We start from the raw sequence: 72,089 nt of genomic DNA on the forward strand, positions 1-72,089 counted from the left end.
AATTAGGGTCTGATTTATCTTGCATGAGTAATAGACAAATCGTGCAACAGAAGGTCCCCGGACTGGTGTATGATGACGACATTCTGCCACTAGCGTACAACGCATGAGATTTAGACAATTGCGAATGTTTGTGGCAAGGCAGCGACAAACCTAGACCTTAAGTTTAGCACAGAGAAATCTGGACTTAAGATCTTTAATGAAACGACGACTAATTACATGGAGTCAATTGAACAGCAAGTCATACGCATAGTGAAACAATGTATATATCTATGCGTATATACAGGGTGTCCCACGTAACTTGAGCCAAACATTAAAAATATGCAAATACAACGTAGCTGAACAGGCTCAAGGTAATGTTGTTTCCCATCGCTTGGAGATACTCATATTAACTTTTTATTCGGCATAATTAAATAACTAGACCTAATGAATTAATCAACTTCTCAAATATTATAATTCGGTGAAAAGTGTCAATGAGAAAATTGTACAGCAACACGAAAACTCCCAATCAAACAAAAAATGCAATGCCTCATAGCCCCGTAAGACAGAGGCTACAAGCCCTCAGCAAAGTCAAGCGAACAGTGCTTAAATTCTTTGTAATCGCGCACTCAACATACAAAACAGCATGTGGAAAAATGTCATCATCAATGGCTCATACCCAAGTAAGCAAGCAAAAAATGCAATGAGTCATAGTCCCGTCATTTTCATGGCTACTCACTTTGAGTGAATTAGCTGCGATGACACTACCTCTGTTGTCGTTGTCTGTGATTTCAATGTGTATGTGTGGGTATCGAAAACGGAACGGTTTACGTGTTCCGTGTTGCAGGCATATCCCTTGCGATGCCACACTGATCCGGCCCAACCGTCCATCCAGCGGCGTACGTGCGCCGATTTGACATTCTCAAAGAATGTGATTGCAGTTGCGAGTGAAATAATGACGACCCTCAAGACAATAAATGACTTTCTACCTTTTGTTCAAAATTAAGAGTCACCTCCGAGTCATGTGCTAAACAGCTTCACTGGTCAAACCTTCACGGAGTGGAAGGGCTCATGTTTTAGAGCGCAGCTCTTTGGCGTCCGTTCCTGGGTTTCGCGTCGTCGTCGGCGTCGTCGTCGTCGTCGGCGTCGTCGTCGGCGTCGTCGTCGGCCTCGTAACCAGCTCCGCCCCCCTTTCATCCCCCCAGCGCTAGCAGCGACCGACTGATACCGCTGGATGCCGCTGACGCCGCTAGAGAGTCAAGATAACGTGACTGCATAGAACACCGTCGCCGCCATGCAGAAAGAGGAGGAAAGGGTCCCCCCCCCCCTGTTCTTGTGTGGCGGATAGCTGGGGTTTACTCACTATCGCCGTCAGCGGCATCAGTCAGTCGCTGCTATCTCTTCCCTCCTCCCTTTATCGTGTTGTCCGCTTGCTGCGCGCGCTTCTGCCCCCATCGTTTGCTGCTGGGTGTACACGCCGCCCCCCTCCGCTTCCGCTTACTGCTGGTTGCTCTCGACGGCGGCGATGAGCCTCCGCTTCGGCGGCGCGAACTGCAGGGTCTTCTCGGCGGCGGCGATGAGCTTCTGCTTCAGCCTCGCTTACTGCTGGTTGCTCTCGATGGCGGCGATGAGCCTCCGCTTCGGCGGCGCGAACGGCAGGGTCTTCTCGGCGGCGGCGCTTAGCCTCTGCTTCCCCCACGGCTGTGACAACCTCGCGAGGCACTTGTATAGATCTCGCCTTTGAGAATCAAGCATTGGTGTACCAAGTCGAACATATATCAGTCTATTTCTCCGACCACAAAGCTTCCTTCATGACTGTCAAGAACTGTTAGTGGAGTCCTTGTTAAAGGAATACGTGTGAAAAATAAAAAAAAATTATGTGATAGCGCATACGTGTGTTGCTCGATTTCTTTGCCTCAATCTATCCGAAAGGTGAAACAGCTTATTTGCTGCGCTCAAATTTCGCATTAGGAAGTAACGTAATCGTCGGTAATTTTGTTTTTTACTTTAGCTCTGTCTTTCTTTCTTCGTTGCTTTCTTTCTTTCTTTCTTCTCCCTTTCATTCTATTGTTCCTTCTTTCTTTCCTTCGTTCTTGTCGCGGGATCGAATCCCGGCCACGGCGGCCGCATTTCGATGGGGGCGAAATGCGAAAACACCGGTGTACTTAGATTTAGGTGCACGTTAAAGACCCCATGGTGGTCTACATTTCCGGAGTCCCCTACTACGGCGTGCCTCATAATCAGAAAGTGGTTTTGGCACGTAAAACCCCATAATTCAATTCAATTTCCTTCGTTCTTTTTTTCCTTTGCTTTCTTCATTCATATTCAGCCATTGCATCTTTGCTTGCTTACGAGGGTATGAGCCATTCCTGATTATGTCGTTAGTTTATCGGGAAGGAACCATTGCTGCTGGTATTTTTTGTACCATTCCTCTACTTTCCTTGTATGACTCTTCTACTTTGTATCACTGGAATAGACACCGCTTATTGGGTGGAGGGGTGGTATGAGCCATTGCTGCCGGCCACTTGAGCCCTTCGCCTTAATAAACCGTGTGCCAATGTAGCCGTGCGGTTTGGGACTGCTTCCACCTAGAGCACTAGGTCAGAACTCATGTTTCTCTTGACTGCACACGTATATCAACATTAATTCTAAAAAAAAGATCCGGTATTTTTTTTCTTATGTGTTAACAATAGACAGTTAAAATATATTCCGCAAAGAACTCACATCATTACTTCAGTACTTCTTGTTCTAACACACACGTGCGCGCTACTCTATTTGATAAAATGTACTAAAAACATTATCCATTGCTTTCCGCCCGGCAGCTGTTTTTATTCTTAATTACGCCAGGAAACCGACCCTGATGCCACCAACGCTCATATTGTAATCGGGAGCGCGCACAATGTTCTCGCACACCTTGTGTGATATACCTTAGCGCTGAAGTGTTTCTTGTATAGCGTAGGAGAGTCCGTCGTAAAAGCAGAATTGCACTGTTGGGAACATGTGCTTAAGTTGATGAACTTGAATTTCGACAAGAAAACCCGTCGAAGCAATTGTACCTGCTTTTTGAGAAGCCTACTGAACCATTATTATCCAGCCGGTATTGTTAACGGCGCCAAATATTTATAGAGCAATATAAATCTTGCTCACATTATTGTTATCATTCGAGTGTTGAAATTGCTAGCCTCCAGATACGGAGTAAGTTGATTAGTTGTTTGCATAATAAACGAAGGTACGAAAATTAAATTGTCAATAATTGATCTTAGGCAGCTAACGGGCATGAGTAGCTTGGAGCCAGTCCTCGACATTATCTAGCTGAGCAAATAATTATTAAATATGCTTCTTTATTGCACAAATGTTTTTCAAGTAACCTCTTTGAAAGCATAACTGATGCTGAAAAAGAATGTTTATAAGGGCGACCTGACCGAGCCCAGTCTTTTGTGATAATATGTTCAATGGCATCGCTCCGTGAGTAATGTACATTCCTTGTGGCCAGTCCGCTTTCGATGTACACGGTCGTCCACTTCCAATTAGAACACGGCTCCGGGCGGCCGGGGAGGCCGGCGCTCCGCGGAGCGCCGCTCGTGGGCGCCGGGGTAACTAACGCGCCGGCGCACTGGCAGCCACAGGCGTGGCCTGAGCCGCGTCGTCTGCTACAGCGCGCCAGCACCAACTAGTGCTCTAGAACTCTATCCATGATAATATTAGAGGGTCAAGGTGAAGTCGAGAAAGTTTTGTCAATAAACGAATATGGGCTACGCGGGCGAAGGCTTTAGCGAAATCGAGATGATCGCGTCTGTCTAAAAAGAAGAATCTATGTTGAGGTGAAGATCAGTAGTAAATTCAAGCAGCTCTGTGTCACAAGACTGCCGCTTGCGGAAACCATGCTGTTTGGAAAAGAAAAATTAGTTTTTACGAAGGTGTGAAGCAACATTTGAATATATAATGTGCTTTAGAAGTTTGCAAGCGATGCAGGTGAGTGATATTGGGCGACAATCTTACGGGTCAGAACGATTACGCGATTTGAAAACAGGAACAACTTCACTGATTTTCCAGTCCTTAGGAAGAGAACTATCAGAAATTGATTGTGAAAAATGATTTGTAAGTTTTTTCTAGAAACCAGTTTAGTACTCTTTAGTACCTTTAATGGAATATTATCGGGATCCGGGGCGCTGGAAACCTTGTGCTCATCAATGGGTTTCATAATTCCTTCGGCGGTAATTATTACAAAATCTATTTGGACAAAGCTATATTCAAGTATGGAGTTTGGGGAAAGTGAGGTTTCCAGAGTAAAAACAGAATAAAGTATGAATTCATGAAAACAGATTGCAATTCAGGAGCAAAGGGTGATCCATCGGGATTAGTCAGGGGAAAGTTGGGTAGGGCATGGTTTTCCAGCGAAAGCAAGTTCCAGAATTTCTCAGAGTTATTGCGGAGTACGTTCAGCAGTTCCTGGTGATAGAATTTTCTTTTTGATGGCTTTAATGCAACCAAATACTGGGGTAAGGACTCAAAGTGTTTCTGCCATTTATCAGTAGAAGTTATTCCTTTAGCATCTCGGAATAGACACTTCTTTCTTTTCGATAATCTTCTAACGTCATTTGAGAACCAGGGACTGCTCACATCACCGTTTATGCGAACTATTGGTACATGAGCGTCTATAAAAGCAAGAATTTACTGCATGTATAGTGAGTAGTTTTGATCCACAGACCTAGAATGGGGCTGATCGGGAGAAGTGGCGAGAAAAGATATCATTCCACGTTGATTGCTGTAAAATTGGCTCTTTTGTATTCGCGTATGAACTTTGTCCGAACATGGCAGCTGGGAGTAGCGATAGAAGCGAAGAAACGAACCAGGTTGTGATCATTAAGCCCTTTTATGTACTGCGGTGATTGAATGGTATAAGGATTCGAAACTAAAACAAGATCCAGAGTGTTAGAGCCACACGTTGGAACTGCGATTTTTTGGTAGAGTTAATAGTGAAATATTTATCGCACAGAATCGACAAGGACACAGTGAAAGGGGGGGGGGGGGGGGGGGGACACGAGCGCTTACTCACAACTGTTCATTTTCAGAAAGATACAGAAACCCAGCTATCAGCGCTGAGCATGTGCAACAAGAGTAGTCAGTATAAACAAAAAGAGAATAAAAACCGATTAGAAAGGTTCAACCACTATTTAAAAAGGCAAATTCATTGTCAGTGATTGCAACTTATGGTTGGCCTATGCTTATTTCACCACACTTTTCGATATGAAACGCTTCTGTAATTGCACGTGTGTGTTTTTATCTGAAATCCAAATGTCAGTCTCAAAAAATACCGGATCAAAATGACATAGATTACAGTGGTTCGACAAGTGCGAATGGCTTTCCTTGCCGAAAGAACGTTCATGTTCTTTTAGACGGGTGTTTATGTACCGACCTGTCTGTCCTATGTACATGTTGCCACAGGTTAACGGAAGCTGGTACAGAACACCTGTTCTGCATTTTGTGAATTTTTGATCTTCTTTAAAGACCGCAGCTGCGTTTCTTTTACCCTCTTGTCAAATTTATTTGAAATAGCTTGGCACAGTTTTGCACTTTGCTAGGAGCGCTGAAAACCATTTCAACGCCATACCGGCTGGCAACATTCTTTAGCCTATGGGAAAGATAAGGGACGTAAGGTACAACCGCAAGGCGCTTTCTGTTAGCGCTTGGGCGGTTCTTTGAATCTGTGGGTTGTATATCCTTTACTACTTTTATTACCTTTTCGGCCGCTCTGACTATAATGCGTGCCGGAAATTCCATTGAATCTAGTCTGGTTACCTGATTGGCAAAGCTTTTTTTTTAATCGGTGGCAACAAAAATTTACTAAAGCAGCCCGAAGGTAAGACACCGCAATTGCGCTTTTCGCAATCTTCGAATGTCCTAGTTTGTACTGTAACATGGGATTTTTTGATCTACGGCTGTACATCCAGTATGTGTGGTCGGTTAGCAATCGTAGAGACAAATATAGAAACTGTAGTTTGCTTTCTTTGGCAATTTCATGCGCAAACTTAAGGCCTAGGCCACATTCACGAAACACTTTTAGTACATTAACCACACTCCAACCATGTTCATTCCCGTCAAAAATAACGAAAATGTCATAAACAAATCAAAAAATGTTTGCCAAGCTTCCTAAAGCATTGTGAATACTTTGGTCTATACGAGCTAGAAAAATGTCGCTTAGTATTTGGGCAACCTTGGAACTTATACATATACCTGATTTTTGCACATACATTGCTTCATTCCAAGCGACAAAAGTAGAGCTAATATAAAAGAATAGAACTTCGATAAAGCTTTCCACGAGTACTCCGCTGTCATTGCTAAATTCTTGTTCATCATTATTTTCGCAAATACACATTTTACCCTTTTTTCAGAGTTCTGTGTGGGGAATCGAGCAAAATAAATCTTTTACCTCAACGTTGAAGGCGCGGCATCCCTTAGTTTTCTCTCGCTTCAAATATTGTAAAACTGCCTCAGAATTGCAGATTGCTAACGGATCAAGGATTCTTAACGTGGAAAGCTGTTTCTGGATAAACGATGCTACCTGCTGCTGCCAAGTGCGTCTTTCAGTAACGATGCCTCTGAGTGGCTCTCCAGGTTTGTGCGTTATACACGAGAAAAATCTCTTCCTTCCATGTCTAGCGGCAAGCTGTTGTAGGTAGAGAAGAAAATCGCCGCATCGGGATCTTTTCGTTTTGTGCTTCGACGCCACCATACTCGCTGTGATTGTTTCCGGCATCTCTTCCTTCCATGCGTTGCAGTAGGTTATTGTAGGTAGAGAAGACAGTCGTCGCATCGGGCTCTTTTCGTTTACGCTTCGATGCCATCGTGCTCACTGTGATTGTTTCCGCCATCTCTTCCTTCCATGCGTAGCACTAAGCTATTCGATGTGGAGAAGAGAATTGCCGCTCCCGGCAGTTTTCGCGTGCGCTTCGACGCCGCCGAGCTCGCTTTGCATCTTTGCGGCATCTCTTCCTTCCATGTGCAGGATTAAGCAATTGTAGGCAGAGAAGATAATCGTCACGTACGGCTGTTCATGTTTGTGCTTCGACAACCCCGTACTGGCTGTGATTGTTCGCGGTATCTCTTCCTTCCATATCTAGAGGTAAGCTATTGTAGGCAGAGAAGATAATCGCCACGTACGGCTGTTCATGTTTGTGCTTCGACAACCCCGTACTGGCTGTGATTGTTCGCGGTATCTCTTCCTTCCATGTCTAGCGGTGAGCTATTGTCGGCAGAGAAGATAATCGCCACGTACAGCTGTTTATGTTTATGCTTCGACAACCCCGTACTGGCTGTCATTGTTCGCGGTATCTCTTCCTTCCATGTCTAGCGGTGAGCTATTGTAGGCAGAGAAGATAATCGCCACGTACGGCTGTTCATGTTTGTGCTTCGACAACCCCGTACTGGCTGTGATTGTTCGCGGTATCTCTTCCTTCCATATCTAGAGGTAAGCTATTGTAGGCAGAGAAGATAATCGCCACGTACGGCTGTTCATGTTTGTGCTTCGACAACCCCGTACTGGCTGTGATTGTTCGCGGTATCTCTTCCTTCCATGTCTAGCGGTGAGCTATTGTAGGCAGAGAAGATAATCGTCACGTACGGCTGTTCATGTTTGTGCTTCGACAACCCCGTACTGGCTGTGATTGTTCGCGGTATCTCTTCCTTCCATGTCTAGCGGTGAGCTATTGTAGGCAGAGAAGATAATCGCCACGTACAGCTGTTTATGTTTATGCTTCGACAACCCCGTACTGGCTGTCATTGTTCGCGGTATCTCTTCCTTCCATGTCTAGCGGTGAGCTATTGTAGGCAGAGAAGATAATCGCCACGTACGGCTGTTCATGTTTGTGCTTCGACAACCCCGTACTGGCTGTGATTGTTCGCGGTATCTCTTCCTTCCATGTCTAGCGGTGAGCTATTGTAGGCAGAGAAGATAATCGTCACGTACGGCTGTTCATGTTTGTGCTTCGACAACCCCGTACTGGCTGTGATTGTTCGCGGTATCTCTTCCTTCCATGTCTAGAGGTAAGCTATTGTAGGCAGAGAAGATAATCGCCACGTACGGCTGTTCATGTTTGTGCTTCGACAACCCCGTACTGGCTGTGATTGTTCGCGGTATCTCTTCCTTCCATGTCTAGCGGTGAGCTATCGTAGGCAGAGAAGATAATCGCCACGTACGGCTGTTCATGTTTGTGCTTCGACAACCCCGTACTGGCTGTGATTGTTCGCGGTATCTCTTCCTTCCATATCTAGAGGTAAGCTATTGTAGGCAGAGAAGATAATCGCCACGTACGGCTGTTCATGTTTGTGCTTCGACAACCCCGTACTGGCTGTGATTGTTCGCGGTATCTCTTCCTTCCATGTCTAGCGGTGAGCTATTGTAGGCAGAGAAGCTAATCGCCACGTACGGCTGTTTGTGCTTCGACAACCCCGTACTGGCTGTGATTGTTCGCGGTATCTCTTCCTTCCATGTCTAGCGGTGAGCTATTGTAGGCAGAGAAGATAATCGCCACGTACGGCTGTTCATGTTTGTGCTTCGACAACCCCGTACTGGCTGTGATTGTTCGCGGTATCTCTTCCTTCCATATCTAGAGGTAAGCTATTGTAGGCAGAGAAGATAATCGCCACGTACGGCTGTTCATGTTTGTGCTTCGACAACCCCGTACTGGCTGTGATTGTTCGCGGTATCTCTTCCTTCCATGTCTAGCGGTGAGCTATTGTAGGCAGAGAAGCTAATCGCCACGTACGGCTGTTTGTGCTTCGACAACCCCGTACTGGCTGTGATTGTTCGCGGTATCTCTTCCTTCCATGTCTAGCGGTGAGCTATTGTAGGCAGAGAAGATAATCGCCACGTACGGCTGTTCATGTTTGTGCTTCGACAACCCCGTACTGGCTGTGATTGTTCGCGGTATCTCTTCCTTCCATGTCTAGCGGTGAGCTATTGTAGGCAGAGAAGATAATCGCCACGTACGGCTGTTCATGTTTGTGCTTCGACAACCCCGTACTGGCTGTGATTGTTCGCGGTATCTCTTCCTTCCATGTCTAGCGGTGAGCTATTGTAGGCAGAGAAGATAATCGCCACGTACGGCTGTTCATGTTTGTGCTTCGACAACCCCGTACTGGCTGTGATTGTTCGCGGTATCTCTTCCTTCCATGTCTAGCGGTGAGCTATTGTAGGCAGAGAAGATAATCGCCACGTACGGCTGTTTATGTTTGTGCTTCGACAACCCCGTACTGGCTGTGATTGTTCGCGGTATCTCTTCCTTCCATGTCTAGCGGTGAGCTATTGTAGGCAGAGAAGATAATCGCCCCGTACGGCTGTTTATGTTTGTGCTTCGACAACCCCGTACTGGCTGTGATTGTTCGCGGCATCTCTTCCTTCCATATCTAGCGGTAAGCTATTGTAGGTAGAGGAGGGAGTCGCCGTATCGGGCTCTTTTCGTTTTGCGCTTCGACGCCACCGTACTCACTGTGATTGTTTCCGGTATCTCTTTCTTCCATGCATAGCAGTAAGCTATTCGATGTAGAGAAGAGAATCGCCGGTCCCGCGAGTTTTCGTCTATGCTGCGACACCACCATGCTCGTTGCGATGGTTCGCGGCATGTGTTCCTTTAATATGTAGCAGTAAGCTATTGGAGGTGGTGTAGAGGATCGCCGCGTCCGGCTCTGTTTGTTTGCGCTTCGACGCCACTGTGCTTGCTGTGAATGTTCGCGGCAGCTCTTTCTTCCGTATCTAGCACAGTGGTACGAATGATATAAACAAAGAGAAGGTGCCTCAGAAAAGCTGGCCAACATTTCGATAGGAGGAGGTGCTTCGTCAAAGGTGGCCTCGTCAAAATCGGCATGTTAGTTTAAGGGGCTAGTAGAGTGAGGTCACGTGCGGTTGTCGGCGGCGGCTTGTCGTAAAGAGAGAAACTTCAAAGAGAATGAGCGCTGTCTCCTCACGTCTGTGAGCGTGGTTCCTAGGACGACGGGACAAGAGCGGGAGAGTGGGAAGGCGTGGAGAAAATAAAGGAAACGAAAGGATGGGAAAGAACGAAGACACCAAGAGGGAAAAAATAGAGCATGAAAAGAAATAGAAGGGCACGAAAGGACATCGGGAAGTGAGAGGTTAGGGAGCATTAAGGGGTGTCATTGGCCGCATGTTTTTTGTGGATTTAGAAAAGCCGGTGAAAAGGTCACTGCGCGATTTATAAAAGAGACCCACAAAGGCATCATTTGAAAATATTACTTCATTAACGTAGGAGCAATGCCTCGAGTAATTTTGAAGAAGATGGTGACACGGAGTCAGGAGTGCAGTGCATGTGGTAACTGGAAGTCAGCGGTTCTTTCAGCGCTGAAGTGGCAGACATGCCTAGTATATGTCGACGATGTCATAGTTTTTCCGGAAACGTTCGAGGAACACCTGAGATGACTGCTGGCGGTTCTACAAACGATGCGGTCCGCCGCATCGGCCAGCGGCAGCTTAACGTAGGTGACGTTACGGCACTATACAGAAATGGCGATACCCTGTATGGCTGAGGCGCCCAAAAAGGTGTCCTGGCGTCTGGGACGTTAGAATGTGTTGGTGAGGGTGTTCAAATGTATACATAATAGAAAATCTACAAAAAAGGGGGCGGGGGGGCGACGGAAACCGTAATAACGAGTAGGAGGGTGACGTGAGCAGAATCGGGCGGGGGCAGGTGTACTTGGGATAAATGGGGCGTACAGTTGATATAAACGCAAAAACATCAGAGTATACTAAACTGTGCAGTAGAATAGAAAAAAATTTTCAAAATTGAGGAACAGGTGAGGTTAAGAATTAAGGTTAACTGGTGGCACACTACGTTTTGTGCTTTGGTTGGTGATATGATAATTTCAGATTTATGTTGCAGATTTTAAACATTCTAAGTTGCCACGTGCCTAATTAATTCCTGTCGGTTGTAGTCAATTAAACTTAGGTATTAGGTATGATTCGGCATATTTCCTTTGGCTAGGTGAGCGGAAATTTGTTTTTTTTTTTGCTTTGTCGAATAAATTGCCATGTTCGTTGAAGTGGCTACCTACTGCTTTAGGTAAATTGTGTTTTTTATCTGCGCGGTTAGCGTCGAGTATTCTATGAATTTGTGGTCCCGGCTCACCTCTTTATTGTTTCCTACAAGCGGCACGTTCTAGACGGCAGACTAGATTGCCTTATGTGCATGTGAAACTCGAAATTATCTTGTGTGAGTAATTCGAATCTGTATTTGTTATTTTAGTAGTAGATTGTATATGTTTGCATGCAGAGCACCTGGGGTGGCCGCAGGGACCGGTTCCCAGCTTCGTGTTTGTCCTTAGTTTGGCATTCACAAGAATATCGTTAAAATAAGTGTTGCATCTGTTAGCTACTCTGGCGGGGTCGGGAAAATTGCCAAGTTTTTGGTTCCTGGTGACAATTGGGTAGTATTTAGAGAGGATGTTCACGATTGAGAGAGCGTTTGAGAATTTAGTAGTAAGAAGAGGCGTTGTTTTCGCTGTGATCATCGGGCGGGGCTTGAGGACCTCGGTTCGATCAAGTTTGGTTGCAGTGGTATAAGCTTTTTGAAGGGCATTGTTTGGGTGGATCCCGTTTTATAGGGTTTCTTCAAGACGACGGACGCTATCTATCTAGTATTGGTTTTTCAACTCCAATCCTACGCAGTCCTGTGGCTTGGCTTTTAAAGATGCCGTGTTTGCAATATCTAGGATGGTGGCTCGCATAATCTAGATACTGTTGTTTGTCGAAAAGTTTCCTATACAGCGTTGTCTTTAGTGCCCAATTGTCAAGGTATATTGTCGTGTCAAGAATGTTTATGCGCTCAGTTGAATATTCTGATGTGAGTTGTATTGTTGGGTGAAAATAATTTAGAAATGCTACATATGTATCAACACTGCCTTGACCATGTGCCGATATTTTGGATATGTCGTCTATTTAACGTAGGTATGTGGGGGCTTGACAGTGCAATAGGAAATGTGTATCTAGAATCCCCATAGATATGTTCGCATAGGTTGGTGTAAAAGGCGTACCCATGCTTGTGCCATGTATTTCAAGGTAGTAACTCTCCCTAAATTCGAAGTAGTGATGTGTTTGAACTAATTCAAGCAGACACAAAAAGACTTAAAACATTGTTGTGCATTGTGTTTAGCCAGCGTTTGTTGTATCGAAGATAAATCTTCGGGTATTAGAATTTTGATGTACAGCGCCATGACATGCACTGTTGCGAGAGTTATGTTGTGCGGTAGTGTGCCTTAATATTGATGTCCTCTATAATACACAGCAGGTAGGGCGTATCTTGTTCAAATCACGTAAATGCTTTTTGCAAGTCACCGAGGAAGTGGTTAAGGAATATGGAGATGCTCGCTGACGGGGCGTGGTTGTTTGATACTATCGGGTGACCTGGGCTATTAGTGGTGTATTGTTCAATGGACGGAATTTTAGGAATCTTTGGTTGGAGGTATAAGCGCCCGGCACTTTTGTTGCTTCGTTTAGAAAAATTCTATTCTGATGGTGTTATCAATTCTTCATCGAAACGTGATTTAGCCTGTTGAAAATTGCCAGTGTGTAGGATTCTGTCGGATTGATATCTAGCTGAGGGTAATGTTCTGGTTTGTTTAGTTGTCTGTAAGCCTCGCGCTTGTATTCTTCTACTGGCGAAATAAGCATACTTCCACCCTTATATGCTGCCCGAATAACGATGTCATTCCGGCAACTAAGATTTGAAAGTGTACGAATCTCCGGCCGAGATATGTTTTTAGGTCGCTTAGATGTCTTGGATAACCTTATAATTTCTTTACTGACAGTTTTAAGGTATATGTCAAGTTCTATGGCTTGTTCTAGTTCAGGAGTCCAAGTAGATTTGGCTCTCAATGGTGTCGTCCCGGTGTCTTGTGTTTTCTTGTCTGTAAAAAAGTGCCTGATATGCATTGGGCCTGTCCAGTCTTCTTCCTTGTGATCGTCTACGTAGGGTATCCAATCTTTCCAAATGACATGCATTCGTCGGGAAAATTCTGAAAAGTACTTGAGAAGATCGAATTCATTTATTGTTTTAGGTTTTTAGCGCACAAAAAAGGACAGTATACAGAGGTACGACGCCGACACAACGCTGTGTCCGCGTCGTACCTCTGTATCTCGTCCCTTGTTGTGCGGTAAAGACCTAAAAATTCTGGAATATAAACTTGCCCAAATGTACGCTTTTTCAAGTTGCAATTATTGTGTTGAGCGGGGGACAAATGTTAAAGTCTCTGCTGAGCGCGCTTATTTTGTTTTTTACCTAATGTTTTGGAAAAGTCTGCAGCATTGGACTGGTTTAATTTTGTGGAAGTTTCCATAACGTCTGCTATTTCTAGACTATAGGTCCTTCTTGTTAGTTTGAGGTTGCTGTTCCCTTGGAAGTTTGTATTTTGATGAAAGTTTGATTTTTTTCTTTGTTTTTCAAAAAATTTCTAGATTTTTTGTCGTAATGCTCTAAATCTTTCTTCTTATCCGGTGTCAGAGCTATGTTCTGAAGTCTGTCACTAAAGCTTTCATTTTGTTCTGCGCAGTGTTCCTTGAGGAGATCCATAAGTGAAAGTGAGACATTTTCAATGTTGTTTGCCAGTTTGCACGAAGGTGTAGTGGGAGTGTTCCTAGAGCTGGTACAGCCTTCAGTGCTAGACCTTTAGGAATTATGTTGTTATCTGTGTAGGGTTTCAGGTAGAAGGTGTAGCTCGCATGTCTTTTTTTTAAGTTTTCTTGTCTGTATGAATTTGTTGCTTCGTGGCAGAGAAGAGCTAATGACTTGCGATGACTGGCATTTATTTGTCTTCTTGCGGGTTAATTTGCGTATGTTGCGTTTCTGTTTGGCATGTTTATTACCGCATGCTTGGCTTCTTTTCAGCTTCTTTTCTGTTTGACTTTGTGTGAGCGCAGGCGGGCGTGTGGGCGTTTGTGTGAACACTTCAGTGTTGGATTTTCTATGCCTTTTTTCAGTAATGCCTCTTCGCACTGTCGTTGATATCCTTTTTCGAGTAGTGTGCTTCTTGTGGCTCGTTTCACATTCCGCTGTCTGTGTTCCAAGTGTTATTGAGGTGAATGTTGCACATGTGCAGTGGCTTCTTTCACATTCCGCTGTCTGTGTTTAAACTGTCACATTATACTCGCCTCTGTCTTCTTCATCATTTCTACTATCACCCACGCACGAGACGCGAAAAGCTGCAACCCCCGCACAGGACGTCTAGCCGCCTAAGCCATGACCATAGCATCGCACGCATCAACTGTCGCACCTTAGCTCTAAAGTCATCATTTTTTTCCGGACGCGATAGCACTATGGAATGGCCTGCCAAATACCATCGCATCATGCACTAACCGCAAATCATTCCGGGATAAACTAAATGACCATTTTTCATGAGGGCAAAAGGTTCCTGTCATATTCAATTCGGCACTCTGAACTGCTGATTATTTCTTATTTTTACTTGTTGTCCGTGTGATACCTTTTTCACTGTATTTTTCTCGTGTAATAATTGAGTGTTTCATATATATATATATCTACATTTTTTTTTCTCTCGTGTTTCAATCCCGTGAATTTTACTTTGCATTGTATACGCGTGACAAGAACATTTAACTGTTACATACTCTTTTTTTGTTATTGTTCTCTTTTGTCAAGTTAGTCTTTCTCTTTGACCTTGATTTTGCTCCCCCCTTATGTAATGCCTTCGGGCCTTTAAGGGAAAAATTAATGAAATGAAATGAAAGGAGTTGTTCGCGGTGGCATGGTCGGCAGAGTCGGTGGGGATGGTATTTGAAGTAGATTTAGGAAGTGTTTTCTGTACTTGTCCTTAATAAAGTATTTCATGCATTGAGAAACTAGCGCCGTCCCAAGCAAGGCGTTCGTGCGGTGTATCCTGTATTTCTGCGTGGTGCATCGTGTCAACGTTCTTGTGGAAGTATTCTCGGTTCAAAATTAATGAGTTGATCTTATTAGTCTCCTCATTATGCTTCATGAGAGCGTGAAACGAGCTCATGTCAAACGGGCCACAAGTAGCGTACTACTCCAAAAACGACATCAACGACAGTGGAAACAGACACAATTGTAACAGGCAGTAGAAAATCCGCTACCGAAGTGTTCACACAGACACCTACACGCCCGCCTGCACAGGCACAAAGTAAACAGAAAGCGAGCTGGAATTAAGCCACGCATGCGGTGATAAGCCTGCCAAACACAAAAGCACCCCACGCAAGTCTACCCCCAATAGACAAATAAATGACAGCCATCGCAAATCAATATCTCGGCCACGAAGCACCGAATTCGTACGGGCTAGAAAACTTACCAAAAAACATGCGAGCTACACCTTCTGTCTGAAAAACTAGGCTGTTCCAGCTCTAGGAACACTCCCACCGCACCATCGTGCAAAGTGGCAAACATTGAACAATGCGTCCCTTTCCCTTTTGAATATCCTCAAGGAACACTGCGAATAACAAATCAAAGTTTTAGCTACTGACTTCTGAACGTAGCTCTGGCATCGGATTAAAAGAAAGATTTAGAGCATTACGACGAAAAACAGCCTAGAAAAATTCTTTCAATAACAAAGGGAAGAAATCAAACTTTCACCAAAAAGCAACCGCCCAGGCGAACAGCCACCTCACACGAACAAGAGAGACTTCGAGTCTAGAAATACCTGACGTGACAGAAACTTCCTCAAAATTAAACTAGTCCAACGTTGTAGACACTTCAAAAACATTAAAAAAGAAATAGGCGTGCTCAGCAAGGGCCTAAACATTTGTCCCACGAACAACACAATAATGAATTCGACCTTCACAAGGACCTTTCAGAATTGCCCCGACGAATGCGTATCAGACACTTTTCACAAGCAACACCGGGACAACACCACTAAGAGCCCAATCCACTTGGACTCCCGAAGCAGAAAAAGCCATAGAACTTGACATCTATCATATGACTGTCAGTAAAGAAATTATAAGCCAATCCAAGACATGTAATCGACCTAAAACATATCTCCGCCGGAGAGTCGTACACTTTCAAATCTTAGTTGCCAGAATGACATCGTTATTCAGGCAGCATATAAGGGTGCAAGTATACTTATTTGACCAGTAGAAAAATACAAGCGCGAGGCTACAGACAACTAAACAACCCAGAACATTACTCTAAGCTAGATATCAATCCAACAGTATCCTACACACTGGCAATTTCCAACAGGCCAAATCATGTTTGGCTGAAGAATTGATAACACCATCAGAATGGAATTTTTCTAAACGAAGCAACAAAAGTGCCGGGTGCTTATACCTCCATCCGAAGATTCATAAAATTCCATCCATTGAACAAGGCACCACTAATAGCCCAGGTCGCCCGATAGTATCAAAGAACAACGCCCCGTCAGCGAGCATCTCCATATTCCTTAACCACTTCATCGGTGACTTGCGAGAAGCCCTTACGTGATTTGAACAAGATACGGCCTACCTGCTGTGTATTATGGAGGACATCAATATTAAGGTACACTACCACACAACATAACTCTCGCCACAGTATATGTCATGGCCCTGGACACCAACATTCTCTTACCCATCAATATTAAGGCACACTACCACACAACATAACTCTCGCAATAGTGCATGTCATGGCCCTGTACACCAACATTCTAATACCCGAAGATTTATCTTCGATACAACAAACGCTGGCTAAACACAATGCACAACACTGTATTGAAGTATTTTTGTGTCTGCTTGAATTAGTTCAAACACATCACTACTTCGAATTTAGGGAGAGTTACTACCTTGAAATACATGGGACAAGCATGGGTACGCCTTTTACACCAACCTATGCGAACATATCTATGGGGATTCTAGATACACATTTCCTATTGCACTGTCAAGCCCCACACATACCTACGTTACATAGACGACATATGCATAATATCGGGACATGGTCAAGGCAGTGTTGATAAATATGTAGCATTTCTAAATTCTTTTCACCCAACAATAAAACTCACATCAGAATCTTTAACTGAGTGCATAAACATTGTGGACACGACAATATACCTTGACAATGGAGCACTAAAGACAACGCTGTATAGGAAACCTTTCGACAAAGAACAGTACCTAGAATATACGAGCCACCATCCTAGACATTGCAAACGAGGCATCTTCAAAGGCCGAGCTACACGACTGCGTCGCATTTCATTTGAAAACCAAGACTAGATAGATAGAGTCGGTCATCTTGAAGAAACCCTATCAAACGGGATCCACCAAAACAATGCCCTTCAAAAAGCTTATACCACTGCAACCAAACTTGATCGAACCGAGGTCCTCAAGCCCCGCCCGATGATCACAGCGAAAACAACGCCTCTTCTTACTACTAAATTCTCAAACGCTCTCTCAATCGTGAACATCCTCTCTAAATACTACCCAATTGTCACCAGGAACCAAAAACTTGGCAATTTTCCCGACCCCGCCAGAGTAGCTAACAGATGCAACACTTATTTTAACGATATTCTTGTGAATGCCAAACTAAGGACAAACACGAAGCTGGGAACCGGTCCCTGCGGCCACCCCAGGTGCTCTGCATGCAAACATATACAATCTACTACTAAAATAACAAATACAGATTCGAATTACTCACACAAGATAATTTCGAGTTTCACATGCACATAAGGCAATCTAGTCTGCCGTCTAGAACGTGCCGCTTGTAGGAAACAATAAAGAGGTGAGCCGGGACCACAAATTCATACAAGAGTCGACGTTAACCGCGCAGATAAAAACACAATTTACCTAAAGCAGTAGCCAGTGACATTACTGAACGTTGTCATGTATTCGACAAAGCAAGGCTCTATATAAAACAAACAAATTTACAATTCAGCTCTCGAAAGGAAATATACGGGATCACACCTCATACACAAGTTGAATTGCCTACACCTGACGGGAAATAATTTGGCACGCGGCTACATTGAATTTTTAAAGCAGTAACTTAAATCTGAAATTCTGATATCATCAACCAAGGCACAAATCTAATTATGCCACGAACTAACCTTCAGCATTACCATTTGACTTTAACTAAGCTTAATTTTTAACCGCACCTATGGCTCCATTTCGAAATTCTTTTTCCTGCCTACTACTCAATTTAATATACGCTTTCTTGTTTTTACGTTTATATCAACTGTACGCTCCTTTTCCCAACTACTCCTGCCCCCGCCTGCTTCAGCTCATGTTACCCTCCGTTTTGTTATGCCGGTTTTGGTTCCCCCTCTTTTGTCTGTCCTAATATATATATATATATATATATATATATATATATATATATATATATATATATATATATATATATATATATATAATTTTGAACCGCCAGCACCGACACATTCAAAAGTCCCAGACGCCAGGACACATCTTTTGTGGCTCTGCCACACAGGGTACCGCATTTCTGTATACCGCTGTAACGACAACTACGTTGAGCTACCGGGGCGCATCAAACTCCGTGTCGTCATCTTAACTCCTTCGAAATTACAGGACGCATTGCTGCTACGCTACTAAAGTCATCCATTCAATTGTTGTCTTTTTGTGTCTTTTTGTTACTCGCGCAGTGGCCACCTTATCGAACTTCTAAAGCCACAAAAACATGCGGCCAATGACACCACTGAATGCTTCCTAACCTCTCGCTTCCCCAACACCCTCCCACGCCCCTTTTTATTTTCATCTTCTTTCTTTCCCCTCTTGTTGTCCTTTTTCTCTTCTATTCTTTCTTTTCTTCTCTCCCAAACTTCCCACTCTCCTGCTCTTGTTCCCTCGTCTTAAGAACCACGCTCACAGCCGTCAGTTCACAGCGCTCATTCTCTTTGAAGTTTCTTGCTTTAAAACCAGCCGCCACCGACAACAAGCGCACGTGACTCACTGTACTCTCCCTTTAAAACTATCATGCCAAGGATGACGAGCCCGCCTTTGACGTATATAGGTCCTCCTATCGAAACGTGGGCCAGCCTTTTTGCGGCACCTCATCCCAGTTTATAACCTTTAAAATACAGTGTGCTATTCCATCTGCCAGCCCCTTTCGTGATTATGGATTTCTATGTGTAGCAGTGTCTTGATCCGCGCGGGTTCATGAACGAGGGAGGGTTCGAGGCACCCTCTGTTAGATAGACGCTCCGCAGCGTGCTGGTGACGAACGGTGACTGACCGCGAGCAGCTGTGCTCGTCGGTGATTATTGCGGTGCTGTGACCAATGTTGCCTACCGAGACTGGTAGGCCACCGAGTCTGGCAGGTTAACAAAGATTATGCGCGAGGGGGCGTCACATGCCTATTCCACCCCCTTACCCCAGTTTGTTTGTCCAGAACAAATGACCAAGTTCAAAGTGCGATGCTCTGCCTCAGCCTTGTTCGGGTCGACGGTGCCTCCTACACAGGCGAGTAACGGTCCGGTGGCCTCCACCGTCCGCCTGAGCACCCGTGTTGATGGGCCAGGTGTGGCAAGGCCAGGTGCTGCCTCAGATAGCCTCGCTCCATCCGGAGGGTCTGCGGTGGTCGGCCTTGTGAGTGGTGCCGGACTTGACACCGGCCCAAAGGACGCCGCGCCACTGGCAATGCTTTTCGCCTCCGAGCTGGGCGGTGCTCCGCTGGAAGCGACTGGTGCTGCCGCTAGTCCTCCGGTGGGCTGGAACTCGGGGTTGGCAGCCGAGGGTGCTGGCCAGATCCCGAGGCGAGGCCTAAGATGGTCGGCGTGTCTATGCCACGTGGCCCCGTCTGGCATGCGGACGGGCAGCGATGAGGCGCTGGCAGGGGCCACCACTTCTCCGGTGGACCAGGGTAGGCCAGGACGGAAGTTCCTGGCGAAAACTGGAGCTCCCTACTCCGGCATAGGGCCGGGACAGCACCCTTAGTCAGCCGCCACCTTCTGCTTCAGCTGCTTCAGGAGCACTGTGCATCGGAGGTCTGGATGCAAGACGTCCAAGGGTGTCTTGACCATCCGACCCAGCAGGAACTCACAGGAGGCACGGCTAGTGATATCGTGGGGCGTGGTCCGGTATTGGAACAATATCCGGGTAATCTGCGTCCGGAAATCCTCAGTCTGGCTCTTCTTGAGCTTGTCCTTGATGATTTGCATCACCCGCTCGGCTGCACCGTTTGAAGCAGGGTGGTACGGCGGAACCATCATCCGGCGGATTCCGTTCTTCGTCAGCCAGTCCAAGTACTCTGCGCTCGCGAAAGCAGGACCATTGTAGGACACGATGACATCCGGCAACCCCTGAGCGTCGAAGATCTGTTGTAGCGCGCCAATGGTCGTGCCTGTTGATGGAGTAATGACAGGTAGAGCCTCCACTCTCTTCAAAAAAGCGTCCACCACCACCCGGAAGTAATGGCCCTTGAAAGGTCCCCAAAAATCCATATGTAGGTTGGAGCAGGGTCTCTGTGGGAAAGGCCAGGGCGTGATTTCCGCACGACGCGAGGCCCGCTTATGCTCTTTGGGAATTTGGCAGCTGTGCACCCTGTGAGCGATACTCTGGTACAGGCCAGGCCACCAAACATGGGACCGCGCCACCATCTTGGTCTTTCCACGCCAGGATGACCCGCGTGTAGCAACTGCGGGACCTGAAGCGGAGACTTTGTGGAATCACCTCCCCAGAGCCCCACAGCAGGCAGCCCTGCTGCAAGCTCAGCTCAGCGGCTTTGTGGCTATAGGCCTCCTAGACCAATACCTCCCTACGGGACACCGCCTTGACCACCTCAGACATCACTGGATCCCGGCTGGTCGCTTGAGATACCGCAGATCTGGAGAGCACTTCCGGGTACACGTCCTCCGGCATAAACACTTCAGCAATTACCGGAACAGCATCAGGCACCTCTAGCAGGGGCAAGTGGCTCAGGGCATCAGCGGGTCCCAGGTCTTTTCCCGGGCTGTAAACCAGCTGGTAACTACAAGTTGCCAGCGTCAAGGCCCAGCGTACCACTCGAGGAAATGCCTGCACAGGAACTGCCTGGTCAGGCCCGAGCAGCCCCATCAGCGGCTAGTGGTCCGTAACCGTCTCGATACTGGCGGAAGCGTCCGACACAGAACATGAGGGCCAGGCATTCCTTGTCCAGCTGGCTGTAGCGTTGCTCTGCAGCATGAAGCCGACGAGAAGCAAATGACATAGGGAGTTCCTCGCCGTCCTTGTCCGGGTGCGCTTGGACGGCTCCGACAACGTACGGCGACGCATCTGCGGTCAGAACGATGGGCTTGGCAGCATCGAAGTGTACCAGAACTGGAGCCTTGGTGATTAGCTTCTTGCTGCGCTGGAACGCCCGGTCCTGTGGTCCTGTTCCTTCTTCCAGACCTATTGCTGACCATCTCGAAGCAGGAAATGGAGCTGCTGTAGATGCTCAACAGGTTTCGCAGGAAATTCCCGTAGAAGTTGATGAGGCCGAGGTAGCTCTGAAGCTCCTTCTTGTTGTCGTGCTTAGGCGCCTTGAGCATAGCATCAACTTTGCGGGGAGCCGGGGCTAGGCCAGCCTAGGAAATGACATGTCCCAAGTACTCAACGTGGAAGGCCAGGAAAATGCACTTTTCCAGCTTGAGCTAAGACTGGCATCCTGCATCCGTGCCAGGCTACTCAACAATAGATCATATTCACACTATCAATCAGGTGATAGAGAAATGTGCGGAATATTACCAACCCTTATATAAAGCTTTCATTGATTACGAGAAAGCGTTTGATTCTGTCGAAACCACAGCAGTCATAGAGGCATTATGGAATCAGGGTGTAGACGAGCCGTATGTAAAAATACTGAAAGATATCTATAGCGGCTCCACAGCCACCGTAGTCCTCCATTAAGGAAGCAACAAAATCCCAATAAAGAAAGGCGTCAGGCAGGGAGATACGATATCTCCAATGCTACTCACAGCGTGTTTACAGGAGGTATTCAGAGACCTGGATTGGGAAGAATTGGGGTTAAAGGTAATGGAAAATACCTTAGTAACTTGCGATTCGCTGATGATTTTGCCTTACTTAGTAACTCAGGGGACCAATTGCAATGCATGCTCACTGACCTGGAGAGGCAAAGTAGAAGAGTGGGCCTAAAAATTAATCTGCAGAAAACTACAGTAATGCTTAACAGTCTCGGAAGAGAACAGCAATTTACAATAGGCAGCGAGGCACTGGAAGTCGTAAGGGAATAAGTGACGGCGGATCCGGATCATGAGACAGAAATAATCAGAAGAATAAGAATGGGCTGGGGTGCGTTTGGCAGGCATTCTCAGATCATGAACAGCAGGTTGCCATTATCCCTCAAGAGAAAAGTATATAATAGCTGTGTCTTACCAGTACTCACCTACGGGGCAGAAACCTGGAGGCTTACGAAAAGGGTTCTGCTCAAATTGAGGACGACGCCACGAGCTATGGAAAGAAGAATGATAGGTGTAACGTTAAGGGATAAGAAAAGAGCAGATTGGGTGAGGGAACAAACGCGAGTTAATGACATCTTAGTTGAAATCAAGAAAAATAAATGGGCATGGGCAGGACACGTAATGAGGAGGGAAGGTAACCGATGGTCATTAAAGGTTACGGACCGGATCCCAAGGGAAGGGAAGCGTAGCAGGGGGTGGCAGAAAGTTAGGTGGGCGGATGAGATTAAGAAGTTTGCAGGCATGGCATGGCCACAATTAGTACATGACTGGGGTTGTTGGAGAAGTATGGGAGAGGCCTTTGCCCTGCAGTGGGCGTAACCAGGCTGATGATGATGATGATGATCCGTGCCAGGATGTTGTGCAGGTGAGGCAGGTAGTCGCTCTCGTTGCTGCCAGTAACCAGGATGTCATCAAAGTACACCGCCACGTGCCTCATGCCCCTGAAGAGGTTATCTATCTCCCTCTGAAATATGGCTGGAGCCGAGGCCACGCCAAAGGGTAAGCGCGTGTACTGGAAGAGCCCGAAAGTTGTCAATATTGCGACAAACTTCCGGGAGGCATCTTGGAGCACCAGCTGCTGGTAAGCATCTCTGAGCTTGAGCTTGCTGAACTTCGTTTCCACCAGACAATGCTGACTAGAGATCTTCATTCCTTGGCGATTCACTTCACTTCTCGACGGTAGCGGCGGGGTTGATGGTAACCTTGAAATCCCTGCAGATCTTGACACTGCCGTGTCGCTTGAGGACTGGTACGATGGGAGCGGCCCATTCAGATGTCTTGGCGTGCACCAGGATGCGCTCTCGCTATAACCGTTGCATCTCCTGTGTGACCCCGTACTTTAGGGCTAACGGCAGTGAGCGAGGCTTGAAAAACCGTAACCGGGCTCCCTCAGGTACATTGATGCCAGTCGCCGTGCCGGCGAATGTGCCCACCCCTGGCAGGAACAGAGACTTGAAATCGGTTAGGAGGCTGGGGACGTCTTTCACCGCATGGAGGCTGGCTTCTTGGTACTCTGGCAGACAAACACCCAGTGCAGGAATCCAGTTTTGGCCCAGCACCATCGGCGACGACCCCTTGGTTAAGTAGAGGAAGGCTGACCTGTGCCTCACCCTGGAGCTGGGAGAGCTGCTCGGAGTAGCTGCGCAGCATCACGCCCCAAGCCTCGACAAACACGCCGGGGAATGTACGCTTGAACCGTTTCCCGGCCATGACAGACAGGCTGGTCCCTGTGTCCAGCTCCATGGCAATGGGGTGCCCACAGATTTCGGCGGCCCAGACGATGGTACAAGGCCTGTGTGCCACATGTCGAAAATTGGAAGGTCCTCGGCCACGACGTAGAGCCTGACCGCGGAAGAACTCGAGCCTGCATCGTGCAGACAGCACACAAGAAAAGAGGAGTGGACAACAAGAACGGTTTCCTTCTCTTGTGTCCTGTCTACACGCCCCACATTATTTTTGCATTATGAATCCTTACCAACTAGCTCAGCTTTATGTCCTTCTAAGCAGTAAGTTATTGCAGGTGGAGAAGAGAATCGCCGTGTCCGGCTGTTTTCGCTTGCGGTTTGTTGCCACCGTGCTCGCTGTGATTGTTCGCAGCATCTCTTCAACCCATGTGTAGCAGTAAGCTTTTGAATGGGGAGAAAGGAATTGCTGCGTTGGCACCCTTTTCCTTTGCACTTCGACGCGGCCGTTTTTGGTGTGCATATTGCGGTGTCTATGTTTTCCTGTGTAGGAATGCGTGCTTTTCCTATGGCAGAGTAGGCATTGCACCGTTGAGATCAATGTAGTGTCGGCTACCACATTAGCTTCCTTGCTGTTTGTGCGTCGACGCCACGGTGCTCACTGCGCGTGATCACGGCGTCATTTCCCTTGGACGTAACCCACCTTCACAAAATGAAACTTCCCAATAACTATTTGCACTAAATCTTTCTCTGATGAAGACGCAGTTTCCTGCTTGTAAGTGCAAACTGGTGTTGTGCGCGCATGTGGACCAACATAAAAAAGGAGCTCGAAACAAGGGGCCCTATAACGTAAAACTATTCCAATATGTGTCTATTCCAATCTCCTGACGTCAAATTTGCGTAACCACCAACGCAAGCACCGGACGGTCACCCGCAGGATTGTCTGAACAGACCAATTAAACGCTCTCCTCGTTCATAGGAGGTCACTTTTGTTTGCTTGAAAAACTAATAACATTGGCTACACTGAGCCGATTGTCGTATCTAATTGGCTGACAAGAGGCGAGGAGAACGCTCAAGTGGAAAGGGATTCGATGGGGCCGAGCCACTGCACTGAAAGTCGATAACCGGATGAAGAGGGTGGTGGTGGCGTCTACGATTGGTCGGCGTTCCCTTACTTAGTTCGCGGAGACTGGTCGAAAATCGCGGCGGCATGCAACGGAACCTCAAGAATGACGCTAAAACGGATGCCCAGCAAAGAAGAGTTGGCGGAATGAAGGGGGTAAACGTGCCGAAAGTGCTCGAGAACATTACACGGCCATGCAAGAAGTTTTATTATACGCAAATACACCCATTCTCTCCGGCAGGTGCAGTAGCCAGCGTCTGAGCGATCGGCGACAGCCATCTTTTATTACTTTCGGAACGGGGCAGCGTGCGGCTACTCCGAAGAAAATTTAGTTTTCTTCGGCATATTACTGCATCTTTATCGCGTACACGTCACTTCGACGCGGTGAGGTCTTGCGGTTTTGTGACGTCGCGTGACAGGCAGGTGAAGTGGGTGCAGCCCGAAAACTTTTTCCAATAGCCGAGAGCTAATGGCGAAAAGAGGTCGAATCAGAAATAACTGTTTTTCTTTTTTCTGTCAAATAATGAATAATCAGTGTGTACACATCATATCAGATGGGCAGGTATCGCGGTTTTCGTGACGTCGCGTGACAGAGAAGTGAAGTGGGGGTGGTCGAAAAAAGTTTTTGACCAATCGTGGAGTGCTGATACCAGAATTGGAATAGAAAAGTTTGGAATAGTTTTACGTTATAGCGCCCAAGATGAGTGCTTCGAGATGCTATTCAGGCAGCTTACCCGCCTGGTTGCCTTGAGGCGAGGATGCCTGCATTATTTATCTGATTGATTACGGCATTTTTTAAGGAACCCCAGACGTGGTCTCTACAATATTACAAGAAAGCGAAAGTAACTACCACATCTAACCTTACACCAGGCCCTCCGGAGACAAATTTTAAGCCCTTTTTAGTCGGAGAGAAGAGTGCGGAAAAAATGCACTTGAATGTGGATGTAATCTGTGCTAATGAGCACATGTGCTGACAGACAAACTTTTAAAAAAAATCAATGACAGAAGATACTATCCTGGTTTCCTCTGCTCAGGAAACATGAGATTACAACTAATTTGGATTACAACCCTGGCCGCGTTCCTTCTTGCCCGTGGCAGTGCTTTACTGCGTTCTTTGAGAAACGAAGTTGAACTTATTGTGTTGTTTTATGCAATTCTACACGTCACTGATCATTAGGCGAGAACTCGCAGCTCAATCTGGTCGACCGCTTGCGCGCTATTTACTATGCGAAAATGGCACACCTCCGGATGCTGGCATCCGGGTTCTCGAAGCGCGAGCTTTCAGTCGTGTGCTCCCTGTACTGGCCTGCCGCAAGTGCCCCGTCTCCCTGGCCAGAAGGCGATACATCCTCCGACGCAGCTGTGGGGCCGCCGGAGTCCGCTGCATTCGAGCTCTGGTTCGGTTTGTCTACAAGCTGCTGCTCTTCTTCCGGCATGTCCTATGAGGGAGGGGCGATAACTGTCAATACAACAATCTCAAAAAGGCAGCTTATAGTACTCGCTTTAACCGCGGAAACTTCATGTTAAGCTCCACAGAACGTAAAAATGTGAAAATATGGCAAATAAAAGGCGGCACAAGTACAGACTTCTATGTGAAATATATGACACCCATGAACGGAAATGAGAATGAAAGAGCAAGAAAACGCACGCAAACGAATGTGCACAAAGAAAACTTTCAGAGGGGTAACACAACCGTGTTTTTCCAGTGAATTTGCTTTACTTTGGAAGAGGGTTAGCGACGGTTGAATAATTCAAATGCATCTATGGATTTGAAGATTCCCACTGTCTCTCATGTTGGTCGATCAGTTTGCTTAAATATAACCGAGACGTCTCGTACCATGGGTTTACACACGCATTCATCGCAGTCTAAAATCAGGTGTGAACAGTTGGTCCACATGTTTTCGCAATGTGCTACAAGGTTCCCAAGCTGCAGCGCTTCTAAGTGACACACTGTTAACAAAGGTATTCAACAGAAAGTTACGATACCATTTTCGATACCACGACACCACGATTTTCGCACTTTCTGTATCGTCTGTCACAAAAGTGGCCGCTGAAGCAGGTAACAAGCGACGCGTAAAAAATGGAACCTCCATGTCGTTTCAAGAGATGGCTGGACGCTCTGGCACCGTAATCTCGGTTCATTACTTATAGGGAGTTTTGCTGGTCGCCTTACCGCAACGTCCTGCACGGATACTCGCTGGGCCCTCAGGACATCCTGTTCACTGGTTTAGCCAATACGTGTGCGATAACCATTAAATTATGCATGATTAAGTTTGTTTCAGTTTATTAATGTTTAAATAGAATGAATTGGCGAGAGAAAATATACAGACGAGGGTCTCAAAATCAGACTGCAACGGGACCTTCGGTTAATAATAAAAATGGAGGGATCTATTAAAGAAGAGCAAGCTAACTACGAGAAAGAAGATAATCGTGAAAATACAACATAGAAAAATAAAATTAACGAAAATATATTGGCTACATACAAGCATATGTTGCATAAATAAACGGTCAATACATGCAAATGGCAAAAGTAGTGTAATCAATGACGTAAACTTACTTATAAATATAAAACAAGTTAAGGGCATGACTAAATGTATCAAAGGATGAAGATTTAATGCTCATGGGTGAAGGATTCGACATTTTTGTACCAGCCAATGATGTCATTTTTCCGTAGCTATACGATATAAAATGAACCATAGGTAGTACAAGATTGGAGTTACGTGCAAATGAGGTGTTATTGTTATTGATGAGATGCCTGGAATCAATGAACTGGTATGCGACCTGTTTAGTACGTTATTAAGAAAACATAATTATTAGATGATAGTTGTACAACTTAGTAACAACGAGGATGTTATTTTCACGATGTAATAGAGTAGCACTCCTGAAAAACTCACTGTTATTGATAATGCGCATTGCTTGGTTTTGTAAGTGCTGAATAGACGAGATGTGATAGTTAGTGTGTTTCCCCAGGAAACAATATCATGATTAATGTGACTGTGATTGAAGGCAAAGTATATTACTAATAATGCATCTTTGGAGAACTACGCTCGTGATTTGAGTAATGCTCTAATACCGAAGGTACACTTTTGCTTAATGTACCAATGTGTTGAGGGAACTTTAGGTTAGAATCTAATTTGATGCCCAAAATTGATACACAGTCGGAGACGGGAATGTGATGACCGTCTAGAGTTATCTCAGGCAAACTAGGTACTATTGTTTGGCTGGAACGGAATATCATGAATTGAGTTTTTCAAGGATTGGTAATTGAATGATTGAAAAAACACCATGCAACAATGTAGTCAAGCTCATTGTTTAGTTTAGGAATTAGGGTGATGAAGAATTGTCACGCAACGAGATGGTAGTATCCTCTGCGTAAATACACAAGGGGCCGATTTAAGACATGTGCGTAAATCATTAATACAAATAGAAAATGATAAGGGACCTATTACGGAGCCTTGTGGTAGACCATGGCTAATAACTTTAGCATCAGAATAAGCACCTCCATAAATAACTGTTTCTTCTCTATCATGCAGGCAACTTTTAGGAGTTTTAGTACTTGAGCAATAATTCCCAGGGCTTCTAGCTTAGTAAAACTATGTTATGATTAGTTATACCAAAAGCTTTAGCGAAGCCCGAGAATACCAAACCAACGAAGTTGCCCATATGAATCGAGTGACGAATGTAGGCGGTTAGGGATAATTAAGCTATGTTAGTTGAACTGCTAGCGCGAAAACCAAATTGAGAAGATTGCAACAAATTATTTTTAACTTAATATTTAGGCGCTTACAAAATAACTTCTAAACAACTTTACTAATTGAGGACTGAATAGAAATAGGACGATAGTTAACACCTCCTTTTTACCACCTTTCTTGTATACAGAAATAATCTTAGCTCTTTTAAGCGAAGCGGGAAAAATACCACATTTGAAAATATTAATAATTATAATGCAAAGTGTATCACAAATAAGCGGTGCAACAATTTTTAGATGGAATACAGAAATACTGTCTAAGCCAGGGCTAGAATTCCTTAGAGCTAATACCACGGAACATACGTAATCTACAGTTACGGGAAAGTAAAAAAAACAATGATTGCAGCGATAAATGGGATACATAGTAGTAATATCATGCCTGCTGCATATGTTACAGAAGCAGTCACCGAAACTATTTGCTATGTTGCAATATTCAGTACGCGTTTTATTGTTGTAATTTATTTTATCAGCCGTATTACGGGACATAGGTCAGTTCATGAACGCATTAAGAAGTTGCCATTGTTTTTTGGCATTCTTATTGTGTTTTGCAAATTCATTTCCGTAATACTGCCATTTAGACTTATTTAGCATGCTATTCAGAATGTTACTATAATTTTTACAGCGTGCTGCTAAGCGTACATTGAAAAATTTCTTTTTAGTCTCTTTGCATGTGTTTTCTTTTTTCTCATAATATTCAGTATATCATTCCTTACCCAAGAGTTACCGGGAACCTAAAATATTTGCTGCACCTCACGGTAGTTGTGTCAGTGCGAACGGCTTCCAGATAGATGGAACAAAAATTTTCAAGAGCTCGATCGAGATCATGGAGGGATCATAATTGCAGACCAATCAGTATTTCTTATAGTGCTGACAAAACTATAGCAGACCAAATTGGAGAAAAAGTCGCAAGGCTCGGACTCAGGTATTTCTGCCAGAAAAGAGACGAATATTGGCAAATGGTCGGTAATCTCAGTATCTATGACACCAGTGTTTGGAGTTGGCGCGATGTTAGTTAGAGCATGGTCAATAAACGTGTTGGTACCATGAGTAAAACACCGAGTAGTAGAGATCTATTTTATTTTTATTTTTTATTTATTTACATTACCCCTAAGGGCCCTCACGCGAGGGTATTACATAGAACGGGGGGGGACAATCATGAAATATGCACAAGAAATAAAACTACATCAAATAAAAATACACACAAGGAGCATAAAATAAATAGATATGAACAAGGGGTATATGCCCTTAGTCATGAAAACACAAGAACATTTTACATAATATGTTAATAAGTGCGTATAACAATAAGTAATATCTAATCTGCTACCACTAACCGTTTTCTTGCAACAAAATTTGAAAAGATGGTAAGTTAACTTCAGTAGCTATGCGTGATGGTAGGCTATTCCATTCTATTATTGTGCGAGGAATAAATGATTTTGCGTAGAGCGATACGCGGCACATTATGCGTTTTACTTTGTTAGCGTGGTCACGGCGCGAAAAAACTGCAGGGGGTGGTGAAAAGAAGTCATCGTGAAGCGTGGAATGGTGATAAACTTTATGAAGTAAGGTTAGGCGAGCAAAGAGGCGTCGACGCGATAGTGATTCCAACTCGGCACGTTGTTTTAACGATGTGACGCTGGTGAAGCGGGAATAATCGGAAAAGATGAAGCGAACAGCACGGTTTTGCAGAGACTCAATGTTGTTGATTATGTATGCTTGATCGGGATCCCATATGACATTCCATATCATTAATAATTCCAGTCCGAAACCAGCAGAACAGTCTGTACATCTGTTACACTTCCTTTGTCGACGTCAAGTAAGTTGATGTTAATATCACCGACAATTATGACTTGCTTATTTTCAAGAAAGTTTTTTTCACCATCTTGGAGAGTTCCCCCATAAAATCAGGGATATATGAAGGGGAGCGATATACACAACGAAGAATAAAACTGTTACGATTATGAGAATTCAGCTGTGAGTCAGTCTCATTCTGTGCTGATTCACAGTGATTTAGATTAGGAAAAAGATCAAGCCTACGCTTATATTTATTATGGGGTGAAACAAATACAGTAGAACCACCGTATCGATCCTAAATACGATGGCAGTATTCTGCGTGGTATGGACAAAAACCGTATAAATTGCTATCCGCAAGATCAAGCCATGTTTCCGAAAAAGAAATATATGAAAACAAATGATTAGGTTAGGAAATAAAGAAATAGTACCTTGGTCCTTGCGCAAACTTTGCGCATTGATGTGAAGTACAGAGATATTAGAAGATGAAAGCAATGGTTTTACTTCAGCTGGTGATAGCAAAGACCTCACGAAAAGTATTTGACGACGACTGTGTAATCAGTCCGCAGGACAGGAAATGTAGCAATAAACAGCGCCTGAGCAAAGATGCGAACCTCAGCCTCAGAGTTTATTCGGAAGACCCTGCTATCGGTTCATTTACGGGCTTTTCTCGCACTTTGCAGTCCATAAAAACGGCCAACTGTTCTCTTTTTTCAGTGCAAGGGCCTTGCTGGGAAGAAACATTTGTTGTCGACTATGAAGTGTTCGTTAATGTAAATGGGACTATCTGTACTACCAGAAACGCCAATCTGGGAGCATCGCAGATGGCCTTTGCGATCCTTGCGAAGAAATTCATTTTTTGATACGTGAACAAAAACGAAAAACGATGTTCCTGCCCAACATCTTGCTGGCGACACGATGAACTAGGTGAATGTCTCCAGAAAAAAATCGGGCACTCAGTTGCATCAGCAACCTTCTCCAAGATCGCAGGACATTCCTCTCCTTGTGATGACGGCATGCCTGCGCCACCTTTCGACAGAGCTTTCGTTTCAGCGAACCGGGTGAAGTAATCCATCACCCCGATTATCCGCTTATTTCCTGATGTTGTGATGGGAAAGGTTGCCAACAAATCCATCCCGATCACCTGAAATGGTCGCAAAGGAGGCCATCTCGGCTGCAGTAATCCTGCTGACTTTGTCGGTGGCGTCTTGCGTCGCTGGCACTCTCAGCATGTGTTGACGTAACGGGCGACGTCGCCAGTCAGGCGCTGCCAGTAACCTTTCCTACAACCTTGATAGCGTCTGGGAGAATCCGATATGGCCAGCGGTCACATCGTCATGTATGGCATGCGGTACTTCTGAATGCAGCGCTGAGGGAACAACAAGAAGGTGGTTGGTGAGGACTGATGAGAACTTCTTTACGAGTAGGTTGTTTTGAACCCAGAACTAAGAAATCTTCGCTTTAATGCCCTAGCGACAAAGTTCGTGCTCCCTTCCAAATACTCGACGAGGAATTTTAGCTCCGGGTCTACTCTCTCGTGTTCAGCGACGTGCTCCGCGCTTATTATTCCGAGTGTAGTGAAGAGGAGAACGAAGAAGGCGCGCTTGTGTCGGCTGTGCGCGCGATCAGCGTTTGTGGACGGCCAGTGCAACTAGACTGTGCCTAGTGCCTTATAATAAATCATATTACATTTGGTGGAAGGTGCTGCACTCCCTGACCTCACCCTGGAACTTCGCAGCCAAACTTTGACATCTGCTCCAGCCGCTACCATGAACGAGGCTTCCAACAATCCCCTTCGAGCATCTGCCGCTCCTATCATGTGCGGCGCCCTGCAGCGGCAGCGAGGCCCTCCTGTTTTTAGCGGATCCGGTGAGACTGACGTAGAAGATTGGCTCTCTACCTACGAGCGCGTCAGTGATCACAACAAGTGGGATGACCCGACGAAGCTACGTAGCGTCATCTTCTATCTTGCTGACGTTGCGAACCTCTTGTTCCACAATCATGAACGGGAACTGCAAACCTGGTCTGCTTTCAAAACAGCATTCGCGGAAGTCTTCGGTCACCCAGCCTTGCGAAAACTCCATGCTGAACAGCGCCTACGCCAGCGCGCTCAACAGTCCGGCGAGACTTACAGCAGTTACATAGACGATGACGTGGACGCGTCGATTCCACCATGACTGAAGAAGACAAGGTGAAGCACATCCTCAAGGGCGTCGAGGACGACGCATTTCAACTGCTCCTAGCGTGAAACCCTACTTGTGTCGCAGCTGTCGTCACTCTTTGCCAGAGCTTCGATGAGCTGCGTCGACAAAGGGTCCTTGCGCGCAGCGCTGTCGCACCTGACGACTCTCTCTCGAGCCTCACGCTTCGCTCCAACTCCACGCCAGCAGCATCGCTCTCTATTGAGAAGAAAGGTTTCATTCGTTAGGAGGTGGCGCGCCAAGTGTCTATGCTGCCTCTCAGCGATGGACCTCCCCAGCCTGACACATCTCTGGCTGCTCCCATCAAGCGGACCATTCGCGAGGAACTTGCTGGGTTTTTACCTTTAGTTCAACCCTGTCCTCCCATGGCTGCGCCTCTGACCTATGCCGAAGTCGCCCCGCGACCTGCGCCACCGACGTTCGCGTTTCCGGTGCCAATGCGACTTCAAGCTACACCTCCTCTCGCGTTGCCTACCATTCCGTCTCGACGCCCAATTCAGACCCCTTGGCGCACACGCGACAACCGACCCATATGCTTCGCTTGCGGTGTCACCGGCCACCTTGCGTGCTTCTGCCATCGTCGCGTGCCACCGGCTAAAGCTGCTGTCGCAACACCATGATATGCCTATCCTCACGATACTACCGGGCATGCGATGCTTCAGACCCAGAGTTCTCGCCGCCTTCTCGACGCTCTGTCGGCACCCATTGTTCGCCATCACCACATCGTCGCTCACTTTCCTCCTTACGGCGCCATCAGTCACCAAGTGACGGAAACTAGCTGCTGCAGTTCCGCATGCACGAACTGCAAGCTTCGCGACTTGTACAAGGCCTGCACAGTAGCCACGCAATTTATTGAACGTTTTGGTCGAAGGAACCGCCGCAATTGCGCTTATTGATACTGGAGCCGCCGTTTCTGTTATCACCGAAAAGTTTTGTCGTAACCTCCACAAGGTCACAGCGCCGTTGTCTGGTATGCTTCTAGGCACCGCGACTGCACAGCATATAGCCCCGCTTGCTCAATGTACTGCAAGGGTGGTCATCGACGGCATTGTCTATGTTGTTGAATTTCTCGTGTTGTCTTCATGTTCAGATGTCATCATTCTCGGCTCGGACTTCTTGTCTCACCATCGTGCCACCATCGACTGTGCCCATGCCGAAGAGGCCCTTTTCCCGCTTGCCGATGCCCCACTGCGCCTCCAAGCTCACTATTGTGTCCGATACGGACATACCACCCGAAATGTGTGTGCTTGAGCCCGTCTCTTCCTCTACCGCGCCAAACGCTGCAGTAATTTTTGCACCGTCACCTATTTTTCTAGGTCGCAAGGCCCTACCTCTCCCGTTTGCCGTCCTCACCACTGTATCTGGATTATCCTCAATGCTTGTGTGTAACCCGTCTCACTACCCCACGACGTTACTGCGCGGCGAATCACTAGGTCGTGTTCAGCCGCTTGACACGCTTCACATTCTCGATGCTACCGATGACACGGCCTGCTATGAACTCGACGCCTTCACTTCTTCCGTGCTGTGCACGTCATCAGCATCATCATTGTCGTCGTCGTTGTCAGACGTTCTTGAATCTGTCGTAGACGCCGATCTGCCGCCTCCGTATCGCCAGCAAATCCTCGTACTTCTTCAGAATTTTCGCTCGTCGTTTGGTTGTCAACAACCACCTCTGGGGCGCACGGCAACCGTCACTCACAGCGTCCACACTGGTTGCCATCCTCCTTTACGCCAGCGACCATACTGCGTGTCGGCAGCCGAACGCTGGGTCATTAACGAGCATGTGGACAACATGCTGCACCGTGGCGTCATTCGCCCCTCCCATAGTCCTTGGGCGTCTCCTGTAGTATTAGTACGCAAGAAGGACGGGTCAATACGCTTCTGTGTGGATTACCGTCGACTCAATAAGAACCCTCGTAAAGATGTCTATCCGCTGCCTCGGATAGATGACCCCCTCGACTCCTTACAAGGCGCGGAGTGCTTCTCATCTTTGGATCTTCCCTCTGGCTATTGGCAAGTGCCGATGGCAGAAGATGACTGTGAGAAAACAGCTTTCATCCCGCCCGATGGCTTGTACGAATTTACCATAATGCCATTCGCGCTCTGCAACACGCCCGCTACCTTCGAGCGTATGATGGACACCATCCTTCGCAACTGCGAGTGGAAAACATGTCTGTGCTACCTTGACGATATCGTGGTGTTTTCGCCAGATTTCCCGACGCACCTCGTTCGCTTGCGTGAGATACTGACCTGCCTCACCTCTTCTGGCCTCCAACTTATCATCAAAAAGTGCCGTTTTGCAGCTGGCAAGTTAACAATATTGGGTCATGTTGTATCGAAGGACGGTGTGCTTCCTGACCCAGCCAAGCTTCGCGCGGTCGCAGAGTTTCCGATGCCCACTACTCTTAAGGCGTTCCGCAGCTTTATAGGGATCTGCTCTTACTTTCGGCGTTTTGTGCGCAGTTTTGCGACTATCATCACACCACTGACCAATTTGCTTATCGCTACCAACGGCATCTCCGCGTGGTCAAATTCCTGTGACGAAGCCTTCAAGCAACTACGTCGCCTACTTACTTCGCCACCGATTCTTCGACACTACGATCCCACAGCGCGTACAGAGGTACATACGGACGCCAGCGGCATCGGACTTGGTGCAGTCCTCGCACAACGGAAAGACGGCTATGACGAGTACATTGTCGCCTATGCGAGCCGCACTTTAAAGAAGGCAGAAGCCAACTACTCAGTAACAGAAAAGGAGTGCTTGGCCATTATTTGGGCTCTCGTCAAATTTCGTCCATACCTATATGGTCGCCCTTTTGACATTGTCACCGACCGCCATTCTCTTTGCTGGCTGTCCTCGTTGAAGGATCCGACAGGTCGTCTAGGCCGATGGGCACTTCGCTTACAACAATATGATATCCGCGTTGTTTACCGATCGGGCACAAAGTACTCTGACGCCGATGCGCTTTCCCGATCAGCGCTAACTTCTGATGTGGCTTCAATGTCTCCGCTCTTCGCATCCATGTCAGCCTTCAACGTCGCTGATATGCCGGACGAGCAGCGTAAGGATCCCCTGCTTTATACTATGCTGAATTTCCTCCACGACCCATCCGCCACACCCTCTTCTCGAACACTTCGTCGCCAAGCCGCTCACTTTACTGCACGCGACAACGTCCTTTACCGCAGAAATTATTTGCCTGATGGTCACAAATGGCTGCTGGTGATACCACGAGACATGCGTTCTGACATATGCGCTTATTTTCATGCTGCTCCTCATAATAGTCACGCCGGTGTTCTGAAAACGTATACTCGGCTGAAAGGACCACAACAACCAACGTCGTCCATGTCGTCTTCAACCCACAAGCAGTTCAAATTTGGGCACCTGGTCTTATCATGATAATTATGGAATGAACATGTAAAAAACGGGTAGCAATATTCCCTCCCTTGAAATTGCCCCATCCCGTTTCGGAAACACGATTGAGTGAGTTCCCAAAAAAGACAAGTGGAGAAGAAAACCAAAACAAGAAACCATGCAAAGAAGCACATAAGTAGCGCCAACATGAGAGCACAGAACAGGTAAGTCATCACAACTAATAGGGCTTCATTCGAACTACGTGCACGATTTCAGGCACAGGCGTATAGCGCCGTGAAGAATCTGCTCGGATCACTCTGCAGTTGTCATCGTTGAGGTGTTGTAAGACAATGTATGGGCCAAAGTAACGGCGTAGCAGTTTTTCGGAGTGGCCACTTTGACCTAGAGGGCTCCACGCCCAGAGGTGATCTCCAGGACTTCCCTGTGGGGAAGGTTGTAAAAGTAGGCATCATAACTGTTCTTGCATTAATTACGCAGTCACACAAGCTGACGAGCTTCTTCTGCCCGTTTGGCGAAGGAGTCCGCATGCGGGAGAGCAGTTGTGCACGTGTCAGGCCATTTCGTTGCGCCCAAAGTAGTGGCAACTTCGCGCCCGTACAGTGGGTGAGAAAGCTAAATCCTTTGGTTTCTCTCAGCGCCGTATTCTAAGTGAATGTGATGAATGGAAGCACATTTCCCCTGTTTTGCGGTCAGTGGTGACGTGCATGGACAGCATGTCAGCGATTGTCCCATTTGAGCGATCGGTTAGGCCCTTGGGTTGAGTATGGTGCGCAAAGGCGTTTCGGAGCGCACTGCCACTTCTTTGCATGACTTTGTGCACAGGCCGTGCCACGATCTGTGATGACTACTAGTGGCGCGCCGTGACGAAGTACGATGTTATGGACGAAGAATAACTCAATGTCAGAGGCGATGGCACGCTGAACAGCCATGGTTTCGCAGTACCGAGTAAGATAGTCGATGGCAAGTACAGTCCATCAGTTGGCAGCATAATGCGTCGGAAATCTACCCAGTGTGTTGAATTGATTTCCATATTGAATGGGGGAAAGTTCGAACTAAAAAGTGAAAGTGAATTCACTCGACAGAAGATCGGACCCCCTTTACAAGGTATACAGTAGGATAAACCAGTGAGACTAACATTTCAAACATAATATGAGCACAAGCACAAAAACAGCATACATTTCAATATCTGAATTTCAGGCATGGACTACTATTTCACATATTATCTGTAGGAAAAAATAAGAAAAATATATAGAGAATTGCAGGGTGGTATGCATGAAATGAAATGTCCATAATGAAATGCATATTAGTTTTAAGACAAGCAATTCCACGTAGAACAGATTATGTTGCTACGGAACAGTATTTACTGTGAGAAGACGACGACGACGATTGGAGGCTAGTGCGCGCGGCTGCCTCTTGCCCAAGTGCGGCGTATTGGTTTGTTACACATAACTGGTGGACTTGGACGTAACATATCTGGGGGAGGTGGACATTTCCTGTGCCTCGTCACGGAGCTTCGCAGTGGATGGTACGTCGAGCCTTCCATCATGGCTCCCGGCGACGACAACTCGACCCCGCCGGCTCCAACATATGCTGCCACTTCGACGACCTACATCACTCTGACCGCTCCCCGTGATCCTGGCGTATTCTCGGGCAAAGATGGGGAAGACGTCGACTACTGGATCACCCTGTACCAACACGTCAGCCGTAATAACCGGTGGGGCCCTATCATCGTGCTCGCCAGCGTAGTCTTTTACCTTGGTGGCACACCTCGAGTTTGGTTTCGGACGCACGAAGATGAGCTCACCAGTTGCGATTCGCTCAAGCAAAAGCTCCGAGACTTGTTCGGACAGCCATACGGTCACCAACTTGCCGCGCAGAAGGCGTTATCCGGCCGCGTGCGGACTTCAATGCAGCCCTACGTCACGTACATTCAGGACGTCTTGGCTCGGTGCCGCAAAGTTGACGCACATATGACTGAGTTCGACAAGGTCTCCCACATCCTCAAAGGCATTGCCAATGACGCATTCAATTTGCTCGTTTTCAACAACATGGCGACGGTGGATGCAGTTATAAAAGAGTGCCGCCGCCTGGAACTCGCTAAAGGCCGACGTATCGACCAACAGTTTGCCAGTCTGCCCAACACCCCAGCGACACCTTCCTGTGCCGAGGCTCCTCGTTCCACCAACACTAGCGATGTTACCAGGATCGTCCGGCGTGAGATCGAGGCTGCTTATCCGGCTACCTTCGACTCCAGCCCCTCCAACGCACCGGCAGTCACGGTTTCCCTGATCTAGGCAGTTGTTCGCCAGGAATTCGCAAACATGGGTCTTGACGCCATATGTTCGACCCATCGCCCTGATAACCACCCGACTTCTTTGATTCCGCCCCGTCCCGCATCTTCTTAGCCACCACGTTCCCCCAACCCATCTGAATGGCGCACTGCTGACGACAAGCCCATTTGTTTTCACTGCCGTCGAATCGGGCACATTTCTCGGCACTGTCGCAGTTGCTGGAGTTCCCCGACCCGGTCAACTTATACTGACTATTCACGCCCCTCAGGTGGCCCTTCTCGTCCCTATGTTGCACGCTCCGATAATGCCGCCACTGATTATCCTGCGCCGAACCGCCTTTATTCTCGTTCGCCTTCGCCCGAACGACGACAATCTCGCTCTCCCCAGCCCCGTCGCTCCTTTTCGACGACTCCCTTCGGACGCCGCTCCCAGCCGGAAAACTACACGATGCAGCGCCTCGAGGTGACGCTGCATTGCTCCATACGCCGCCAAATCCTCTACTGATATCGCCCAATCATCTGTACCTTCTTGGCCTGCAAGTCGACGGTGGTTCTGTATCTGCTCTTGTAGACACTCGGGCACATTTGTCGGTAATGAGCGCTGACCTTCGCAACCACCTGAAGAAAATAATCACGCCCGCCACGACAACTGTTGTCCGTGTCGCCAATGGTGGAACAGCCCCCGTAACTGGTATGTGTGCCACCCGCGTCTCCTTCGCCGATCGCTCTACTATCGCGCTATTTACAGGCATCGCACACTGTCCGCACATCATCCTCGGCTTAGACGTCCTCTCCGCACATTCCGCTCTCATAGATTGTTCCGCCAGTACTCTCCGCCTTGACCTGCCCGTTCTGGATCCCGCTGAACCACACCCCAGTCGACTCAGTTCTGTCGACTTCGTTTGCTTGCCACCTTTGGCACAGACTTACGTTGACTTAGTGTCATCCCCACCAGTGCTCGACGGTCACTATATCGCGGCTCCTATGCAAGACGTCCTACTTACACACGGGATCACAGTACCTCATACAGTTTTAACTATTACGGAGAATTGCGTCTCCCTGCCAGTGGTCAATTTCGGCTTGATGACACAAGTGCTGCCACGCGGGATGTCTCTGGCCCAGCTTTGCTCATTCTAGGATAACTCAGTAGCATCTATTGCAGAAGGCAATTCAGCTGATCCTCCTCTACAATCGAAGTCGGCAACTTGTACTATCGCCAACTTGCAGAAAATGACTGCGCCCGACATGCTGTCCGAACACGCTCGTGAGCTCTACCGCGTTCGGTTTTCCTACCACGAAACTTTTTTACTTTAACGATCGTCCTTTGGCCCAAACTACAGCTGTTAAAGATCACATTATTACCGACGATGCACCTCCTATTCATCGCCGCCCGCACAAGTGTCACTGGCTGAGCATCAAGTTATTCGCGCAGAAGTTCGCAAAATGCTTGCCAAGAACATTATTGAACCGTCATGTAGTCCATGGGCGTCACCTGTAGTAATGGCAAAAAAGAAGGGTGGCTCACGGCGCTTTTGCGTGGATTATCGGCACCTTAACAGGGTTACCAAAAAGTACGTGTATCCCCTGCCTAGGATTGATGACGCCCTTGACTGCTTCCACGGTGCTCGCTACTTCTCCTCTATTGACCTTCGCTCCGCCTACTGGCAGATTGCCGTGGACGATCTCGACCGCGAGAGGGCTGCTTTTGTGACACCAGACGGTCTTTATCAATTTAAAGTGATGCCGTTCGGTGTATGTAATGCTCCTGTCAATTTTGAACGCATGATGGACTCCCTTCTTCACGGTTTCAAATGGTCCACGTGCCTGTGCTACATGGGCGAGGTTATAGTATTCTCCCCAACGTTCGCTACGCACCTCGAGCACCTCTCAGCAGTCCTGGACCTTTTTCGTCGAGCCGGTCTGCAACTCAACGCATCGAAGTGCCAATTCGGCCGTCGCCAGATTACCACCCTTGCGCGTGTCGTTGACGCGAACGGAGTGCAACCGGACCCAGGCAACATCCATGCTGTTACGCACTTCCCTGTTCCGAAGTGTGTCAAGGATGTGCGCAGCTTCATCGGCCTTTCTTCCTACTTCCGCCGTTTCGTGAAAAATTTTGCGACCATAGGACGACCACTAACCAAGCTTTTGAAAAAAGGCGCCCCTTTCCAGTGGGGCGATAACCAGGCCTCTGCATTCTCGCATCTAATCGGCCTTCTCACAAAGCCTCCCGTTCTGGCCCATTTCGATCCTTCTGCGCCTACCGAAGTCCGTACAGATGCCAGCGGTCACGGAATTGGCGCAGTACTGGCCCAACGCCAGCGTGGCAATGACCGTGTTATTCCTTACGCCAGCAGGCTCCTCTCACCCTCTGAGCTCTACTATTCCATCACTGAGCGTTAGTGTCTAGCCCTAGTTTGGGCGGTTGCAAAGTTTCGCCCGTACCTATGTGGCCGACCCTTTTCCGTTGTCACAGACCATCACGCGCTTTGCTGGTTATACTCACTGAAAGATCCTGCAGGAAGACTTTGTCGCTGGGCCTTACGCCTCAAATATTATTCGTACTCTGTCACCTACAAATCGGGCTGACTACAGAAGGACGCTGACTGCCCGTCTCTCTACCTGGTAGACGAGCCTGACGACGCCGATAGTAGTACCTCCAACGGCATTTTCTCTGTGTCTGCCTTTGCTTACATCGCCGATGAACAGTACCGAGACCTATCGCTGCGAGCACTCATCGAACGTGTGCGTTCTACACCTACTGACGCATCCGTTCGCCGATATGTCCTTCAGGGCGGCATTCTGTGCAGAAGGAACTTCCTCCCTGACGCATCCGATCTTCTTCTTGTGGCGCCAAAGCACCTACGGCAGACTGTGCTCTTTGAGATGCATGACGCACCCACTGCCGGACATCTTGGCGTAACCCGCACGTGCGAACGCGTCCGCCGCCGCTTCTGTTGGCCTGGTCTCGCCCGCTCCATCCGACGCTATGTTGGTGCCTGTGATCCCTGCAAGCATCGGAAAACATCTCAGGTGCTACCTGCCGGTCATCTCCCGCCAATTACCATCCCTGTGGAACCGTTCTCCAGTGTTCGATTAGACCTGCTCGGTCCCTTTTCAATATCATGAATGCGTCATAAAAATTCAGCGCGGTGTGTTTTTGCTGAGAGTTGTGACATCAATCTCTCGTTCATGAAGAAAATATAGAAGTACAGGTATGCCGTGTTGAAGCATTCGTTCTCAATATTTAGTTCGACCCAGATCGGGACTTTCCAATACTCTTTAGTGCGTATGTTGTATGTCGGTGTCCTAGTTTGAAGTGCGATAACAACGTTATGATGTCTTCCCTAGTATTCATGCTATGTTTACATAGTATGGCCATATTATTTGAATATAAATTACGAACAGGTACTACATTAAACCATTTGAAAGGTTGTTGTGTATGTGCATTGATGGGCACTCCAGCTATGAAGTCTAAGGGCTTTTTTTCTGAAGTACACACAATTGTAGTAAATTGGATTACGTATCTTTGCCCTGTACAAGAAAGCAGTAGTACAAGCTGGGCAAGAATAACACGTTGTAAATCAATAATTTATATTGGGTGGTAGAAAAAACATAATCTAGGCAAAATGCCGACTGTCCTCGAAAGTTTGATAATAATCTGTTTAATATGCGTGTCGTAGAACGTATGCTTGTGGAAGTGTACACCGAGTGCTTTGAAAGAGTCAACAACTTCTCAAGGTGTTTTGTCAAACATAAGATTTTCTGTGAGAACTGCTCGCGACTGTTTAGCAGTAAAAAGGATTGCTTTAGTTTTGCGTGTATTGATTTTTGATGAGTTTATGTTACTCCATGTTAGCATGCCTTGGAGAAAATCACTGACGTTTAACTAAAGTTTTTTAATGTTGGACCCGCGAAATAGAAGAGTCACGTCATCCGCGTAGATTATATAAGATTGTGTTTTGCTAATGTTAGTGACATCATTAACATATAAATTAAATAAGAGCGGTCCAATGATGCTTCCTTGCGGAACACCAGCGTTTATTGATTTCGGAAGGGACAGGCTGCCATTAATAGAAACGCACTCTTTCGGGTATTTAGAATTTGATGTTAAAAGTTTTAAAAGTATTCTCCTTATCCCACAAAGTTCAAGTTTTACTAATAATTTGTCATGGTTCAAACTGTCGAAGACTTTCGAAAGATCTACGCATATTCCAATAGCAAACTGCTTTCCTCACATGCTTTTAGAATAATTTCTTTTTGTGCTAAAAGAGCATGCTCCGTCGATCGACCCTTGCGATAACCAAATTGACATTCAGCCATCAAATTGAATTTATCCACGAAAGAATAAATCACAGAATGTGACAGTTTCTCCACACCTTTAGAGAACAGCGGTAGAAGAGAAATTGGTCGGTAATTGGCGAGGTTGTTTTTATCTCCGCTTTTAAAGATTACATTTACTTTTGATATTTGCATTTTTGTCGAAAAGTTCCGGTTGAAAGTGCTAGATTGTAGATATGAATGAGTACCGGTGCAATTAAATCGGCTACGTATTTTACAGGTTTCATTTGCAAATTATCTATATGCAGAGCTGCGCTGTTTCGAAGTGAACGAAGGGTTGCGAAAGTTTCAGATTCGCTCGTCGGGTTTAGTAAAAGGCTCTTGGGCTTTTTTCAACCATATAGGTTGCATCAAAATTTTGGGAGCTTTTCTTTAGGTTCAGGAAAAAGTCATTAAAAGCTTGTGCCAGTTTAGTACCCTGTATTGATAGATCGTTTAATTTTATTTCAGTGATATTTTGATTTGCGTTGGAACGATTAATAAGATATTGACTGATCAGGTATGGGCATGTTTTAAGGTTAATGTCAGGCATTGCATTAACAATTTAATTCCCACTGTAACAAAATACGCAAAGAAAAAGAATCCATGGATAACGCGCAATGTTATTCACCTCAAGCGTAAAATCAGAAGGCTTAGAGAATCAAACAAAATACGCCCAGTTCCAAACTACCTTACTCGCCTTCACTCTCTAACTAGCTTATTAAAATGTAAGATAAGGACTAATAAACTGACTTATCGTAATAGTACGCTTAATGGTTTCCTTAAATAAGCACCCAGCAAATTCTGGAGATACCTAAGTTCCCAATGCACAAACAGCAAGACAAAATCCACCGAAGGAATTGACGCTCACACCTTTAACACTCACTTTAAGTCAGTGTTCACGCATGACAACGACTGCCCTGACCTTGCCCTCGAATTCGAATGTAAGACCACGCTGACAGGTACTCAACTAATATTCGAGGCGGGAGTACTTATGATGTTGTTAAACATGGAGGATAAGAAATGAGATGCACCAGATAGAATCCCGAAGAAATTTCTCAAGCGGTATGCCGAGCCTATAAGTAAGTACCTCTGCATGATATATCGAAAATCAATCGATGAGTGTAGCCTTCCTGTTGAGTGGAAACTAGCGAAAATAATTCCGGTGCATAAATCTGGCAACGTTTTATCGGCAGCTCACTGACCAATATCACTGGCATGTACATGCTGCAATTACTGGAGCACATCATTTTTACATTTCTCACAAATTTTGTCGAAGTGAATAACATGCTCCACAGAAGCCAACATGAATTTCATAGTGGCTTGTGAACCGTTACGCCACTATAGAAATTATGCATGATTTCGCACAAAGACTCGACAATCAGTCTCAAATCAATGCCCATTTCCTGGATCTATCGAAGGCTTTTGACCGAGTCTCTCATACTAAACTCCACTTCAAATTTAAAACGATAGTTCGCGATGGACCACTGGTACGATCGATTTATAATTACTTCTCTGATCGTTACCAATTTGTGCAATGCGACCATCATGCCTTCAAGTTACTGCCTGTTCTTGTAAAAGGCTACTATACGCGGATGACTGCGTGCCATACCAAGAAAGAAAAGACTCTAATGACCACGAAAAACATAACAACGCTCTAGGAAAAACTGCAGAGTGGTGTAATAAATGGCAGTTGGTATTGAATTTCGAAAAAAACGGTCTCTATGTCAATTACAAGGAAAAAGTGTAAATCAGATTACGTATACTCTTGCAATAACATGAATATCAGCAGTGTGACGTGACATAAAAATTCTTACAGCGCAAACCCATGCAACCACAAGTATCAAAGACGGGACAAACAGCGCTTGTGTCCCGTCCTTGATACTTGTGGTTGCATGTGTTTGCGCTGTAACAATATTTATGTCAAGTATGCACCAACTCACCGAGAAAGAAGTTTTAATAAAGTAGTGTGACGGAATATGGATACTTGGGTGTAGTGATCACTTCTGATTTAAACTGGACTACGCATGTGCAAAGCATAGCTAGCAAAGCAATGAACAAGTAATTTTTTTCTTAAAAGGGCGCTGCGTCATTCTACATCTGATACAAAACTTCTAGCTTACGTCACCTTTATCCGTCCGGTCTTAGAATACGCTAACAGAGCTTGGTTCCCTCACACTAAAAACAACGTTAAAACACTCGAAATGGTTCAAAGGAAAGTCGCGCGCTTTATCTTCAACTGCTATGGACGCATGCATTCACCCACAGATCTTCTACGCACGGCTGGGCTTCACACGTTCTCCAGCCGTGCTAAATTGCAACGTCTAAAGTTTTTGTTTTTACTGCTTAATAATGCATTAAAGATGTCTCCCACAGATTTTGTTCGTATAAACACTACAAGACTAACACGTCACAAGCATGCACTCACCCTTAAGGAATATTTCTGTCGCAGTAATATTTTCCGATATTCTTTTTTTTTTCCACAAGTTGTCCGAGATTGGAATCGCTTGCATCCATCAGTAACGGCCCAGCGCACCATAGACAAATTTATTATCCTCGCTGAGAGCTCTGTGGTTACATTCCTCTCAGCATAACCTTGTTCATAATCTTATGTGACAGTGTTACTCTCAGTGTAATTATTGTATTCAAGTGCCATCATAAGTTTTATTTATTATTGTCATGTGCATTGCATGTTTTGCCTCTATTTTTTACTCTTAAAATATATATGTATATATATTAGCAACGCACCTGTATATTTTGCCCTCTCCTGTAAAAATCCCCAGAAGGGATTGACAGTATTGCGAAATAAATAAATAAATAAATAAATAAATAAATAAACAAATAAAATAGTTCGTCTGCCTTATTACGTGCTGACTGCACGTTAAGATGGAAGCAGTTTATTCCTTTTATAGGCTGAGCACAGTATACCTTATTTACATCATCTTTCTGTAGTGCCATTTTTCAATTTGTCTTGTATTTCAATTATCCTACGTGTTTTAGCCCTACACAATTTTGTCAAGGTCACGGCGGCTGTGAACATGAATTACTCGGGAGCTTTCGTCTTCCCGTGCCAAAATCTTTCCATCTTTCGTCCAGAAGAGCTTCCAACTACAGACCCGCTTCTTCTCTATTGTCTTTCCCAGGAGCCGTTTTATAGGAGGACAAAGATGTTCATTTGTAAACACAGGGAAGCCCGATGAACGGCCGAGGTTAGACGTTGACACGTGTTGTTTCTTAGACTTCTGAAGAAGAGAGTCACGTTTTGCAGGGCTCCTAAACTTAGCTATTATACTAGGGCAGGCTTGGTCGTTTCGGGGTTCGGCTCTATGCACAACTTCAATGTCATCCGGGATCACAGGCTCATTAACAAGTGCTCCCATCTGGCATAGAACTTTCTTGAGGTCCTCATTTTCCTCTTCGTTTACTCCCTTAATCTCGATGTTGCACCTCCGTGAATACTGCTCACTAGCAGTCATTCTTAGATCGTGTTCCTCAAGCTCCTGTTTCACTGGTTTCCCGTTTCAACAATTCATTGGCCTTCCCTAACATTTCGTTTTCCTTTTCAAGGACAGTATTTTTTTTATCTGTTAACACGTCGCATTGAGGTGCTCGAGACTTTTTTCAAAGTCTCTTAATTCCTTTCTGACATCTCATTCGAGTTTAGATTTGAATTATTTAAGTTCCTTCTTGAGCTCTTCCCTGAGCTCATCAATGCGAGGTGACATTATGCAACTTCACAAAAAAGCAAAAGAACTGATCACACTTGTTGCCAGCAGCGAGGCAAGAAACAAACATAAGTGAGAAAAATACACGGTTGAAGAACAACAAAACCTGCGTGCAATTGAAAATAGGTGCTATTTGAAGATGTGTCCTTCCTGGTTGCCTCGCCGCTGCCAGGAGGTCAATCCGGGCGAAATTACTCAAGTTTCATAGCACGCAGGTAATTCCAGCACCTGCACAGCAGAGGTATGTCAGGACACACCACTTTCCAGCGATGCCGACGTTGAGAGCACGAGGCTTTATTCACGCGCTTGCCGAATTTGCGCGATGCGGTATCGGGCAGTGTTGATCCAGCAGCCGGCGCTGACACCAGGCTATCTGCGTGGAAATGAAAGTAGATGCTATCTGAAGATGTGTCATTCCTGGTTGCCTCGCTGCTGCCATGTTCATGCGAACTAGCTGAAAAGGTACCTTTGAAGGATTAAGAGGCTGGAGAAACCGGCTGGTCGAATAGGCGGAATCTTGCGGCGTTGACAATCATGGCACGTCTGCACACAGTGCTTCGCAGACTTTGGTAATTTAGCCCACTAGTATTTCTAGTCAATTCTGGTCAACCTGCGTGTAAAGCCCATGTGGCCAGAAGAAGCTTCGTCGTGACAGGCGCGGAGAATCTCATCGCGGGACCCTGAGGGGACAACTAGGTGCTGTCACTTGACTGAAAATTGTACTTGTAAAGTACGTCGTTGCGGAGGCAGAACGATGACAAGTGACGTACAAATTGTCGAGGAGGTTGCGAGGTCCATAGAGTGCTCACAGCTATGTCTTCTCGCTACTGCTGAGCTAGGTCAGAGACTGCCATGTTTCCGCGCCAACTTATGCACAATTGTTATATCAAACTCTTGCAATTGAAGACTCCATCTAGCTAAGCATACAGAGGGGTCTTTTATATTCGCTAGCCAACAAAGAGAATAGAGTACGCTTAACAAACGGGAAACGTCTGCCGTACAGGTAAGGTCGAAACTTCGTGATGGCCCGCACGGTGGCCAATACCCGTTTCGGTAGCAGAGTATTTCTCTCCGCAAATGATAAAGTGCGGCTGGCGTACGCGATAACTCGTTCGACACCTTGTTGTAGCTGCACAACAACAGCGTCGATACCAACGTTGCTTGCATGTGTGCGTAGTTCTGTATCGGCATCCGCATCAAAGTGGCCCAGAATCGGAGGACACTGGAGGCGGTTCGGGAGCTCGCGAAAGGCATCTTGCTGTTCTTGCGCTCAAACAAAAAAAGGGCGTCGTCCTTCGTAAACCCATTTACCAGTTCAGCGAGGCCTGAAAAATTATCAATGAAGCGTGGGCTGTAGCCGCAAAGCCCAGAAAGCCTGTCGGGAAATAGGCAACAGCTGTAGTTTTCTATGCATCGGGCCGAATTCCAGTGTTACTGATTATCTGGCCGAGGAATTTGAGCTTGTAGGCAAAGCGGCAGTACGGTTTTAGTTCGGTGGATGTATTCAAACGCCGTAGGGAACATTACGACGTCATCTTAATACGGGAAAAGGTTGCGAACACAGTGCCTATCATTCGTTGAAAAGTTGCGGGCGCAGAACAAAAGCCCAGTGATAGAACCTTAAACTCATAGAGGCCGTCCGGTGTAATAAAGGCAGCCGTTTCGCAGTTGCACTCCTCCGCTTCCATCTGCCAGTGGCCACAGTGGAAATCCGCGTACAAAAATAACAGGCATGACGGAGGTGATCTAAGTAGAGATCAGTGCGGGGCAATGGATACAGGTCTATTTTGTGATGTGGTTGAGCTTGTGGTAATCCAGGCAGAACCGTAGGCTGTCGTCTTTCTGTTTAACGAACACAACCGGTGATGCCTGTGGGCTAGGGGAAGGTTGTATAATGTTGTATTCGAGCATCTGCTTGACTTGGCTACGAATGGCATTACGCACCTTTTGGAAAATCCGGTAGGCATGTTGGTGCACGGACCTCACGGTCGGCTCAGTGGTGATGTGCTGTTTCGTGAGAGAAGTACGTTTTACCCGGGAAGTGGACGCAAAACAATCGTTGAACGAGTGCAGAAGGTTGAGGAGAATCTCCTTTCTCGCCGGCGCTAGGTGCGGGCTTGTAGTATAGTGCAAAAACGCTTCTTGCGACGCAAATTTGTCGACCTAGTTGGACTAAAAAGTTCCCTGTGGCGATTCCGGGGACATTTTGATGAGACTATCACTCGACGACAACAAACATGCTACTCCATGGCGGTACTGTAACCGCGTGGTCAACGACACGCAATGCTGTTTGCTCAAGGGGTGTTCATCAGGTGGAACGAAGCATTGGCTAGGTAATGTAGCGAATAGGTCCCGCCGATTGACGACGGCTTGATATGCCTGAAGGAAATCCCTCCCCAAGGTTATTTTCCGTGAACAGTGAGGCAGTACAATGAGAGGGCCAATAAAGGTAGAATTGCGGATTTTAATTCCGGCCGTGCATCGCTTTTGTTGGTGTTACAAGATGACCAGTGGCTGTGCGCAGCTGGGGTTCTTCCCATTGTGTCGCAACCTTCCGCAGTGGAGCTGTGAACTTACCACTGAGAACCGACTATTCGGCACCAACAGAAATCGTAATCTCCGCGGAAACTTTTGTATCAGGGGGGGGGGGGGGGGGTATTTTGAAATTCAGTCGGTCGCTTGTCGGTTGCTTTTCTGTCACACGTTGCGTCGAGGGGGGAGGAAATTTGAGAGTTTCGGTGACAGCGGCGTCATCACCGCAGGTCGCTTGTCCTAGTTTCCCCTAGATGGGCTAGAGCCACAGCACCCGACGGAATAAAGGGAATAATGTTGCGCCTAGGGGGCAAAAAGCGACTAGGGGACGGTGACCGAGACTGCCACCGCTGTGGAACGCCAAGGTGATGACGTCCTGCCAGACGCCTTTCGATTTCCTGAGGGTGTTCAGGGTAGCGTTTTCAACGCATGTTCGGGTGAAAGCCGCGGAGGCCCATTTAGAGGAACGTACATTCACGGTAAAGGTGGCCGGCGTCCCCACTGTGGTAACACAGTGGACGATGGTCGGCAGAGCATCACACGTTTATCTTTTTCATGTTCAGTTGAGGGTCACTGTATGTAGCCGTACGTGGGGCTACGGTGCTTGGAAACTGCAGTGGAGCCTGTCCCACTGGAAACGAGAAACTGACTGTAGGTGGCTGTAATCCTGTGTTCTGTAGTCCTGTAATCCTGTCTCTGACTGTAGGTCCTGTGTCCCTCTGTGGCCCCTGTGGTAATACCGAACTATGTAAATTATCGCCAAATCCCCGTGCCGGAGTGTCCCCTGAGTAGGCTGATGACTGGGCAACACACATATGAGACGCTCATGTCAGTACAAGCGAATAGGCCGAACGAGCGAGCGAATGAAAGAACAAGAGAGAGGGGGGGGGGGGGCAAATTATAGTTAGCGAGAGAACAAAAGAACGAACGAACGTGTTCCTTGCACAACAATAAGTACTTACGACCGACCATTGACCTCTTAACAAGCATAAACACAGCCGGAGACGGTCAGCTATTCGCTTTAACATTCATGGGACTCAACGGTATGGTCTCAGCACGCTTGGGCGTATAGCTTGGTGTGATAACGCACGGTCAGACGCGCCGATCGTCTATCCACACTGATGCGGCAACGACAGCTTCCGAAATGAAAGGCCTACGACATGCACAATGGGTACGGCCAGCTCACTGTTCTGGTTTGAGTCGGAGGTCGCGAAAGAGCAGCGGAAGAGAGGGCGGCGTCGGGCTCTGCGCGACATGATTCACAGCCGATACACAGAAACGCACAATGCGCACCACACGCCGACGCGTATACCAAGCGCTCACACCGCGACGCTTCAACAGCCTGTCAACACAATCCAAGCTTACGCAAGGTGGCGACACGATGCCATCGTCAAATCGGTCACGTGACCAAACGTGGGGCGAAGTGCCGTTGCTGCTGCCGTCAGGGTTGCCATATTTGGCTGCTTTACGCCAAATTGGCTACTTTTTCAGGGTGTTGGCGGAGGAAAAATGCCTTGGCTACTTGGCTACTTTTTTGGCTACTTTTGAAATAGCTTGACTATTGTAAAAATTGGATAGAAACTTGTGTAGCTCATATTATGCAGCAACATTACCAAATATTTAGGCCAAGACACGATCGGCACTTTAAATCTTTTCAAGCTAGTCCATCATCATTGTCAATCTGACTCGGGCGCTTTCATTTAATGCAACGGATTTCCCACTGGTGAAGTTACAGCGTGTTCCATCTTCGCATTCACGTTCCGCGTCAGGCCTTCCGCACATTGGGTTTCTTCAATTTTCGGGGTTCTGCAAGCCCGCTGGCAGCCAGACGGCAGCCATCTAGTGCCGGTCCTGATGGGAAGTTAACGGGAGGTGGGATCCTAAGACAACCCGGAGCTGCCCGAAGTTTGGAAAATCGAACACTTGGACAGCTGGCCGCGGGATAAACGGAAACATGCTGCCAGCATGGCAGTGGCTGGTCTGTCCGGCTCGCTCTCAGCGTAGTCGGTCCATTTATCTGTTGCCAGCTTGAAAATATACAGCTGTATTCGGGAATACGATCACTTTTGCGAGATTACGCGCGACTGGGCATCTCACTTTGCAGAGCGTAACAAAAGACCTGCGACGCGTCCATGCTAAGACGCAAAATCGCGCGTAAATAATCGCGAAAGCGATCGCTCGAGGATGCCTCGAGCTTTGACATTCTTCGAGTTACGTTTGCCAAGATTAACTCAGACATTTGCACCTGGACTGGAGCTGTGATTCTGATTTGTAATAATATTCTAGTCATATTACATGCCGGTCAAATCACTCTTAGGTGTAGTCATTTATAAAGTTTTCATGATATATTTTGTATCTTCCTACGTTTACTAAAAGCAGCTTTAAGTGTTGGTTGGGATAATGTCTGCAGAGTTACATAATAAATGATAATGCAAGGTTTTTCCATAACGTGGCTACTTTTTTGGCTACATTTCTCTATGTGGCCACAGTTGGCTACCTTTCTGGCTATTTTCCGAGATTTTTTGGCTACTTTTCACATTTTGGATCTGGCAACCCTGGCTGCCGTGTGAAAGCAGTCTGTTCCGCGATCGTGCTCGTTTGGGCCGTCGTGTGTTTCCGACTGTTTTTGGTTGCGCTGTCCGTTGTGAAGCAAGTATTGTGGTTTGTTTTACATCGCACTGCGTCTGCAGCGATTTGTTTGTATGATCTTAATTTGGAGAACAGCTGAGCTGTGGCCAAGGCTGCCGTGTGAAAGCGGTCTGTGTATAGTTCAGCAATTGTGCTCGTGTGAACAGTAGTCTTTCTCTCTGTTTTCGGTAGCGCTGTCCTTTGTCAAGTCAGTATTGTGCTTTGTTGTCTTACTGGGCACTGAATGTGCAGCGATTTCTTTGTGTGATTTTAATTTGGAAAACAGCTGAGTTTTTCATTCGAGAGCGCCAAGTGGTGGACACTAATTTGCTCTTCCAGCACATTGTCATGTCGCTATGGCTATGTGAGCGCCTTTTCAGTGAAGTTGTAATTAAGGTGTTAAGAGCAGTATTAAGATGAAAGTTAGTGACGAAATCTTACTTTTGAGTGCCTGGCCTTGGGATCGGTCGCCATGTGTTAAACTAGCAAGTTTCGCCGGATGCGAAGAAAGGCAGGAATGGCGATTCTGCGCACATTGCCATTCTTCTCTAGACACCAGTCACTGTGGTATTTCACTCTTCCGTTTAGAAAGAGTGTTGCAGACAGGAGAACTGACTCTTTGTTAGTGCTCATGACGAGTACGGTAGCGCAAGACATGAGGTGATGTGCCCGTCGTATTGCCGTGCCCTGGCCTACAGCGCACTCGTAGAATATTGTGTGAACCACACCATGCTGTTATCAGTTGCGATTCAGCTTCGATTGTATTTTGGCCGCTTTTATCCCACGTGACTGGTATTTCATGGTCTTAAGAGGAACTTTGAGTCCAATATCAGAGGGCCGAATTCGATTTTCTTCGGCACCTCGGAATGCTAACAATATCTTTCGCTGCCTCTAAAGCTTTGTCCTTGTTATAGTTTCTGTAGTTCGTGATCCGATATCACATATACTATGTATAACTCACTAGTGTATACTGCGCTCGTAAGTTGTGAATCTCCTTGGCGTAAAATATTCCGTTGCTCTAGGTTGTCACTATATTTTGCTGTTTGTGACTGGTGCTGGTCTCCGTGTTGCGCGGCATCGAACTCGGCAAACGCCGAGTTCGTGCGTGTGTCATGTGTACGCACGGAGTTTCGGAAGCGCTCGTGTGTTTTTTTTTTTCGATTTGTGCGCTCTTCGTTCAACAGGGCATCCGCTGTTCTTGGTCCTTGTGTAACAAATTTTCTAAGCGTATGTCAAACGCAGGAACCTCAGGCATTTAGGGATGACGGTTCATTAAGTAAGTTGATTGGTAAAAATACATAGCACTTGCTGCTTATAGTTCATGCAATATTGCCATGTAATGCCGCAGAGAGCCGCTCCACATGCCAGTTACGAGCACTCTCGTTGGTGCGCTGGTTTCTCGCTTGAAGAGCGTGCTCTGCCTCCTGTCGCCGATCGGCGCTCGCATACGTGGCAAGCAACTGTCTGAGAAATTATTCCCATGAAGATAGCGCCGCTTCATAATTCAAGTAATATGTCCTCGCTGACTCTTCTAACGCGAAGTACACGCTGCGAAGCTTCCTTGCCTTGTCCCAGCCGTTGAAATCTGCGACTCGCTGGAAGTGTTCTCAGCAGCCTTCCTCATCTTCGAACGTATCGCCATGGAAGGACTCGGGCGTGCGTGGTGGGTACATGATGAGCTGAGACGATGCCACCGGGCAGGCCATGGTTGCACCGTCGCTGGTAACTGTTGCCTGCACTGCTGCAGCAACAGTCAGTCCGAACTCAGGCGGGTCCCCTCGGGGTCAGCGGCTTGTGCGCTGGTATACGGGAGTCAGTTGTCTGGATTCCAATCGCGGAGGGGTGCTCCTCTCTCTTACGAACTGGGGACTCAAAATCATACCCCGCTCCTCCATCATAACTGTAGCACTCTACAATGAAGCACACGAAACAAACTGGTTTATTGTGGGCGAACTTGTTCACGGAAATGAAGCCTAAAGCACTTTCACGCAATTTGCAAGCACAGTTAACAGGAGCCTATCAACAGTGAACCGCGCCTCTACACCGCACACACTCTCACACGCCCCGAAGAACATGACCATGACGCCATGACTTCTCATTGGATGGGGGGACACGGGCGCTGCCGTGCGCGCGTGCACGATAAACGCGCTGTCTCGCGATCCATCCGCGAGCCGTTGCTGGCGCTCTTCTAATGACGATGCGATGAATAATGCCCAGGGGCTTTCGCGATGAAGAGCTTGGAAGGGTACCTCACGAGACTGCTTGTAACTGGTGTGTGGAGAACTGTCCGCAGCAATATGGGTTATTTGCACAGCAATTTTAGCCTTGTAGTGCGGAATTAATTTGTTCATGCTTAATTGCATATAATTGTCCCTACCTCGAGGTCTTAGTTGAAAATGTGATTACAAGGCGAAAGTGTGCCGATAAATACAACAATATTGGACTAACGCCTGATAACTTAGCTTGGTGTTTTAATGGTAGTAAGCAGATGACAGGCGACATAGAAACCACTAGCATCAGCACAGTGTCCCGTGGTAAAAGGGCGGGCGAATACGTGGATATACATCGGGGAATCTTCCCTCATCTGCTTTTAAGAACGTCATCCAAGTCGTTTAAGAAATGAAAACAATTAGGTTGCTAGCACAGGAAGGGCGAGTGAGCGCAGTTTACATTGTCACAACATAGTTAAAATGCTTACTATACTTAATGTGGAATCTACCTATTATGTGCCCATATTATTGAACAGCTGTTTCTAAACAATTTCCGCAATACATTTTTGTAGTCAGCGTTGCTTATTTTCATTTTTATTATCTGGATACAGTGTTGTAGTTGCATATATTGCATTCATACCACTTTCATGAGTCATATATTTAGCATAGCTTTCCCGCTCTAGCTTAAGAGTGCTGCTATATGTTTCATTAGAAGCTGCAAAAGATTGAGTGTGAGGCTTGCCCACTTATCTGGCAAGCACACCGAGTGGGAACACAAGCTTCAGTGCCACCAAGTGAACAGCGAACGCATACAAGTGTCAGAGATGGTATGTGGGTAAGTCGTCCTGGTGAAGCCACTGCATCTCCATTCAAAGCTTTTCGACTACCAGCGTAGTGCAAACTGTCGTGTCCACTTCTATGAAATTGGGCACCACTGCAAATATCTGGGCATACCTGTCCAGGGCAGCAAGGGTGTCTGCATTGAAGACATTTCAAGTACCAGCATGTACGGCAGCGCCATTGCAAGCGGAACTGTAGACTTCAAAGTGGTGTTCTCCAAAGCTGTTCATCAATGGAACTCTGCCTGGACTCTGTGTCAAATACATTTGGATGTGAAAGTGAGGGTGAACTGGTAAAGCATTGGCTTGGGGCTACAAGTGTGAAAGGTTTTGTCATTCCGAGTGCTTCTTACAGCGAAGCTGTTAGCCCCTACTTCGTCGGAATTTTTTGTGTCCGTGTCCGTTACCAAAAATGTGGGCCGATTGTGGCATCAGTGCAGGGCGAGAAGCGATCGCTCGTACCCCCGTAAGGCACAGGCTTCAGCAAAGCGAAGCGCAGAGTGCATACATTCTTTGGATGCACGGGTGCAACATATTGAACAGCGTACCTTTCAATAAAGAACAAGTGTAAAACAAGCATCCGAGCGACATAATTGTAAGGTGCGCCTGGTAACAATGCCAAGCACGTAGCGCTCCTCGTATATGTTTCCCCATAGGGATTACAGCTGCGCAAGCTGCCGCGGCGAGGGCACCTTGCGAAGTGACAAGTGGCGTCCCTAGCCCTGTATATAAGAATAACCAGCCTAGCATCTGATTTATTGTTGTTGCAGCACCGCTACGGCGGCAGCGTGTTGCAAAATTACCATCACTCTAACCCAGTAAAGAACTGCACACCCCCACAGCAGTTATAGTGGTAGTATCAAACAGAAAAAACAAAAATCCTATCCTGACCGATTGTCAACACGCGCCCATTTCTTTGCAGGAGGTCATTCCCATTTCGCGTATAAACATTGTTGCTGCATAGGAAAAGCAGCACTGAGAACTCATTTTGGCGGGCATGTGCCTTTTCAGGTTACTTCGTCGAGAATGCGTCGGCCTCTATAGGCAACAGTGCTTGGCACTGCGCCAGGAGCTCACTAGCACTAGACACCGACACTTCGATTCATTTGGAAACCACGAAAACGAGCTTCAGATTGTCGTAAACCTTTCTAGACTACTTCTTGACCAGCTTTTAGGTAACGTCTTAAAAGCGGTTAGAAATCATACGTAAAGAGCCCTGGCAAAGGGATTAGTTGTCTCTTTCCCAAACCTATTTCAAGAGCAGCTTTTCGAATAAGTTTTAAAGAGCTGTTCTAGATCGTCTGAATAAAGTAATGAAGCCGAACATTAGCAGGCATATAAGACGTTTTACCAACGAAGTTGTCTTACTCGTCTATTCTTTAAACCACTTCTTTCGTCGCACATAAGCGATATAAAAACGTTATGTATCTCTTTTGTGCTACCTGGGTAGTGCTCCTCGACCAGGTACGGCGGACCGCTCAAGCCAGTTGGGCCAATGGACTGGCATCTCCACGCACTCGCTTTCTCCACTTTTTTGAATAAAGATATTGATATATATACTCTGACGTGTCGAAGGGTTTGCGGTCATAATCACGTTGAGTGATCACAGTCCCAAACACTGTTCTCCCTCATTTTCTCCTGCATCATGTTATAGACATGAGCGCAAACACCATATCAATGCATCTTTCGTAAACATTTCTTGGCCCATAACATAGATGAAATCGCGCTTCAGGAATCCTTCAAAAATCCGCTTCGTAAAAGCATCCTTCCCACACAAGTTGTGTCCGCGGCTGCTCTTGTTGATGCTGAGAACAATGCTGTTTTAGGCTCCCTTACTTTATAATTGAAATCAGAGAAATATGTGCGCTTGCTCATCTTCTCTGAAGCTGAATTACCGCCGCTATTTCGTGCGGACTCGGTTTATTCGCCATCGGAGATGAGTTTCCACTAAAATGCCGTTCCTGTTTTCGTCGTAGAAGCTTCAAGATACCTTAGCAAATAGCAAACACGCAATAACAAATGCATGTATCTGCTAATTGCACAAACTGACGACTACACAACAGTTTTTCCCCTTGCGTACTTTAGTTGTTGCGTGCCGTCTACCACAAGTACCAGATCACATGCGCCGCTGAAAAACGTTGTTCGATGTTCTACTACACTCTAGTTGTACGGAGCGTAGCGCCACTTTGGTGTCATGACACAGAGAAGTGGCGAATTACGCTCCAAACGGGTCGGTCATGCATGTCTTTCTCTACGGGTCGGCCTGCACACCTGCTGCTCACACCTTGATACTTTTACTCTGCGGAAGCGTCGCTTTAGGCCTACGAAGCCGGAATCGCAGAACGATCTCGCGAAGTGGATGCGCTATGGGCTGATAACTAACGTTTCAGGTAGGTTTAGAAAAAGCGACAGCTCATTTCAGTACTTACTGGCAATAAACGCGAGTGAGAATGGAGCCATCACGAGAAATTACGCTGAAGCAGATGCCATGGGTGTCATCATGTTGGACAACGATATTTCTTAGCGTACGTAAACATTAGAAATGTGGATTCGCGCCACGATTCAACGCGTACGATCCGTCCTGCGCCATTTGCGCATGCGTGAGGCGTGTAGGCACGAGTTTTCACGCGGCGGCAAGCGCACGTGTAGTTTGGGGATCAAGGATGCAAGAAAAGTTGCATTACAAGCCGGATTAGGTCACGAACCACATGTGCAATTGCCGTCACATTCGGCTAGGATCCCGCTGTTTGTAACTTTTGGAAATGTTCCCTCACCATACGCCGTACCTGCCGCTCTGTGCAATTTAAGTTTTGTTATTTTTAGATTAGACAGAGCGGCAGTGGTATCAGTATCAGTCTAAGAGAACACAAACAAACGCATGACAACCCTAACGCTTAACATCTTGCGTTCCATTGTTTCAATTGCAGTTGTAAACGTTTGAACACACAAAGACCCTTTTAGGACAAATGCAAAAAAAAAGAACACGGAAAATAATTGAGGCATTCCACATTTAAAGGTTAGGGGAGACTTGCGTTAGCCATGCACCAATATATCTGTTCGAAAGCGAATTTCAATGTCATCTCAACACGTGTGTTAATCTCAAGTAGAGCCTTTTGTTGTTTGGTTTTTTGGCTTCTCTACTTCTTGATATTAATATATGCATATTGCGCGTTTCTTGTGGCTGATGCACGCGGGCGCCCCTACGAAGACGGCGAACGCTCTCTGGCTCTCGAGCTGTCGGCTGAACTGACCAGCGCTGCAGTTATCTTTGGTAAATATACTTTTTAAAGAGTCTCTAGTCTTAATCTTTCCTTCTAACATTTTGGAGGAGGGTGCCGGTCCCCGTTCTCGCCACGGAGGTTCGCAGCGCCGGCACCGTCGTGCTTTCCGCCATGCCTCCCGGTGACGACACCTTGTCTCCTTCTACTCCTTCGACTCCGACAACAACGTTCGTCACGGTTATCAATCCTCGCGATCCTGGTATATTCTCCGGCCAAGATAACGTCGACGTTGAGGATTGGCTCAGCCTGTATGAGCGTGTTAGCCGAAACAACCGCTGAGACCCTACCATTATGCTAGCGAATGTTCTATTTTACTTGGGCGAAACTCCTCGTGTCTGGTTCCGGGCACCCGAGGACGCTGGGATGCTTTCAAGAAGCTCAGCAACCTTTTAGGATATCCGACCAGGGGGTAACTGAGTGGTCGAAAAGAGCTTGCTACCCGAGTTCAGTCTTTTACTGATATATCTCGTACATACAAGGCGTGCTCGCACTTTGCCGGAAAGTCGAGGAGAAAATGGCCGAGGTTGACAAAGTTGGCCACGTACTCAAAGGCATTGCGGACGACGCGTTCAACTTGTTGGCCTTCAACAACGAGTTCACCATCGACGTCATTGTCAAGGAATTCCGCCACTTTGAGCTCGCCAAGATCCACCACGTTATTCCACAGTTCTCCCGGCTTAACACGGCTGCGACGTCGTCTTGCGTTGACCTTACCGCTTCACCACCCTTAAATCAGCACGTCACACGTATTCTCCGCGAGCTCGAGGCCACAATCCTGCGCCGTTCCATTAACGCCCACTTGACCCCACCATTGACCAACCAGCCCCAGCAATATCTCTGATTCAGGCAGTTTTGCGGCATGAATTCGCAAACCTCGGTTTTCCTGCTACCTGGTCCGTCTCTCGACCTGACGCCCGATCGGTGCCGACTGCTACGCCTCACGGCGATCTGTATTACCCTCCCAGATACCGTAACCCTGCTGAGTGGAGAGCTTCGCACGACAAGCCCATTTATTATTATTTTATTTATTTATTAATGCTGTCAGCCCATGAAGGGCCATTACAGGAGTGGAAAATACGAACACATACAAGGATACAGTATGACAACAAAAAGCAAGTAAATGAACAACTGAAGACATTTCAGTAGGCACGCGAACGGGGCCATATCTGACAACCTTGTCGGAGCACAGGGCGGTTAAAGTTGTCAGATATGTTGACGACTGTCTCGTTCTTTTTGAACCAGACGCCCGTTTTACAGTAGGCAAGCTTTACGAAGTTTTTTCTGCAGGCCTTAGCCTACTTAATCTCCCAACTGAAGAGCCCACCAATAACGTGCTGCGTTTCCTAGATATTCAGCTCGAGTTTATGGAACGGCACACGTGTTGGGAGTATAAACCTAGAGCTAATAAGCCCCTCTTATCGTATAGGTCAGCCCACTCGAAGCTCGTCAAGAGGAGCATTGCCAACTTATGCTTTGGAAATGCTCTAAAGAAGTCTTGCCACCATAAGATCTATGCGAGTCTTGTGGATCAATCGGGAAGGTTAGCAGCAGCAGGGTTTCCGGAATAAGTGCAAGTTTCGGTCATTGAGGGGCTGCTAAAAAGGTGCAGGTCAGATTGCACAATTCGGAACACGGCAAATCTAGGGACGGAACGTAGAAGGAAGGTAGCGGTAGTGTCCTACTTGCATAGAATGACACATGAACTTAAGAAAATGGCTAGCCAGGTGGACACAAAAGTGATCTTTTCCGCAACAGAAAAGCAGGCAAAAATATGTCGATTCACGGACCCGTACCGTAAGCCAGCTGCAGGATTCTCTACGAATCATGGAAAAGCGCCACGGGGATGCGTAGAAGCTGTTGTATATGAGCTTCCGCTGTCCTACGGAAAAAATACATCAGAAAGACACGCAGATGTCTCAATGACCGATTACGGGTACATTGCCAAACTGTGAAAAATAAGCAATACGGTCATCTGTGAACCCACTGTCAAGAATGCGGCTGTGCCCCGGTGTATAGACCCTGCCGGGTTCTTGCGAAGCACAAAGATAAAGACGTGCGAGAGGATATTGAGGCTCAGGCTATCTTGCGGAATAGAGACACGTGTGTTAGTGCCCCTTCAATCGAATTGTTAGATAAGGAGACGGCTTTTTCGGATCGGTAAGATTTGGATAACGTGGCGCCACTGTGCATGGGTTATATAGGTGTATTTCCTGAAGATCAAGTTGTTGAAGTTAGCGCATTGTGTTGTCGTTTCCCTTCCGTCCTTGTTTACTGGCGCTAAATATGATTTCAGTTTACCAACACGCCCAACAAATGACAATGCTGAAATTTAGACGCCCCGGTACGTTGCTTCTGCGGCCGGGGTAATGATAAATGCATATTGCGTGTCTCTTGTGGCCGATGCACGCGGGTGCCCCGAAGAAGACGACGAACGCTCTCTGGCTCTCGAACTGTCGGCTCAGATGGCCAGGGCTGCAGTTACCTTTTATAAACATACTTTGTAAATAATTTCCTGTCTTAATCCTTCGTTCGCGTAACAATATGTTTAACTGATAGTGTTTGCAGCTTCTCATGTTCATATGTGGCGGCATTTGCAATCTTATATATATTTTGAAAGTTTCAATAAACATTTATTTGAGTGTTATCGGTCGTCCTGTCTGCTTCTTGTCTCTATGTGTGTGAATCCGCACTACAATCCAAGAATATGTAGGTTAGATAGCCGGTGGACCATTAGGGTTACAGAATACGTGCTAAAAGAAGGAAAGCGCAGACGAATACGGATGGAGCGAGCGAGGATGGAGTGGAACGATGAAATTATGAAATTCGCAGGAGCTAGCTTGAATTGGTTCGCGTCGGACAAGGGTAATTGGTGATTGCAGGTAGAGGCCTTCGTCCTGCAGTGGACATAAAATATGCTGATGATGACAATTATAATGTACTTATTCTGAACAAAATTGCGTATTTACTAAACTTTTGCTTGATATTAGCCTATGCATGTGCGCGTTGTCAAACGAATTTACTGCTAAAATTTACGCTCGATATACACTTTACTCCCCTAATCTACATATAGACGCTATGTGAGGGTACCACGAAGTACACGTATATATACTACGTATAGTCGTTTTGGGACTCCAGATATGTAATAGCCGTGTAAGCAGAGTAAAGCACCGAAATGTCGTATTTGAGGCATATTCAAAAACAAATTAGTACAGGCATCTTCCGTGTGTTTACGTAAAACGTTCTGAAGCCGTCTTCTCATGATGGTTTAAGACTTCTCAGCAAGATTTAAGCAGGAGACAACTTAACAAGATGTCTTGTAGCCGTCTTTTGCAGAACGTGTTCAAGACGTTCACGGAAAGACGCCTTGTAGCCGTCCTAAATGGCTGAAACGTTTTAGTTCATTTTGCATGGTCCAAAACGTCTTGAAAACGTCTCTTGTAAAGTGGAAAAGGCTCTTTTACAGTTTGACTTGGCTGCAAAGATGACTGTTCAGCCATGTATTTCGTGAATTTATACTTCTACCATGTACAACATACGGGACATTTTAGTACAATGTTAATAGTTCATAAGGAAAGACTCTTACTTGAAATTGGTGTCATATTTTTCAAGAATAAGGCCGAAATCATGAGCTTTGACATCTGCAGAAAAAGGCCATTAAGGAAGCACTGTTTATATCATGGAAACGCCGTGATTGCTCAAAAGATTGCTTGGTTGGCTTTAGATGAAATCAAAGATGGGAAAGGTAGTCACTCATACCCCTTGCAATAGAACCACTAGAAAATATTCTTTTAAGTTTTCGTGATTGAAAGCTCCGTAAGCGCGCTTGATGAATGTGTACTGTGAGTTAGATTCAGAAAATTACCTGCCGTTGTTGCTCAGTGGCTATAGTGTTGGGCAGCTGAGCACGAGGTCGTGGGATCCAATACCGACCACGGCAGCCCCATATCGATGGGGTCGAAATGCGAAAACACCGGTGTACTTAGATTTAGGTGCACGTTAAGGAAACCGAGGTGGTCAAAATTTCCGGAGTCCTCCAATACGGCGTGACTCATAATCAAAAAGTGGTTTTGGCTCGTAATGCCCAATATTTTAATTTTTTTCAGAATAGTATATTGTCACGTGGTAATGTCGTCAAAGAACACAGTAGAAATACTGTTAAACACAAAACTAACTTTTATTGGGCGAACCTGTGCCCACAAAAGAGCCTGCACTTATAGCACAACGATAGCGGCGAAACGGTCGGCGATCGTCGAAAATCTGATCAGTGGGTCAAGCGCGTCGGCTTTTATAGAGCAGTCGTCGAATGTTCCAGACTAATCGTTCGGACCCGCGTACATTCCACAAATTTCTACACCATTCGCGTCAGGTGATGAAATCAGATAACATAAGGTTCGGCGACAACAGACAGCGGATAGAAGCATCGATAACTTTCCACAAACTTCGGAGACATGCAGGCGCGTCCAACGCTGTGCGATTACATTTCTTAGGCGGCGACACATGGTTGCCCGATACAGATAAGTACACGCGTCAATACCCCCCTTTTAAAAAGCATCGTCCCGATGCTACAAACATAATTAAGAGAGCGAAACAAAAAAGGACAGTTATTAAACATAAGTAACAAAACAACGAAAAGAAACAAAGTCAAAGGTCAGTTACGCGAAGCCCCAAAGTTCATTAACGCTGGTAGTACGGCTTTAGTCGCACAACGTGGACTATTTCAGGTCGCGAGCGGCGCCGCGGTTATAGCGAAATGCCGTCTGGCACGACCTCATAGTCCAGTGCGCCAATACGTCGGATCATCTTGTACGGTCCGAAATAGCGACGCAAAAGCTTCTCGCTCAGTCCTCGTCGGCGTATAGGGGTCCAAATCCAAACACGGTCACCGGGTTGGTACTCGACGAAGCGTCGTCGGAGGTTGTGTCGGCTGTCGGTCCTCTGCTGGTTCTTTATTCGCAGGCGGGCGAGCTGTCGGGCTTCTTCGGCGCGCTGGAGATAGGCAGCGCCGTCAAGGTTCTCCTCGTCAGTGACCTGCGGCAGCATGGCGTCGAGCGTCGTCGTCGGGTTCCTGCAGTAGACCAGCTTGAACAGCGTGATCTGTGTTGTTTCTTGCACCGCCGTGTTGTAAGCGAATGTTACGTAGGGCAGGACGGCATCCCAGGCATTGTGTTCGACGTTGACGTACAGCGCTAGCATGGCGGCGAGGGTCTTATTAAGCCGCTCCGTAAGACCATTCGTCTGCGGATGGTAGGCCGTTGTCCTCCTGTGCCTTGTCTGACTGTATTTTAGAATGGCTTGGATGAGCTCCGCTGTAAAGGCCGTTCCTCTGTCAGTGATCAGGACTTCTGGGGCGCCATGTCGCAGCAGGATGTTTTCGACAGAGAATTTCGCCACTTCGGCTGCGCTACCTTTCGGCAGTGCTTTAGTTTCAGCGAAGCGAGTGAGGTGGTCCGTCACCACGACGATCCACTTATTTCCGGTTGTTGACGGCGGAAAGGGTCCCAGCAAGTCCATCCCGATCTGCGGGAATGGTCGGCAAGGAGGCTCGATTGGCTGTAGTAATCCGGCTGGCCTTGTCGGCGGTGTCGTGCGTCGCTGACAGTCTCGGCATGTTCCGACATAACGGGCGACGTCGGCGGTCAGGCGCGGCCAATAATACGTTTCTTGTATCCTCGATAGTGCCCGCGAAAATCCGAGGTGTCCAGCGGTCGGATCGTCATGTAGGGCGTGCAATACTTCTGGACGAAGTCCTGACGGGACAACAAGAAGGTAGTTGGCGCGGACTGGTGAGAAGTTCTTCTTCACGATTAGATTGTTGTGAAGCGTGCAGGAACATAATCCGCTTAAATGCCCTCGGGACAACGTCGGTGTGCCCTTCCAAATATTCGACGAGGCGTTTTAGCTCCGGGTCTGCCCGTTGCTGTTCAGCGAAGCCTTCCGCACTTATCATTCCAAGAAAGGCGTCGTCATTCTTGTTGTCTTGTGGCGGCGGGTCAATGGGGGCGCGTGATAAGCAATCGGCATCGGAGTGTTTTCGTCCGGACTTGTAGGTTACAGTGATGTCGTATTCTTGTAGTCTGAGGCTCCACTGCGCCAGTCGTCTTGAATGATCCTTTATATTCGCTAGCCAACACAACGTGTGATGGTCACTGACGACTTTGAATGGCCTGCCATAAAGATAAGGGCGAAATTTAGCTGTAGCCCAAACGATGGCGAGGCATTCCTTTCGGTCGTAGAATAGTTGCCTTCCGCTTTTGACAGCGACCGGCTAGCGTAAGCTATCACTTGTTAGACTCCGTTTCTCCTCTGGGCTAGAACGGCACCGAGGCCTAGGCTACTGGCGTCAGTATGGATTTCGGTATCGGCGTGCTCGTCGAAGTGCGCAAGTACCGGCGGCGACTGCATGCGTCGTTTGCGTTCCTCAAGTGCGTCGGCCTGCGGCGTTTTCCACTTGAACTCAACATCACATTTAGTTAGACATGTCAACGGCTCGGCGATGCGTAAAAAGTCCTTGACAAAGCGCCTGTAGTAGGCACACATGCCAAGGAATCTACGCACTGCCTTCTTGTTGATGGGTTGCGGGAACTCTGCGATGGCAGCTGTCTTGTGCGGGTCTGGACAGACACCAGATTTGCTGATTACGTGGCCTAGGAACAGAAGCTCATCGTAAGCGAAGCGGCATTTTTCCGGCTTCAGAGTAAGCCCTGACGGCTTGATGGCCTCTAGTACTGTCGCAAGCCGCTTGAGGTGATCGTCGACATTTTCGGCGAAGACGACGACGTCATCCAAGTAAACGAGACAGGTCTGCCACTTCAATCGTGCTAACACCGTGTCCATGACGCGCTGGAACGTTGCAGGCGCCAAGCACAGTCCGAATGGCATAACCTTGAACTCGTAGAGGCCGTCTGGGGTGATGAAGGCCGTCTTTTCGCGATCTCTTTCGTCGACTTCTATTTGTCAATAGCCAGACTTGAGGTCCATCGACGAGAAGTATTTAGCGTTGCAGAGCCGATTCAATGCGTCGTCTATTCGTGGGAGGGGGTATACGTCCTTCTTCGTAATCTTGTTCAGACGACGATAATCGACGCAGAAACGTAAGGTGCCGTCCTTTTTCTTTACCAGGACAACAGGGGATGCCCACGGGCTTTTCGACGGCTGGATGATGTCGTTGCGTAGCATTTCGTCGACTTGTTCTCTTATAGCTGCACGTTCTCGCGGCGAAATTCGGTAAGGGCTCTGGCGGATTGGCCGAGCGCACTCCTCGGTGATTATGCGATGCTTGGCGGCTGTTTGTCGAATCCTCGATGACGTCGGAAAGCAGCCTTTGTATCGTCGGAACAGACTTCTGAGCTGCTGTTGCTTAATCAACGGGAGACTTCGATTAATGTCGTAGTCTGGTTCGGGAACCATCGTCGTCGGGGTAGATGCGGCGGAATTCGAGAGGACAAACGCATTACTGGTTTCCAGAATTTCCTCGATGTACGCGATCGTCGTGCCCTTGTTGATGTGCTTGAACTCCTGGCTGAAGTTTGTCAGCAACACAGTTTTCCCTCCATGCAGTCGAGCGATACCTCTTGCGACGCAAATTTCAGGGTCTAGCAGTAGACGTTGGTCGCCTTCGATGACGCCTTCTACGTCGGCGGGTGTTTCGGTGCCGACCGAAATAATGCTGGGGCGAGGCGAGATGCTCACTTGGTTTCGAGCACACTCAAGGCGTGGTGAATACGAGAGCTCTCCGGCAGTATCGCTTTATCTTCCGACAGCGTTATTGACTTCGACTTCAGGTCGACGATTGCGCAGTGTTGGTTCAGGAAGTCCATACCGAGAATAGCGTCTCGTGAACACTGTTGGAGGATAACGAACGTAGCAGGGTAAGTCCTGTCATGAATGGTTATTCTTGCCGTGCAGATTCCAGTCGGCGTGATAAGGTGTCCTCCAGCGGGTCGAATTTGAGGGCCTTCCCATGCAGTTTTAACTTTCTTCAACTGTGCGGTGATGGGTCGACTCATGACGGAGTAATCGGCTCCTGTGTCCACTAAAGCGGTGACTGCGTGGCCGTCGAGAAGCACGTCGAGGTCGGTGGTTCTTTGTCTGGCGTTGCAGTTAGGTCTCGTCATCGGATCACGGCTGCGTAGTGTTGAACTCAAGCTGAAACGTCGCGTCGTCAGGTCGTCTTTCGTCGTCGTAGTCTTTCCTTCCAGACTTCGTCGCGACGTCGGCGTGTCGTTATGTCGTCAAGGTAGTTACTTCGGTGTCTTCGTCGGTGGCGGAGGATCTTCGTCAGTTCGACGAACAGCAACCGCACCTCCATCGGTTGCTGCATTTAGTTTTCCGGATATGGGCTCGCTGACCGGCCCCGGGCTGGGCCAGTGTATGGTCGGCGCTGCGGCGACAGGTAGCGGCCTGGTGATGGCGAACGCGACGGTCGTCGAGAGCTCCACTGAGTAGCGGCGAGGTAGTCGGTGATATCGCGAGGACGTTCACCTTGCTGGCGCGAAGTGTTCACTGCGAAACCTCGCAGTCCCATCTCCCGGTATGGGCATCGTCGGTAGACGTGACCCGCTTCTCCGCAGTGGTAGCAGAGCGGGCGGTGGTCAGGAGCGCGCCAAAACGTCTGTCTTCCTCGGGTAGCGAATTGCGGCGTTACGGGGCCCTGGCGCGGTCGTGGAGGGGGACCCTGACGGCGGGCGACGGCGGTGTAGGTCATCGCTTGCGGCTGTGGCTGCGGTGATTCACGGGCTACTCCGAGTTGTTGTTGGAGCTGCTCACGTACGGCGTCGGCAGTCGAAGCCACTTGAGGCTGTGATGATGGGAACAGCTTCTGTAGCTCCTCCCGCACGACAGCTCGGATGGTCTCGCGTAGGTCGTCGGTGGCCAGTGACTGAACTCCGGCGTAGTTTGTCGAGTTCGTGCGGCGTTCGAATGTCCGGTTTCGCATCTCGAGTGTCTTCTGGATGCTGGTGGCCTCGCGAAGAAACTCGTCGACGGTCTTCGGTGGGCTTCGTACCATTCCGGCTAAAAGTTCCTCCTTCACACCACGCATGAGTAGGCGGACTTCCTTCTCCTCGGGCATTTCAGGGTCGGCGTGGCTGAAGAGACGGCTCATTTCCTCCGTGAAGATCGCGGTTGTCTCATTAGGTAGCTGCACCCGGGTTTCTAATAGCGCTTGGGCTCGTTCTTGGCGCGCGACGCTTGCGAATGTCTGCAGGAAGCCGCTACGGAAAAGTTCCCAGGTCGTTAAGGTGGCTGCTCGGTTCTCGAACCACGTCCTGGCTGGGTCTTCCAATGCGAAGAAGACATGTCGTTGTTTGTCGTCGCTGTTCCAGTTGTTAAACGCAGCGACTCTCTCATGCGTCTCAAGCCAGCTTTCCGGGTCCTCGAAAGTTGAACCGCGGAACGTCGGAGGCTCCCTGGGCTGCTGCAGCACGACGGGAGACGCTGGGGCTGCCATTGAGGTGGACATGGTGGCGATCTTCCTAGTCGTCTCAGGCAAAAGTCTGTGCTCCGGGGACAGTCCTTGCGGCCTGCGGCTACCTCGCTGGTTCTAAGCGACGTTGATGTCTTCCGCGGGAGGACTTGGGTCACGGCTTTGTGGGGGCATCCGGTACATGAACGCAATGCACCTCCACCAGATTTCATGCGGTCGTGACGTCAAAGAACACCGTACCAATACTGTTAAACACAAAACTAACTTTTATTGGGCGAACCTGCGCCCACAAAAGAGGCTACACTTATAGCACAACGATAGCGGCGAAACGTTCGGCGATCGTCGAAAATCTGATCAGCGGGTCAAGCGCGTCGGCTTTTATAGAGCAGTCGTCGAATGTTCCAAGCTAATCGTTCGGACCCGCGTGCCTTCCACAAAGTTCTACACCATTCGCGTCAGGTGATGAAATCAGATAACATAAGGTTCGGCGACAACAGACAGCGGATAGAAGCATAGATAACTTTCCAGAAACTTCGCATACATGCAGGCGCGTCCCAAGCTGTGCGATTACATTTGTTAGGCGGCGAAACGTGCTTGTCCGATACAGATAAGTACACGTGTCAATATTGAAAACCATTTGACTGCACTAATGATGACAAGTGATTCTGCGCCCTTGCAGTCATTAACACGTCAATGTTAGGATCACAAGCGTGGATGAGGATGCATTTGTTGAACCGAATGGAGCAAAACAAATCGAGGAAAACACAATACTATGAATATCGGCATCGGGCGGGTGGCAGAAAACAGAAAAATATTGCACCAATTAGCCACACTCAATACCTCGAAGGCAGCATTATGAACAGAAAATGCGTCACAATGCTCCCATTTAGTGAAGACTTAGTCAACAAACGCCACCTCCCTGCATTTGGAGCTGTTTAACACAGTCTTATTGCTTCTTTGAGTAAACAGAGCGGAATTTTTTTGTGTGCCAGGTTTCAGGAACCATAATAACATCAAACAATAGGCCCATACTAGCAATAAACAATTCAAATTCATCATGCTTGGATTCTAAAGGTCGCGCATTTAAATAAAGAAAGGAGAGTTGGAAATTGCCGGCCAGGTATTTTAGAGACGACGGTTTTACAGGTTTGACTGCAGTAATGGATAAGCAAAAAAACGAAAAATAAGAAAATTTCGGGCCGAATCGTTCATATGGTGGCAGATTAGCCATCGAAGCTGTCGATCGCAGACCGAAGAACCATGGCCCAACTCCGCGTCCAGAATCATTGCCGTGAATTTGGAATTCGCCCCGGCGAACCTCGAAGAAGGCGGCAGCTCAGGCTTCTGCCCCTTAAACGCAGACTCAAATGGCCTAGGTCGATGTTTACTAACGGCCGCCGTTGCCCGATCTTCGTCGGCAGCTTGCACTCGACACCGATGATTATACTCTGGCGTGTGCTTCAGCTGATCTTCTTCGGAGGCAGAGTCATCGGCCGCATTCTTCGCTTTCGCCCACGCATGTCGTTGGTTATGGTCATGTGTATACCTCGTACTTGGCCTATTCTTCAGTCGTGCGCACAATGCGTGGTCTTCCTACTTTTACCATTTTTGTTGGAGTTGCAATCGTTGCAATGGCCTACAATTGCAATTGATAATCCGCTTTTACACACCGCGGCGGCCACCGTGGTGCACATCCCCGTGTTTTCCTGCCACAACTGCCGCAGCTTTATTGAGTGACGACGACAGCAGACCTGGCCAGCAGCAACCGCCACCAGCGTGGGTGCACTCTCCCACACCGCAGGTGCGGTGCACGGTGAAATTACGTTTCCTTTCTTTCTTCACCTTAAGGCCAAGGAATAAAGGACCACACTCGTTCTCCTTTATTCAGCGCTCGCACTGTCATCTTTTTTGTTTGGTTTACGGACGTTAGCCAGCCCAGATACCTCCCCCCCCCCCCCCACGAGACCACGCATACGGCTCATTCATAGAGGTCCCTCAGGTAAACATCTTCGATGTAAAAACAACTAAGTACAGTATTGCATCTACGATGCGGCAACTGAAGGCGTTATCTTTACCAAGTACTTCGGGAAATTAGCCTGCGCGCGGTAGTTTTTATCTTGGCGTGTGAAAATTTCCCTGTCCTTTGTTCAGACATAATGCCAGCCTCCCTCCCTCCTCCTAGCTACAGCCGCCCCAAGTAGCTGCTTATCTTCCCATCAGAGATCATTTACAAACGCAGTCTTCGTAGAGTTGTGGCCAATCGATAAATCCGTTAAACATATCTTCCTAGCCTTGACCAAAAAGGAATTTCGCTTCTCTCGCCGGACAAAACACAATGTAACGTTTTCTTCGTTTTGTTCAAGTGTAAAGATCGATATCGTCCTTTCATACTGGTTCCCTAAAGATATCACGCATATTCACGACCACATCGTTGACATCTAGTTCAACAGGAATGCCCCTAATTTCCGCATTATTTAAGCGGAAATACATCTCCAATTCATCAACTCGTTGTGCCAGTTTCGTGTTTTGTTCTCATTGTTTGGCTTCTTAATTTGAGCCCTTTGGATTCCCTAAAATAGCTCTTTTACGTTTTTGTTCACCTCAGCCACCTTGTTGGAAAAAGAACTGTAGTGCTTGATCATCTTAAATACTCGAACTCTGAGAGGACTCCTTTTGAAATTATAGATACCGTTTTGTACTGACGTACAATCATTACATTTGTCATCAGTGTCATCTTTACCGCTTTTGTGCGTGTTGCGGCCGGCCATTTCAAGAATATTTTACATCACCAAGAGCGGTGAATGCAAAATGCAAGAAGAAACGCAAGCGACACAATAATTGTGCTCCTCAGCAGTGCAAAAAAAACATACTGTAAAGCAGTTTATTACCAAGCCAGAAGCCAGTTCTTCGTGTCACAAAGCTCAGCGACCTTGATAAGATAGAGTAAGATACGCACGTGTACACCTTTCATTTCAAAAACATGGAAGACCACCTCTTATAAGTTTCAGAATTGCGCACGTTGTCGCGCAACAAGAAATATTCCTCTTCTCTGCTTCACACTAATACCCAGTCCGCTAGAAATAAACAGGAAGAAATACAATGTTTATTTTTTCGTAGTGCTTTTCAGTTTGATGTTGTGATGCTGACTGAGACATGGTATGGAGATGCTACAGAAGTGTTGCAAATTCCAGGATATACTTCTTACTTTTTAAAAAGCGGCTCTAAAAGTGGGGGTGGAGATATGATGCTAATTAAATGTAACATCAGCTGTGTTATTGCACAGGCATTTTCGAAAATTACGCCTGACTTCGAAATACTCACCATGAAAAGCGGTGCTAGAGTGTACAACGTAATGTATCGTCCACGCAACGCAAGTGTTTCCAATTTCTTAACATTTCTGGAAACCTTCCTAAGCTATTTTAGCGTTATGGCCGACACGGTGATCCTTGGAGGTGACATGAACATCGACTGCTTGCAACAATCATCAAATCATAACGAATTTTGTAGAATCCTGCATGCGAACAACTACATCAAAGCAATTAGCCTACCGACACGAGTGCAACCAGCTTCATCAACCCTACTTGACGTCTTTATTACCAATATTACCTCCAAGCATCTAAGTGCTGGTGTCATCAGCTCTCACAAGAGCGATCACCTCCCGATTTTTGTTTTAACGCAGTACGCTAAACCATCCAACACATTAAAACTCCGGCCTGCCAAAACATACAGACAGATAAATTCTTGTACACTGGAATCATTTTACTATAATCTGCGTCTCGCTGACTGGAGCCAAGTCATGGATTCAAATGAACCAGAAGGATCCTATACAGAGTTCATAAGGATCTCTAAGGCGGCGTATCACCAAAGTTTTCCGTGTAAGTTAAGAAAACGAACTCGGAAAGCCCATAAGCCATGGGTCACATGGGAACACCTGCAGAGTATGAAAGAAAAAAGATAAGCTCTCCCAGCATTTCATGGAAACAAGACACCCGACTGACTTGCAGGTTTTTAAGCGTTTCCGAAACAATTTAAACAAACAGCTCCGAGATGCAAAACGGATATACATGACCAATCTTTTTTCTCCCGAAGTGTGCAGGAAACCCTACCTAGTCTGGAAACGACTAAATACCGTACTGCAAGGCGACCCCAAAAAGGAATCAGTTTTATCAATCACCAATGGAGGCGAGACCTTAACAGATACCCATTTAGCGGATTCCTTTAACGAGTACTTCTCATCATTAGTCAAGAGTAAGCACGATCCCAAATGCCTTGACTACTTAACAACACGAATAATGGATAGTGCATTTTTGTTTCCCACTACAGTGCACGAAATAGTAAGTTTAGTCATGTCCCTGAGGAATAGTATGTGTACCGATGCTGATGACTTCCAGATACAACCTGTAAAATATGCCATCAATATAATCGCACAAATTTTGGAACAAGTAGTCAACCTTATGTTTTCCATCGGCACTTTCCCCAAAGGACTTCAGACATCAAAAGTATCAGTGAGTTTCAAGGGCGGTGATATTAACGATTTCTCTAATTACAGGCCAATTTCAATTATTCCCGTGTTTTCAAAATGCATTGAAAAGTTGATATATGAACGCATGTCCAGCTTTACAATAAAACACATCATTATCAAGCCATGTCAATACGGTTTTAGGAGAGGCTGCTCAACCGAAACGGCCCTTCTTAGCCAAAAAGAACACATTTTGCAGTCCTTTGAAAATCGACTATGCACACTAGGCATATTCGTTGATTACTCTAAAGCATTTGATTCAATTAATCACCAGTCTTTACTTGCGAAACTGGAACATTATTGCTTTAGAGGCACTTTCCTAACACTTCTTACGTCCTATTTTCACCATCGTCGGCAGCAAACCAGTGTTAACGGTTTTCTATCTGAAGTAAAACCAATTCGTGCTGGTATGCATCAAGGCAGTATCTTAGGCCCATTACTCTTCAACATATATGTCAACGATATAGTATACATAGACAGTAACACAAAATGTATTATATACGCAGACGATACAAGTATTTTCATAGCAGGGTGTGATCCGTCTAGCCTCATAG

This window comes from Dermacentor variabilis, chromosome 7, assembly GCF_050947875.1.
Source record: "Dermacentor variabilis isolate Ectoservices chromosome 7, ASM5094787v1, whole genome shotgun sequence".
Taxonomy (NCBI): domain Eukaryota; kingdom Metazoa; phylum Arthropoda; class Arachnida; order Ixodida; family Ixodidae; genus Dermacentor; species Dermacentor variabilis.